The 72,089-nt window shown below is 37.5% G+C and overlaps 3 protein-coding genes, 1 long non-coding RNA gene and 2 other non-coding genes across 15 annotated transcripts; 3 read left to right on the top strand and 3 right to left on the bottom strand.

The window, feature by feature from the left end:
- Positions 1-3,561: 3,561 nt before the first annotated feature.
- On the bottom strand, positions 3,562-5,529 carry LOC104120040 (uncharacterized). Its single transcript, XR_691577.4, has 3 exons — positions 5,329-5,529; positions 4,762-4,822; positions 3,562-3,953 (listed from the first exon to the last, which is right to left on the bottom strand). It is a non-coding gene; the product is annotated as an uncharacterized lncRNA (long non-coding RNA).
- A 972-nt stretch (positions 5,530-6,501) lies between these two features.
- LOC104120038 (uncharacterized) lies at positions 6,502-26,096 on the top strand. 10 transcript variants are annotated; one of them, XM_009631696.4, is made up of 23 exons: positions 6,505-6,810; positions 7,206-7,249; positions 7,334-7,397; positions 7,668-7,782; positions 7,863-7,939; positions 8,063-8,160; positions 14,499-14,670; positions 15,338-15,560; positions 16,082-16,208; positions 17,626-17,735; positions 17,854-17,946; positions 18,656-18,787; positions 18,908-19,041; positions 19,435-19,524; positions 19,644-19,717; positions 20,611-20,797; positions 20,873-20,944; positions 22,110-22,149; positions 22,938-23,215; positions 23,908-24,085; positions 24,177-24,388; positions 24,638-24,955; positions 25,868-26,096. In XM_009631696.4, the coding sequence occupies exons 1-22, from the start codon at positions 6,754-6,756 to the stop codon at positions 24,932-24,934; spliced, it is 2,874 nt and encodes a 957-aa protein (XP_009629991.1). In that variant the 5' UTR covers positions 6,505-6,753; the 3' UTR covers positions 24,935-24,955; positions 25,868-26,096. The 10 variants fall into 10 exon arrangements, with proteins under 10 accessions (XP_033508420.1, XP_018634498.1, XP_009629991.1 ...); XM_018778982.3 differs by lacking the exon at positions 25,868-26,096 and having other exon boundaries at positions 6,504-6,810; positions 20,873-20,933; positions 23,008-23,215; positions 24,638-25,073; XM_018778979.3 differs by lacking the exon at positions 25,868-26,096 and having other exon boundaries at positions 24,638-25,073.
- Positions 26,097-34,557: 8,461 nt separating this feature from the next.
- Positions 34,558-36,366, top strand: LOC104120037 (protein LIGHT-DEPENDENT SHORT HYPOCOTYLS 5-like). Its single transcript, XM_009631695.4, has 3 exons — positions 34,558-35,323; positions 35,430-35,524; positions 35,625-36,366. The coding sequence occupies exons 1-3, from the start codon at positions 35,289-35,291 to the stop codon at positions 36,215-36,217; spliced, it is 723 nt and encodes a 240-aa protein (XP_009629990.1). The 5' UTR covers positions 34,558-35,288; the 3' UTR covers positions 36,218-36,366.
- An 11,182-nt stretch (positions 36,367-47,548) lies between these two features.
- LOC104111532 (uncharacterized) lies at positions 47,549-48,757 on the bottom strand. The gene is made up of 2 exons (XM_009621244.2): positions 48,443-48,757; positions 47,549-48,352 (listed from the first exon to the last, which is right to left on the bottom strand). The coding sequence occupies exons 1-2, from the start codon at positions 48,755-48,757 to the stop codon at positions 47,549-47,551; spliced, it is 1,119 nt and encodes a 372-aa protein (XP_009619539.2).
- A 1,180-nt stretch (positions 48,758-49,937) lies between these two features.
- LOC138895020 (small nucleolar RNA R71) lies at positions 49,938-50,044 on the top strand. Its single transcript, XR_011409220.1, has one exon. It is a non-coding gene; the product is annotated as a small nucleolar RNA R71 (small nucleolar RNA).
- An 18,857-nt stretch (positions 50,045-68,901) lies between these two features.
- On the bottom strand, positions 68,902-68,983 carry TRNAS-CGA (transfer RNA serine (anticodon CGA)). The gene has a single exon. It is a non-coding gene; the product is annotated as a tRNA-Ser (tRNA).
- Positions 68,984-72,089: the final 3,106 nt, after the last annotated feature.

The raw sequence follows: 72,089 nt of genomic DNA on the forward strand, positions 1-72,089 counted from the left end.
AATTTAATTATTTCTGCTGGTTAAATAAAATTATTGTTAACTTTGTGAATCATGTGATTTAGATATTCTAGTTTTATTTCAATTATTACTATTGACCCTTAGTGAGTGTCAAAGTCAGTTATCTCGTCTCTACCTTTTCGAGATTAGGTTTGATACTTACTGGGTACACGTTGTTTACGTACTCATGCTACATTTGCTGCACTTTTTTGTGCAGGACCTGAGACAGGTGCTATCGTTGGACTTATCGGCGCACACCCACGATATCCAGAGGCTTAGTGGTGAGCTGCCCTTTTGAGCCATTCTGTAGCAACCAGTGTTTTTTCCTGAAATTTTCATTATGTCTATTTTATTTCAAATAGTATTTGGAATCTTTGTATAATCTACTAGATGCTTATTATGTACCTCCACAAAAATGTGCAGTAAGTGTAGCATGAGTACGTAAACAACGCGTACCCAGTAAGTATCAAGCCTAATCTTGAAGAGGTAGAGACGAGATGGTCGACTTTGACACTCACTAAGGGTCAATAATAATAAATAACATAAAATAGAAATATTTAAATCAACATGATTCACAGAGTTAACAATAATTTTATTTAACCAACAGAAATAATTAAATTCCTTCAAATGCAATAATTTCCAATCAATTAATTAAATTCACAAGCTGCAATTAAAATAGCAAAGTATCGTGTAATTATTATTATTATTATGCATGATTTCTGCCAAGGTAGTACGGCCTGATCCAGAGTGTCGTGTACACTGTCGAGGAACGTGCGGCGCGATCCATAGATGCATCTATACTGCCGAGGCATTCGGCCCGCTGCACAAGAAAGGAGGACATTTTCTTATGTACCTCCGGAATGAGAGTTTATTTATTGATAGATTAATACGAGAGCATGCATAATTTCTTTTAACAATTAAATAATTTATACGGAAAAATTAAGTATATTAGATTTCCATCTTTTACTATATTTCCCTAACAATTCACAATATATTTCAAATAATTTAATTAAATAAAGAATACAATTTACACAAGTAATTCATGATTTGAGTCCTAAACTACCCGAACTTTAGCATAAATAGTAGCTACGCACGAACTCTCGTCACCTTGTGCGTACGTAGCCCCCCACAATTAGCAATAATTATTAATTTAATCACCTATGGGGTAAATTCCCCCTCACAAGAGACTTACTTTGTCTCAAATTTCACTTCCCGATCACCACGTCGCATTAAATTCTCAATTCGATGCCCAAAAATCCGAAACTATCCAAATGTTATACAAAATAATTCATACATTCTCAATAATTCGAAATTAAACTATTAAATTAATTACCCAACCCAAAATGAAAAAATTCCTAAAATTCACACCGGGCCCACGTGCCCGGATTTCAGAAATTTTCGGAGAAAATCTTTACCCATAATCTCAAGAACTCAAATATACAATTTTCATCCAATTCCATAATCATTTTCGTGGTTAAAATCTCTTCTTCTTTTTTTTAATCAAAACCTAGGTTTTTCACCTAAACCCTTGATTTCCACAATTTATACGTTATAATCTACCCATAATCTATGTATTTAACTCAAAGTGTGTAGAATTAACTTACATTCAAGTTGCTAGTTGAAATCCCTTCTCAAAAAGCTCCAAAAATCGTCCAAGAATGAAGAAATGAGCAAAAATGCTCAAACTCCTATTTTAATACTCATTGCCAAGCGATCTTCGCACCCGCGATGATTTCTTCGCACCCGCGGCAAAACTCTCGCGCCTGCAATGGATTTCTTCGCACCTACGGTCGTCGTACCCGCGGTAAAATTCTTCGCACCCGTGGTAAAATTCTTCGCACCCGCGGTCTTCGCAACCGCGGTAAAATTCTTCGCACCCGCGGTACCTAGCCAGCCCATGCATTTCCGCTTCTGCGACTCATGCCTCGCTTCAGCGAGCTCGCACCTGCGGCCCTTTTTCGCGCAGGTGCTATCGTACCAGATGCACAGCAGCTTCAGCTCCTCCTCCAAATCCAAATTCGATTTGTTAAGCATCTGAAACTCACCCGAGGCCCCCGGGACCCTATCCAACACATACTGACGAGTCTTAAAACATCATATAAACTTACTCGAGCCTTTAAATCACATCAAACAACGCTAAAAATACGAATCACCCTCCGATTCAAACTTAATGAACTTTGAAATTTCAAATTTCTACAATCAATGCCGAAACCTATCAAATCACGTTTGATTGACCTCAGATATTGCACACAGGTCATAATTGACATTACGGACCTACTCCAACTTTCGAAATCGGATTCTGAACCCGATATCAAAAAAGTCCACTCCCGGTCAAACTTCTTAAAAACCTTCAAATTTTTAACTACTCTAAAATGACCTACGGACCTCCAAATTAATATCCGGACGTGCTCCTAAGACCAGAATCACAATACGGAGCTATTCCTAGGCTCAAAATTTCAAACGGACCTCGATTACTCCAAAACCTACTCCAAATCAAATTTAAAGAACATTAAACCTTTAAATAGTTAATTTTTACTATTAATCGCCAAATCGCTCCCGGGTTGTCAAAAACTCGATTAGAACATACGCCCAAGTCCAAAATCATCATACGAATCTATTGGAACCATCAAATTCCGATTTTGGGGTCGTTTTCTAAAAATATTGACCGAAGTCAAACTTGCCCTTTTAAAGCCAAACTAAGGAACCAATTGTTCCGATTTCAACCCGATCACTTCCAAATTCCGAACCAACCATCCCCGCAAGTCATAAATTAATAAAAGCACATACGGAGAGTCTTATTTAGGGGAACGTGGTTCTAACAGTCAAAACAACCGGTTGGGTCGTTACACATAACATTTAGGAATAATTTAATCCTAGTAAGATTTTACTTATATTAGTTAAATAAGTAAATTTTTACGAGAATTTATTTTAGTAACTATTATTTTATCAAAAACAATAATCAAGATATTGTCGGATTGCTAAAATTTTGAAGATCTAAGACTTGGGTTAGCTTTAAAATTGTAAGTTTGATATCATGTTAATTTGTCAATATTTTTTATTGGATTGGGAGCATTTGGTTAATCTTTTTGTAGAAGATTTAAAAAGAGATAAAAATATAAAAAAAATATAGCATGCTAAGTAATTGAAACAGATAGATCAAAGAAATTGATCTAAAATGACCTGACATTTTAACAATTTGAATACATTCTCTCTGCCTAAAAGTGTCTTATTATACGTATGAGTTAGTCAATATGATCATATTCAAGTGAAGTACATGTTATTTTTAAAAACGAAGTTGAAATATTCAGACACTATACAATAGAAATTATTATATATTTAAAAATATTTACAAAGTACATTAAATTAGTTTGATCAAAATAATAGATTTTTTATTTCAAGATCACAAAAAGGAGGCAACTAATGTGTAAATTAAAAAATTTAGTTGTCACGTCCCAAACTACCCCCTAGACGTGACTGATACCCAGCTAACACCACTTACCAGGCGAACCCATTTCTCATTCGTTTAACCATTTACACAAACACTGAGAGAACAATAAGTGCAGTTCTAAGAGCATTATTAATAATTTAAAAAAATAAAATAGTTACCAACCAATACCTTAGTCAATTGATAGAATGACCAACAGTTACTCAAATAATAATACTCTAACTCAAAACCCACACTAAGACCATGGATTATCTAACAGAGTGAATGAGTTAAACTGGCGGGTATGCAAACCCCAAAGAAAAGGAAATAACTAACATAAACTGGATAAAGGTGCAGTGACAGCCTCCACAAACAATGCGGTGGCTCACCTCAGCAACAGAATCGGTCCGAACGAACTCTTCAGCCACTAGCTCTATTGTCCGCAATAGTATCCGCATAGAGATGCAGGTAAGGAGTGAGTTATACATAAATATAACCCAGTAAAATCCTCGACCCGCCACTTTGAATACCTCTGGAACAAGTGTTGGAAAATATAAATACACCACAACAAGAACGATATAATAAATACGATAATTATACAATAACTCAATACATATTTATCGACAGAGTTAATAAGAATTAACTAACAAGAGTACACATATACACTAAGGACTTGTCATGACTGCAGTGAAAGAAATTAAACAATACCTTTACGAGTCCACAACGGCACCACAATGCCTCAAATGTGTAACAGTGCATACACAGTGCCCCAAATATAAATATCAAGAAGCATAAACAATGCTAGAGTGATGTAGAAAGGCATACACAATGCCCCAACATCATGGCGCACAACTGTATCAAACTCAACACCATGGCTCACAGTCGTATCAAACTATCAAACTCAACATCATGGCGCACAGCCGTCTCAAACTCAACAACATGGCTCACACCCGTATCAGACTATCAAACTCAATATCATGGCGCACAACCGTATCAAACTCAATATCATGGCGCACAGCTGTATCAAACTCAATATCATGGCGCACAGCCGTATCAAACTCAATAACACGGCGCACAGCCGTATCAAACTCAACACCATGGCTCACAGCCGTATCAAACTATCAACCTCAACATCATGGCTCACAGCCGTATCATGCCATCAAGCAACTTATAAAATAATTTTTTTTTGTATTTTTCATAAAATAATATATTTGCGACTAGTCCAAGACCACCGATTCTATCAAGTGCACGCTTGTCCCAACACATGGACCGGGCAGAGAAAACACATTTTTAAAACTAATTTTAGAAAAGCAAGTATCAAAGTTTAAAGTCTCACTTACCTTACTAACGGGAAGTTCTCCAACCTTGCAACGTCAAGAACACCAACCAAACGGCCTCAATCTATCCAAAATATTAATTAACAAAATTAATTATGCTAGTCGAGATCAAATTTAAATCTCCCTAACTTTCAAGCTTTAAGCTAAATCTTAATATCTTATACCTAAATAAAAAGATATATCCCAATATCTCAATCTCAACACAAATTCTTATAAAGCAATACCTTCAATCTAAACTCTATATTTACTCTCAATTCTATGAATTAGTACTCGGATTTCACTTGTAAAAGCCATAGAGTGCTTCCAGTCAAAATCTTTCTTTAATTAAGAATAAAAATTCACAACAATTGGTGTAATCAACGTTAATAAGGGTTCTCAGCAGTAGCTATCACATTAGAATTGCAATTTTACAAGTCTAATACTAAAAGCCAATCATATGATAATCATTGCTCCTCATCTTAATTACTATATTTACTAAATCATGGCAAAGTAATTAATTCTTATAGCACATACTGCTAACTTCAGTAGTTGACATACCACAATCATAAGGCATATGAAGATTTAATATACCTGAAGCTTTTCCCTTAGCCTCGTCCGTTAACGAGTTAGCACACCAACTCTTTTGCTCTAAAATTAATCTGTTACCAGTGATTATCAAAGAAGACTTCGATGCCCCTCTATCCCTTATTCACGCCGCCAGCATATTCCCTATCCCGAAGCCCTCTTTAATTCGTTTTTTTTTTAAAACTAAAACCTCAATTACTTCTTTTCCTACTAAACTATATAATCTTTAAACCTAGGTCATCTCGTGTGACCAGCTAGTAAGTGGTGGGCTTGACCCACTCATTAACTTTTTAAATACTCACTAAAGTCACACTTTTCATACTTTAAATTATAATATGTAATTTGTGCACTAGTCACTTATCTAATATACTATTGTCTATTTCACTATCTTAGTAATTGCTCCAATAATTATAAATAAAATTAATTCTTCAATCTCACAATTAATAAGCATACAAAAAAAAAAAAAATCGGGTTATTACATTAGTAGTTGCCTTATTTACTCCTTTTGGACTAATCATGGGAAAATATACTCTTTTATCTAGCATTAACTAAGAATCATGTGTCTCAATTATAAGCTATGGTGTTAATCACTGTGCCGGAACATATTTGTTATTTAGGTTGCTAGCTAATGTAAAAAATATTAATAGCTTCCTTTTTAAGAAAATATTTTATCAAAAATATTATCGTAAAGTTTTGTAGTTCTGGTATCGATAAATTTATATGGGTGATAGCTATAGCATGTAATTGAAAATAAATATCAAGCTAGAAAAATGCGTGACTAATATTATCCATCATAATTGAGCTAAAGGAAGTAAAAGCGTTACTCAACATAATCTCTTTATTTTGATAATAATCATATCTGCTTATAAAAGATGGTGCGAGAACCTAAAGCTATTCCTAATAAAATTTCAAATAAAAAAGTATATGAGGACTTTTATAAAGCAGATATCTTCCTTACCTTATTCAAGAATTAACTTTTAAAAAAACTATTTGATAAATCATACAATGAAAACATCTACTATATAATTTTAAAAAATTATATTCATTGGTGCGACATACTGTGTGACTAGTATATATATATATATTCTTTTCGTTAAAAATAAATCTCTTTGTTGCTTTTACCATTGGCTCAGATTAAAATTTTTAAGAGCAGTTATTTTTAAGTCATTTGCAAGCAAAGCAAAGAATATCGTTATTACTGGAACATTGAATTATTCTGCTTTTTGGTCTTATATCAGTGAGATCGCATTAACATTTTGGTCAAATACGCTTCACCGTACAGTCTGAGCCTTCATTAGCGAGGATAGAGATAGAATTAGTCAGTAAGAAAATGTTGTAGTAGTAGTTATCAACATAATTGGAGACATTATCTTTGAAATTGTCCTGTATTTAAACAAATTGCTAACTGCAATTTGATTTCGGCGAAAATTAATGGCATCAATTAGCAAAATACCAAGCTCTGCAAAGGATGAGGATCTAGAAGAGGAGGTATATTCTTACGTCTGTTTAAATTTGTTTTTATGATTATTTTTCGGTGATAAATTTAATGTAATTATTAATCTTACTCCAAGTTGGAATAGTTCTGGCAAAACTATACAATGCTCTTACAAATCATCTATAGAAGTCGGAATTTCTTCGTGATTGGCGGTTGTATAAGAGGTGGATCCTTAATTTGAAACAGATTACAGTTATACTCTCTAGTTCGGATTGTATCATAGGAAAGTAAACTGGTGCGTTGCAACAAAAAGGAGGGAACTTGTAAATCCCTAGTGGAAAAACTTTAGAATATCTTAGACATTGGGGTTTCAGTGTTGTAATTTTTGAAGGCAAGCAAACTTAGCTAGTTGACCTGGTTCTCAAATTGTTTGTATTATTTGTTGCAGATTGAACATTTTGATGATTTTACCCTGGCCTCTTCATGGGAAAGGTACTTAATTAACCATAACAATTTACTGCATTTGGTTATTGTGTCCTCAAAGGAGCATTGAATCTGAAGTTACTAAATTTGTAGGTTCATATCTGAGATAGAGGCAGTTTGCAGGCAGTGGTTGGCTGATGGCACCAAGAATTTGTTGGTATGATTTATCATCTCTTTGAAATGTTTATGATATTGTCCAGATGCTGGCATATATCAATTTCCTGTTCAATCCAAATGACATGGGACTTAGTCTTGTCGTGATGCTTTGACTTGTATAATACTTGATAGAGGTTTTATTCAGTTTTTCAGCAAGTAGTTTCTTGAGAAAATACTAAATTGAATTATACTTTGAAGAATGACCAACAGGTATTTTGATGTTGTTCATGGATTTCTTTTTTGTGTATTTTGCATATTATTTTAATGACAGAAAAATGGTGCTATCAGTGTGAATATCTATGAGGACCTATATAAGGTCAAAACTGACCTGAAGTATGCGATGAAAAGCTATTGCATGGAGTATTATTTTGGAACACATAATGATGGTATGAAAATTTTCTGCTGTAAAAATCCAGCTGAGAGCTAGTGTTCTCATTTTTTTGACTTATGTGTCTCCTTGATTTAGTTGGTCGAGGAAAAGGAAATGACTGGAGTTGTGCATTGCATGATCTGCAACTGTCTTTTGGGGTGAATGAGTTCCTGGTATCTCTATCTCTCTCCCCTCACTCGTGTCCACACAGAAGGATGACCTGTTTCTTGTATATTTAGTACCTTGATCTAGGTTATATTGCTTTACTATCTCTCAATTCTGAGTGCTCATCTTAGGTGATTGCTCCTCAAAGTGCCAGTGGAGTGGTTCTTGATGGACCAGAGGCCAGCAAGCTTCTAAGTGCAGTTGCTATTGCCTTGTCAAATTGTTCCTGGTATGTTGTCACATGGAGATATCATTCTGTGTACTTTATTCCTGTAGTGGTTTTAGTAATTCAAGCACTCATCCTTCTTTTCCTAAATCGCTCACTAAAAAAAGGGCAGCCCGGTGTACAAAGCATCCCGCATTCATGCAGAGTCCGGCGAAGGGTCGCACCCCAAGGGGTGTGATGTAGACAGCCTACCCTAACGCAAGCGTTAGTGGCTGCTTCCATGGCTCGAACCCACGACCTATAGATCACATGGAGACAACTTTATCATTGTTGCTCAAGGCTCCCCTTCAAAATCACTCGCTGAAGCACTAAAATCAAATCTAGAGATCTAATAAATTTTGATGGAGAGCTGTTGTGCCGTCAGCAATCATTTTTATCATAATAAGGTGCTATATTTTGGAGGGTCAATTCTTAAGCAAAATCCTGTCAGAGGTTGATGAAGCTAAAACAAAGGAGATATTGCTAAATGGAAACAGAATAGTATTTTTCTGCTTCTGAGTAACATTTTTTTTTTTTAATTAACCTTCTTTTGTATTAATCACCAAAGAAGAACTGTACAAATCCATAGTCAAGCTAACTCAACTGACTATCTCAAAATTTAAAAGCAAAACTAGCATATGTATTTACACATATCATTAATGAATCACTTTGTTCCTAGATAAAATTGATGTATATAACTCTTAGCTCGAGTAGCTGCTCTAACATTGCAAATGTATGCTATCTCCCTTGCAAGAACATCACTACCTCGATACCTTTGGTCAAATATACGAGTGTTTCTTTCTATCCAAATTGCATATGAGGTCTCAGCATATATCATTCTGAAGATGCTAGCCTTATTGGACTTCCCTTTTCCTTGCTTGATGATCCACTTAAGGTGTTGGTCCCAACAGGAGGTGATCATTTGTACATTTTGAATCCATTTCATGACTTTCTTCCACAGTTCTATAGTATACGGACATTGCACAAAGAGGTGCTCCCTTGATTCATCCTGACCTTGACACATAACACATTGCGGGCTGACATTTAAACCTCAGTTGGCTAGCCTATCTTTAGTAGGTAGTCTTCCATGGAGCAACAGCCACATGGTGAAGACTGCCTTTGGTCTGGCAGAGTTGTGAAAGACTAGGCATTTCCAGCTAACTCTTGGTAAGTTTCCTAACAGCTGTAGGTATATTTGTCTGATAATGCTCTTGCTGTGATCATTTAAGTTCTGTGTCTGTAGCATGGTTACTCTTGATCCAATTATTCTTCTCACCATCCAACTTGCTTGTTGCGGCAATGGCATATGTTGTAGATGATGTTGTTTGATATAGTATGCATTGATCCACCTTATCCATAGCTTGTCCTGTTTGTGTGCTAAGTCCCAGCACGTTTTGGCAATTGCTGCTTTGTTCCACAGAGGAAGGTTTATGAGATTAAGTCCACCAGCTGACTTAGGAGAACACATCTTTTCCCATGCTACTAATGCCTTCCTGGTTATTGTGTTAGTTCCAGACTAAATGTAGCTTCTACAGAGTGCCTCTATCATTTTCAATACCTTAGCATGCAAGATGAACAATTGAGCCCAGTAAGCTTGAATACCAAAAATAACAGATTGAAACAACTGCACACGACCAACATAGGATAGCTGTTTAGCAGTCCAGGAAGAGATCTTGGCTGTGATCTTTTCAATCAAAGTCTGCCATTGTATGAAAGTTATTTTCTTTGTAGATAAAGGGATGCCTAGGTATTTGAAGGGCAAGGATCCTTTTTCAAACCCCAGGTGAGCCAATATCTGCTCCTTCACATCTTGTTTCACCCCACCAAAATACACTGAACTTTTACCCAGATTAACCTGCAAACCTGATGTTGCAGAGAACTAAGAGAAGTATTTGTATAATGTGACCACTGAGGATAGATTACCTTTAGCAAATAACAAGAGATCATCAAAACTCATATGAGTTATGTCCAGTTTCCTACATCCGGGGTGATACTGGAATGTAGGTTCCTTCTTAAGCTCATGTAGGGATCTGCTCAAGTACTTCATCACCATTGCAAATAGGAAAGGAGAAATAGGATCTCCTTGTCTAAGACCCTTAGCAGCATTGAAAGGTTCTGTGGTTTCTCCATTCACAAGGATAGTATAGTTGACTGTCTTGATGCATTCTATTATTCACTTGATAAACCTATCAGAAAAACCAAGCTCCTCCATCACCTGTTGTAGGAAGATCCATTCTACTGAGTCATAAGCTTTTTGGAGATCAATCTTTATCATACACCTAGGAGATATCTGAGCTCTAGTGTAGGATTTGACTAGCTCATAAGTTAGGATGACATTGTCAGCAATCTTTCTACCAGGAATGAAACCTGCTTGAGCTTCACAAATGATGAATTGCATGACTTTCTGCAATCTAGAAGCCAAGATCTTAGAGATTATCTTGTATAAGATTGAACAGCAGGCTATTGGTCTATATTCTTTGACTGTGGTAGGCTTAGTCACTTTAGGAACTAATGTAACAGTGGTGCAGTTGATGGCCTTATAGATCTTTCCAGTTGAGAAGAACTCCTTTATAGCATCTGTGATTTGAGTGTTGATAATGTCCCATGCTTTTTTGAAGACAACTGCATTAAAGCCATCAATACCTGGAGCTTTATCATCACTAATTGCTTTAAGACTCTCAACAATCTCTTGATTAGTTACCTCTGCACATAGATCAACTCTTTGCTGATGAGACAGTGTAGGACCATTCTTCATGTATAATCTGTTGATAGCAGGCAAAGAGGTGGCAAGTGACCCCATTAGGCTTTTATAGAAATCAACAATCTCCCTTTTGATTGCATCAGGGTCAGTCAACTTGTCTCCTAGTCGAGTAGTGATTTCTGTAATTTGCTTCTTTTGAGTTCTATCCTTCATTACTGCTGTGAAGTACTTAGAGTTTGAATCTCCTAGTTGTATCCATCTTGCTCTAGCTTTCTGCTGCAGGTCACTCTCTTCAATTAATGACCACTTCTCAAGGTTGAGTAGTATTTCCTTCTCCATATCTAATAAAGCATCATTGTAATTCAGTGAAATCTTCTCTTGGATAACCCTCAGATCTATTCTAGCCTTCTCAATTTTCTGAGTGATGCCCCTGAATTCCTTAGAGTTTAAAGCTTTCAATGCAGGTTTCAGGTCTTTCAATCTTGTCCAAACTGATTTCAAAGTACCCTGTGTATCATGAGAATTTCACATGCTAGCAACTATTTGGGAAAAATCTTCATGTGCTACCCATATGTTAAAAAATCTGAAAGGCACTCTACCAGTCCATGTTGAAGATGACAGTGTTAATAGCATATGAGCATGGTCTGAAATTTGAGGCAGTCCATAAGTTGTTTCCACATGACCCCAGGACATCATCCATTCATAATTGCCAAAAACTCTGTCCAATCTACTGCTGTCTCTATCCATTCCAGGCTGCTTATTAGATCATGTATAATAATCACCCTTCCAAGGTAGTTCTGTCAATGTAGTATGTTGAAGGCAGGCAACAAAGTCTTGAATTTCTGAGTAGCTTACTAGATTACAAGACAATCTATCATTGTGGTATAGTACTGCATTGAAATCTCCAGCTATCAACCATGGTATTGCTATACTCAGTGATAGTAGTTGTAAGTTATCCCATAAGGATCTTCTTTGTTCCAGCCCATTGTATCCATAGACTATAGTGAGAAACAATCTATATCTCCTCTTCTACTTTTTACCTGACAGTGTATCATTTGAGCATCATCTTTAATACCAGTAATAATCAAGTGACTGGTATCCCATAGTATCCAAATCCTTCCATTCCTAGCATCTTTATAGTTTGTCAGTATACTCCATCCAGGAACAATAGCTTTTGAGATTCTTTGAGCATTCCCTTCCTTCACTTTAGTTTCTACAAGTCCTACTAGCTTGATTCTATTTCCCCTAATATACTCTCTAACCTCCTTCTGTTTATACCTTTTATTTACACCCCTTATGTTCCAGAACAACCAATTCATCATTGTTGAATGATAGTTCCACCTCTATCCCCAGGTGGAATGTGCTCCCCATGTCTACTTGTTGATACAGCTTCAAACCTATTCTTCACTGGGATGGGAGTCAAAGGTGGGAAGTTGATGAAATTAAGTTCAGGACTTTGCACTGCTTTCCCTCTATCATCCTGTTTCTCAGCTACAGGTATGATGTTATTAGTCTTCACAGGATCAGGTGCCTTTGTTGTTCCTCTTTGATCTACAACTTCCACTTTGTTGCCAACTTGCTGTTGTTACTCAGATGAAGTATTCTGAGGACGTGCTGCATTCTGTATAGGTCCTTTGGTTCTCCATTCCTGTGTGACAACCTTGTTACTCCTTGTTCTCCTTGTCTAGTTGGGCTGCTGCATCACAGGTCGTGGCTGGTTGGTACACTTGTGTCCTACAACCAAACATTTATCACAATAAGCAGGTTTCCAGTCATAGGTGACAGCTTGCGGAAATTGCTTTCTAGAAGGATCCATAACCGCAATTTCAGTTAGTAATTCTGTTGTAACATTAACTTCAATAAGCATTCGAGCAAAGGATACTCGAGTCTCCTTAGTAGTACACTCATCAGCAAAAACAGGGGTCCCAATTACACTAGCAATTCTGCTAAGAGAGCCAACTCCCCAGCACGACATAGGCAACTTAGGAAATTTTACCCACAGTAGGGAATTCTTCCGTGAAATCAAAATCAGGAGTCCATGGTTTTAGGATGATAGGCTTATTAGCAATTGAGTAAGGCCCAACACATAATATTTCTCGAGCATCTGCAACAGTTTGGAATCTAATGATATAGTAGCCTTCATCATGATAGAACAAATCCGGCTCAGGAACATGCGACCAGTGCAAATTGATGTATCGTTTCATCGCATTATAGCCTGGTCCATCACCTATGATATATGCAATCAACGCACACCTCCATTTGTTCTCTTCCTCTTCTACCTCTAATTTATCTAATTGAACCATAGGCTTGCCATCAACAATTTGTGGTGGAATATAGGATAGAGACATACCATTGGTAGCAAACCTATTCTTCTGGAACAAAGTTGTCCATGGCGCTTTAGGTGCAGCTTCATTTACTATCACCACCTCTTCTACTGCTGATTTCTCCGATGAGCCTACAATATTTACTTGATTTTGAGCTGGATTTGCCAATTTTACTGTTCCATTGACTCGTACTGTTGAAGAAGTTGCTAAATGATCAATTGTCACTGGGGAAGTTAGATCTAGTCTCTTAGAGATGCTAGGATTTGTCGATGTAGATCCAAAATCACATGCAGCACCTCCATTTGTTGCTGGATCTGCAATTGTAACTGACGGAGGTGGAGTTGGTTCTGGTGTTGATTTCTCCATCGGTGGTTGATTACCAGTTACCGCCGAGCTTACAACGGTAATTAACGGTTGCTTCCTAGGTCGTCCACGCCCTCTGCCTCTCCCTTTCGCCATGGCTGACACAGGCGGCGTACGTTAACTAACATGCGCCGAGAGCATGAGGAAGGAGAGTATTAGCATGTTATTAGGAAGGAGAGTTCTGAGTAACATTTTTGAATTGAATGTATGTAAATTTGCAGTTAATATGAAGTATGTGATGTTGGTTTATTAGGAATCACGAATAGAAAAAGGCTATGTTTCATATATTTTCCCTTTTGGCAAGCAGCACCAGGCTGATGTTTCAAATGTTCCCTTTTTGAAAAAAGAATAAAACTAAAAGTCCTTGAAATTCTTTAAACTACCCCGACTTTATGAATTTCCTCAGCTCTCCAAACGATTAAAGAGAGGCTAATCGTACGCCGTATTGTAAACTTCTAGAACTTTCGTGGTGCTTTTTTCTGAGTAATGTGTTAAAACTGAGCATTAAAGGGGGAATCAGATTTATCTAACTTGAAACTTTTACTTGGAAAGCTGTATCTATTAATTTGCATGAATAGAACATTACATCAATAAGAAAAGCCATTATGCCAGTACTAATAAAAGTGGCAACCTATTAAAAGATGTAGACTTTTCAATGCACCTTTAATTCTCTTTGTTAAAAAGGGGCTTTGAAAAACGTCACGTTGTTATTAAAAAGGGGACTGAAAAAATGCAGAGACGAATAAGACACTAGAATAGACCACAACATATTGAAACTGAGGTTTAAACTTCTCACATTTCCAAACTAAATTTGCTGGAATTTCTTATCTGCTTCACTAAAGTTGAAGTCATATCTGTACTTCGGTCTTCTTCATGAACTGACGATGCTCAACTCTTGGCTTTATATTTGTTATACTTCTTCCCGTTCTGTAGTGAACAATTTAGGAAATAGTTGATATGCTTACACCATGCAGTTTGTGGCCGGCATTTGTTCCAGTGCATGTTCCTTCTCGTAAAGCATACATTGGCATCCAGAACATGGGAACCCTTTACACTAGACGATTTGAAGCTGACCGTATAGGTAGCCAGGTGCCGTTGAAGCTTATGCATTTGGAGGGATTATATGAGCTATTTGTTTCTAAATTTGTAAGTTCTTCTTGTGTAGACTTTTGATATTCCAAGTGATTTGTAGATTCTGATGGTTAGTAGATCTTGCGAGTCTTGATGATATGCTGCATCCCCTAAAGTGTAAACAGAACTTCATGTTTGATGTTCCATGACCTACTTTTACAGAGTTTGCATTTGGTAGATCTAAGTTTTTGTGCTTTACTCTTTTTGTTAGATGATATTTACATTCTGGCATAGCAGCATATTGAATTCATGTCCAGAATGATTCTTTATCTTGCCCCCATTTAAAATCATATTTCGGATATCCTCCTTATGCGTTAATTTAATCGGCCTTTAATGACATGACAAGGGAGGGATAACCTGGTGGTAATGACTCTCCACCTCCAACTGTAAGGTTGGGGGTTTGAGTCACCAAAGGAGCAAAGTGGAAAAAGGGTCAATATTGGGCTCCTGTAAAGGAAGTTTGGGGGTAGGTTTACCGATATAAAAAAAAAAAAACTTTTTATAACATACTCACACGCCTCTAAAATGTTTCTATGCCCAGCTATTAGCCAAAATGAATTATATGTTCTCGAAAATTGCATCTATTCTTGCTTTCAAGGAATTAGATTACTTGTTCTATGAGCTTTTGATTATCTTCAGCTAATGTGCTTCCAACATGTCTATCTTGAATTCCTTGCTCAAGGCCTTCTCCAATATGGACCTGTCCATGCATCTTTTTCAAGTCAATCTCAAGATGAAGCTGACCTATCTTACAGTTCCCTACGACGAGGATTTTGATGTACAAGAACCTGAGGGAGGCATTACAGAAGCAGGGGGAAGTCCCAAAAGCAAACATCATAATAGAAAACCGTGGGATGACGATTGTCCTTGGAGTGAGTGGTACTCTGCGGAGGACCCAGTAAAAGGTAATTATGTTTCTGAGAGAGTAATAACTGTATCAACTATATTTCCTGTTATCGGATCTTGTCGGAGCTCATTAGAGGGAGTGACATGAGACCATCTTAGCCTGATTTTGCAGACTTGCTGCTTTAAGTTCTCATAATTGGATGTTTGGATCTTTACTCATAACCGGGAGCTCTTCTTAGAATGACTTTTATGAATAAAGAAGCCACAATTTTTCTTTTTATTAAGTACACGGTTTTTGGCCTTACCATTATTCGGGAGTGCTTTGAGGAAAATTATCGTTCTATTACCAACTCTGAACATTGAGATGGAAAGGATTTTTAAGAACCTTTAACTGGAGAGAACGTCTTTCTTTTGGCGGTTGTAATACTCTAGTTCATTTTTTTTCTATCCCCACTATTACTTTTTTGTATATTATTTGCTTAGAAATTTTAAGGTGTTGGTACAAAAGATTGATCTTTGTCTAATTCTTTCTTCTCTGTCCACTAGTGTTATTTACTACATGTGTTCGTTAATGATGCAGGTTTTGAGCTGCTTACTATATGGTCTGAGAAGGCAATTGAGAGTTCACTAGAAATGGCTGAGCTGGAAAATGCTTCACCTCTTGAGGCTGAGAAGTGGTCGATATCTCCATGCGTATCTGAGATTCTGTAAGAGATAATCTAAATACAAGACTTGTTCTTCTTTTGCTCATGCATGCTCATGACAAAAATAAAAGACTTGGGCCTTCTAACTACTTTCTTAATGAATTATATTGGTATATTTTGTGATTTAGAAGTGTTCATTTGCCTTCTAGATGTGTTCCCTTGAGATTCTTGTTTGCTATGCGCATGTAAGCTCTACCGATGTGCACATACTTTCCAGTGAAATGTGTTCCTATTGAGGTCCCTGCAGCTATTTACATCACACAATTAAATAAAACCTCCAAATATCCAGATGAAAGTTTTTAATTGCTTTAGAAGTCAATGATTCAATGTAGCGAAAGAAAGTGATTATTTTTAAAGTATTTGCTCTACACTATAGTGGCTAGCCACTTTGTGTGACAAAAAGTCTTGATTATCATGGAAGTATATAACAATATTGGCAACAAGAAGCTTCAATGCTATGACTTGATATTCCTCTGAACTTAAATTTTGACCGCTGGCCTAGTAACTTGATGAATGGGATGCTAACCACCCACAAGTGCAAGTTTTCCCTTTCTGTGGGTCTGGCTAATGCTTGTCCAAAAATCTCCCACTGGCAAAGAATAAAGGGTAATACATGTTGTGACTCCTGTCTTGCCAATTCACTATCTATGCAGTGGTTTAAGAGATCTCAAGTTGTGTATCTTCCCAAACCATGCAGCTTTTCTTCAGTGAGGTAGATGAACTTTCTAAACTAAATTATCGACTAGGTATCGAAATGAATCGTCATCTTCTTGTAGCATTTTGGTGAGTCTCTAATTCTACATTAAGAGGAGGGAATTGACACTGTAATGCTTTAAACGCTCTGCCAAATATACTTTAGAAATAGTGAAGTTTAATTTGTTTTCATTCTTTTCTTGCCTCATTTATTTATTTTGCTTTTGGGGTGTTACTGAGTGGAAGGAGGGTTATCTATAGTTGAAACATTGAGTTCTGCAAAATTGACCAGTTGCATCAAAATCCACTGAAGGATGCTTTTATCCAAGATTAAGCTTCTCCATAATATCCTAGCTATCACATTAGAGGTGGCAGGGTCTTTAGAAATTATGTTTCTAATAGTTTCTTGTGATTTTCTGACTCTTAGCTCGCTGGTACTATCTTTCTGGTTATGTTATTGTTACTATTCTACATCCTCTTGTGCCGAGGATCTATCGGAAACAGCCTCTCTACCCCAAGGGTAGGGGTAAGGTCTGCGTACACACTACCCTCCCCAGACCCCACTTGTAAGGTCTGCGTACACACTACCCTCCCCAGGCCCCACTTGTGGGATTATACTGGGTTGTTGTTGTTGTTGTAATAGTTTCTTCTGATTCAGTCTTTATTGTTTTGACTGAACTTTGTCACCAGTTTGGAGTCTCATTTCATAAGCATTTGGTGTATTCAGAAGTGCTGATTCTGATGGAAAGAGAATTGGATTTGCATCGCAGTTGCAGCTTTTAATTGATGCTTTGCATATGTCACTGGAAACACAATTTGTGGAAGATTTTGTTTCAGGTTCTATAAATGTGCACACACCATCTGCAATTTTCTGATTAATCGGGCTGCAATGTCAGATTTGGATACATGTAAAGTTAGATTCTAACACTTGTTTCCTAATCTGCTTTTTTTGCAGTAGAGCACTCAAGACCTGAGAATTTAAAGTCTACTGCCATCATACCTCCCCCAACTGTCCTTGATCGTGTGCTTAAAGACCTATTTTATGAGGGTATAGCACGAGTTCTGATTCTCTCTAATTGTAGCATTTCTATGTCTCCCGCTTGGGGCTGCATAAATGCACATGCAATTCTGAAATGGTATATGCTACTTCCAGAGGTCCTTTGATAGACAATACCCCTCTCTGGTTCTATACTTTCTTTTACTTACTATACGGTTTGATATTATGATCAATGACTTTTATACATGAAAACACTGCATGTCTGAGGGAGAATGGAGGCAGGGAAGGAGTTATAACGGCTTAGTGCTATCTCATTTTAACTTAAATGTTTGCTGTATATGCTCAGATTCTTTAAGTGCACTCAGCTACCAAAATCAATTAATGCTTCTATAAGTGAAAACCATGAAGTTCAACAGCTCGATAGGGCAATTTAACCCCTCTTTTTGTTCTGTACTTAGATGCGTGTTTCATTAATCAGAAAAAAGATGATAACTTATCATAGATAAATGGCGTGGAGATATGTGAAGTCAGCTGGATTCTTGACTGACCAAGCCATATTGAGGACAAGTATTTTAATATGTTTTACTCCACAAATGATAGATCATTTTAACAAGAAGAAAATTTCAAAAAGATGTAATAGAAGTATTTTCTGCAGAATTTAATTGATCATATGGTCTTGGAGTTCCGAATTTCATGGTCTAAATGGAAGGAGAAACATTCAGTTGACTCATCTTGCTTTTATTCAAATTTGTTCATACAGTTGAAGCAGCCCAACCTGATTTTGCTGAAGGAGATCACAAAAATTCTCGGACCATTAAAGGCGCTCCTCTTGAATCACTTTTTGGGCAGTTCTGTCTGCACGCTCTCTGGGTTGGTGATTGCAATATAAGGGGTACCTTCTAACTTATAATGTTCTGAATCAATTCAAGAAATCACTTCCTTTACATTCCTGCAACTTAAGTTAATTCAGGATTCTTTTTCTAAGATCTATTTTCTCTATGATGTCTATTAGCTATTGCAGCATTCTGGATAGAGTTCGTACGGGAAGTTCGCTGGTGTTGGGAAGAGTCACAGCCATTACCTAGAATGCCAGCCAATGGTGTAATTGACCTAACTACCTGTTTAATTAACCAGAAATTACACATGGTAAGTCGCAGGCAGTAATGCTTGAACAGTGTGACTTTTTTTATGTCCACCTACTCAGTCTTTTGACGTAGATGTAATGTGCAATATGACATGTAATCTCAAGCTTTATGATGTTATATCTTACAAAACGTGGATCAGAGTCTCAACTTTTCTTAAAGCTGTTAGTATGTAATTCTCCTTATTGTGATGAGCTTCCTTAAGAATCTGTTGCCAAGTTCAGTCATAAATAGTGAATCTTTCTTAAGAAAAAGGTGGATCTTCTAAATTGATAAATATGGAGGTTTCATGAGTACTTGTGAATGACATGTTCCTTTGCCTTTTCTCTTAAATAATTTTCTTAAAGATATGATTTATCTATCTGGTCTGATTATATTTTATCTCCCAAATATGTAGCTTGCAATTTGTATGGATAGAAAGCATCAGTTTAATCAAAAGGGTCCGAAGGCAGATGAAAACGGAGTTTTTCTTTCTGCTCGTATTAAGGTACTTTTATGACAATTTTTACGTTGTTATTTGTATTTAATGTTTTAAGTGTTTAAGAATGTCAAAGCATTGTTATAACTTAATGATCTGACAGGATATTAATTAACTGATTAATATAGGCAGACACTGAAGTCCAAAGTGTTATATCTTCTCAAGATGGAGATGCTCAGGCTTCTTGTTGGGAATGTGACAGGTGAAAAGCAAGTGAGAACCTTTTGTGTAAATTGTTAAATGCTAGCTAATTGTCTGCGAATCTAGTCTTTCTAAACTATGTGAGTTTTTCTGCTTTTTGAGCACTTCTATTCTTGTCTATTTTACAATGCTAGGTTTTGTGAAGGGAAAGTTTTGTGATTTCGTTACGGCTACTCAATATTTTTCGCTTAGCTTATTTATTTTCTCATGATGGAGGAATTGAAGCTCCTATGGTCCTAAAGCCTGGTGATTTACGCTGCAGCAGTCTACATTCCATAAGCTGTATCTTGACTGCTTCATTGATTCATTAGTTTTTGCTAGTTGTTCTCAAAACTCATAAAAGTGATAATGGATTACATGGTTTGTTTTGACTCTAAAATAGGAATATTCCCACTTTTTCCACTGAGGGGAGTTTAATTTTTTTTTTTGGTATTGATGGAAAATTAGATACTTGTTTTGGACCCTCTTTTGCTAAATGTTGCTCCTTCAAGACAATGTCTAATCCAAATACTTAAATGTGCTGTTGGGTCAGGATGGGTGTCTCACCTTCTCTTTTTACTTTTTCCGCTACCTAGAGGATGACACGTTAATCCAAAATGATCTGCCCATTTCTCCTTTTTGTTCATCTTTTTGGGTTTTGATTTATTATTTGGGGTTGAGGCAAGGTTACCTATTTTAGGGGTAGTCCTCTTTGTCTTTGCCATTTGCTTACATCTGGATGGAGGTTCATAGGTTTTAAATTTGCAGCATCGGCAATAAATTGAGTCAGGGAGAAAGGCGTGCTTTTACGGTGCAATATCTGGATTTATTATATTTCAAAAACTTACGAACCTGTATTAGTTTGAATATCTTCCCTTTGAACCGAACTGAGTTGTTTTCCTGTTCTTTCTGCAGTCTATCAACACCAGATCAAGATCCTGCAAGTCATATTTCAAGTTTTGAACATTCTGGTGCTGTGAAGTTAGGTGATCCAGAGCATTCGGCATGTATTAGGAGGGGATCGGCTGGTGTTGTTGGGTCTATGATGCTTTTGAAATCTTACCAGAACATGCATGCTCCATTTACACGGGTTGATTTACCTGTACTGCTAAGTATTTATTGTTTTCATTTGCCTTCTATTTCCTTCACAGTTTTAAATATGGGAAAATTATTATAGGATTCACCACTGATGACTGAAGACATGCATGAAGAACGTCTACAAGCCATTGAGGCCCTTGGTGATTCTTCTGTGAGCTCAAAACTCTTACAGATAACTCATTTTTCTAATTGATAATTATGAAATTTGCTGCTGTCACTATTCCTGTGGAGAGTCACCACATATTCTGAATCGAATGAAGAATGATGTCTAATGTAGGAAGTTTATAGTTGGTGCATGAATGAACATTTAATGGTTTACTGGTGAATCAGATACATGTGTCCTGGCTTCAGGTTATGTAGCACAAACAACACTGTTTTCTTCCACTTTTCTGCTTGTTGGTACTGAACCTGTTCAATAAGAGAAATGTTATTGTCACTCTCACCAATTGTTACATCTACTTCTGCTTACGAAATTGTGAACAAGAACTGCACCAATTGTTAGATCGTCTCCTTAAGAAATTGTGAGCAAGCACTGCGCTACAATTAGGAATTGCAAGTAGATCTCCTAGAGATGATTGGTAGCGTGATGGCACTTGGAAAAGGAGTTTAAAGGGCTCTGTAGGTACTTAAATCCATATGCACGTCTCAGTTAGCGAATTGTCCTTATTGATGTTCCTGAATATGTAGATTAAAAAATATTCAGTTGCATTCTGCTAATGATTGATATGGCTTAGAATAGCATAATCATGGTGAAGTGGTCTCCTTTCCACTCTAATTTATTACAGAGAATTTGTAATTCATCTATATACTATTAGAGCTGCAAAACTCTAAACTAATTACCATGATCTCTCCTAAAAGTCTAAAACTGATTCATTCCCTGTTCCCACTACTGAATATTGATTTCAACTCTTATAGGTTTTAGTCTCTCCACTCAACTCCACTCTCTCACGTTTGAAGCCGCCATAAAATTTCTCGTTCTTATTTTTATTTTTTTTAAAATTCTTTAAAACACTGCACCGCTTTGTATTCATTAGCACTCATGTCTAGAATGAACAATTAAAGATTATTTAAAATATTTGCACACAAAGTGCGCGAAATTGTATAGTTTTTGGATTATCCTGGTATTGGTTTTTGTGTTTTTTGAATATTCTAGTCTTGCTTGAAGGAAATATGCAGAGGTTTCTTATATTGTAATATTTCCTTGGAAAAACAGTTGTTTTCAGTTAAGCAATCCTTCAGTTGTTTCATGAAGTCTTACCTTTTCTACTATTAGTATTATTTCATCTGACAATGGAATGCCTAATTCTCATTTACAGAGATTTTCCGCCCAACTAGAGAAAGACATTTTGTCATCAGGTAGTAACTTCTGTGCTCTTATTTTCTTCAAAATCCTTCCTTCTTGCTGTCGCACGTGTGCATGTGTTGTTGCTTTCTTATCAGTAATTGCAAGTAGAATTTAGCTAAAGCATCAAGTGAGCATCTTGAGACTCAACTCGTTGGCTGTTGTGTACTGAGAATATGGGATGCTTTGACGGTTTGGAAATGCAAATAGATGGTTGTGCATCTTGCGGTGGCTAGAGCAAATCTGTTAATAATCAACACTTCTTCTGTTTTACCTCAAGGTTTTCGTGTGAAGCTGTTTCTCGAGCTGAAATATACCCTTATTAGTTTTTACTGCTGCAGAAAAATATATTAGTCATTAGCTGAAGAACTTAGAGCAGGTCCATTTTCGCTCAGTGTTTCTTGAACAGAAATTAACATCTCATTGAAAATTATGCAAATTTTGTTCTTGTGAAAAAATTTCTAAAAAAATTAAGGATCTTTGGTCAAAAGTGTGGCGATGGTTTGTTAATCATCATAAGTACAATTTCTTCGTTCCAATTTGTGTTGTTATAGGGTTCTATTATGTCTGTTGTGTCGTCTAACCATGGAAGGAAAGTCAGCATGTTACGGTTCTTTTAGTACTGAGTATGAAACTGTAATCTATTGTTAGGTGTTACTACTCCAATATGTGATCCATATCAGTAACTGTGTATAAAGATGCATCATGCTCGACTTACATATTTCCAATTATTATGTGCTTGCTGATATTTGGAGATTTGATCTTCTTCCTTGCTCTTTATTATCCTTGCGTTGTGCAATAGATATGTCTGCATTTAAAGCAGCAAATCCGGATGCTGTGTTTGAAGATTTCATCCGCTGGCATTCACCCAGGGACTGGGAAAATGATGATAATATGGAGAAGGGAGTATCTCAAATTAATGCAGTGGTAGAGTCAACATATGATTGGCCACCTCGTGGAAAACTTTCGGAAAGAATGTCTGAGCATGGGAATTTATGGAGAAAGATATGGAACGAGGCACCTCCATTGCCAGCTTCTGAGCAGAAGCCCCTTCTGGATCCAAATCAAGAAGGAGAAAAGGTATACTGGGATTCATTGCGTACTTAACTTCCAGGCTCATTTATATATTTTTAGTATAAGTGATCCATCGTAAAGCTTCAAGGGAATTTCAATATTTAAGCAGACAAAGTGCAGGTTTTGATCTTTGAGGGGGTTTATTTCCCTCAGACTAGTTGAAGGGGGAATATTTGATCGTCCTCCAGAGGCTAAAATTTGGAGACTCCTGAGCAACAACAACAATAACAACAAACCCAGCGTAATCCTACAAAGTGGGATCTGGGGGAGGGTAATGTGTACGAAGACCCTACTCCTACCTTTGAAGGTAGAGAGGCTGTTTCCGATAGTCCTTACTCCTGAGCATTTCTCCCAAATTTAAACAACCCCACAGGCTTCTGCCATGGGTTTGCAGTTTTCCATATTCATCTATTGCCCCCTCTTTAATCCAGACAGATGATTCCTTACATCTTCTAATCTTTCTCCAAATGAGCCTCGTCTATGAATTCTTGAATCACTTGCAGTGCTAATGACCTGAGAGTTTGGGTCAGGGTAGCTAAGCTGTTGAGGTTTTTAGGGCATAGATAAGGATCAATAAGGAAAGGGTACAGAGGGCAGTGAAATTGCAAAATGTTTTTATAGTTTTGTCAATTCCATTGAAATACTCGTATTTTTTACTAACTTGTTGATTTGAGATTTGTATCATTCAACTTGTGTAGGTTCTTCATTATTTGGAAACACTGCGGCCATATCAGTTGTTGGAACAAATGGTTTCTACTGCTTTTAGAGCAACAGCTGACACACTAAATAAAACGTCATTTGGAGGTCTAAAGCAGATGACCACCAGAATTGAACAACTTTACCTCACCATGTCAACGACTCTCAGATGCTTGCAAAGTACATTTGTTGGTCCAGTATGTTATTGCGTTATAAGTAAATTTTTAAGAGCTCTTTATAGGTTGGCCTTTTTTTTTTTTTTTGTATGCAGCAAATAGCCTTTTTGTTGATGCAGAAGATATTAAAGACCTGAAGCGGCTCTGTACAACTTTTGCACATGTCGAGAATTTGATAACACTTGCTGCATCTCTTCATCGCAAGTTCATGCAAGCACCACGTCTATCAGAATCAATCTTCAATGACTACGATAACTTCCATGTACCAAAACTTGGAACAGTCTCAATTGGTCGTGATGTGAAAAAGGTACGATTCTTTGCTCTTGTTCCGTCTCTTTTGCTATTTCAAGAATATTTTTTTTCCCGAATGCTATTCCAAGAATGGCAGTAATATCTTGATCAAGAATTATTAACTGTTCTCCCAACATTAACTTAACTCTTTGCCACTCACTTTAGCCTTTGTGGCTGAATATGTCAATTTTTGTGCATACTAAATGACCTGTGCCTCTATCTCTTGCTTTCTCATTTTATACGCGTGCAACTTTTGTTATGTCAGGTTTTCAATAATGAACAAGAAGTTAGGCAAGGAGAGAGAGAAGTAATTGCAAGCATGTTCACCCCACCTACTGCAAATCAATCATGGAGGAAAGTATTAAGCATGGGAAATCTTCTCAATGGCCATGAACCAGTGTCGAGAGAGATCATATTTACCAAACGCGATCACCTTTGCGAAAATTACTATGTTGGTCATGCTCCGAGGGGTTATCAACAAGAATTTGAAACATACAGAATGTACGTATGCGGAACCTCAAATGATCTGGGTGTGGCATTAGCAGTTACCTCTTGTGACTAGTTTTGTCATCACAGGGATCAGGTAAATTTATTGTCATTTCTCTTGGTAGTACATATCTAGCCATTCTTTTATTTATGTTCCATTGACATGCCATGCTTTTAAATTTTCTAATTTGTTTGAAATAGGCTCTTGATTGTCACATCTTTTCACCCTTTCCATAACCAAAGGAGTTTTTTCTTTTTTATTTTTGCCGTGTCGAAAATTTCTTATGAGAATTTTGTTGATCATTTTGACGTTTTCCGTGTTTTTTTCCCCATGGTTCGTATGGGTAGTTTTGTTCTTAACTACTGCCAACAGACCTCAATATGATGATCGTGAAATGGGCAACACCTAGTGTCGTTTTTCTTCAATTTTCTAGCAAATGGCATGTCGTTTTTCTTCAATTTTTCAGTTCACACGACCAATGGCGGAGGCAGGATTTTCGCTTATGGGTTCAAAAAAGTTAAAAAATTAAAAGAGATTGCAGCTAGTGGGAATTGAACAATGACCTCACACAGGTTTTGAACCCCTTGACCACTAAGTTATGCTTTTGGACTATGTTAAGGGGATTCAAAACATAATATATAGATTAAAAACAAATTTTGTCTTATATACATAGTGTAATTTTTCGATAAAGGGGGTTGTGAACCCCCCTCCGCCCCCTAATCCATCCATGCACACGACTACTATGCAAAGGGTTCTTTATACAAATAGCCGATCGGATTCACTGTTTATTTTTTTAGCCGGTGATTATATACTAATATACACATATTATACATATAGATATAGATATAGAAGTGGATGTTGCCTATTCAGATTACTTTTTTAATTATCAATCATTGTTCATTCATTTTTCTATCTAATCATCAAACACCCTTCAACGAAGACATAAAAAATAAAGTTTCCCTTATGTTTCAACTAATCAGACGGTTTTCCATGATTGGCATTTGGCAGGCAAGATCGAGGACCAGATCGATGTGGCTTCTTGTCCTTTTAGCTTATTGACCTTTATTTTCACCAAAAATGTTCTAATTTCTCTTTACCAAATAAAAACGATAACTTAACTCGCGAATAAGAAATTTGCAAAGCTACAAGAAGGAAATTGCAGTATATTAGTTGTAATTTCATAAAGGTGCGCAATGGGCGTCTCCATTTAAGATTTTCCTTTTGAGTTTTCCACAAATACTCTTCTTTACTCTCTAGTAGTTTCATATGATGCAGTCTAATACTACTACACAGGAAAGGGTAAAGGGTAGCCAGTGCACAAAGCATCTCGCATTCACGCAGGGTCAGGGGAAGGGCCGCACCTCAAGGGGTGTGATGTGGACAACTTGCCTTGATGCAAGCATTAGTGATTATTTCAATGGCTCGAACTCGTGACCTATGGATCATACGGAGATAACACTATCTTTGCTCCAAAATTCCACTTCTAATACTACTATAGATGAATAAGTATTAAAAGGAAAAGATAGCAAATAAAGGAAAAATTGCTAAGTATATGCTTCTCAAAAGAGAAAAGCTAAAAGAACACTGGAGTACCCTACCCACTAAAACATCTGCCTTTCAGTGGCTAAATGCAATTACTTTGAAGAAATGGGAGGCAAAAGTAATGAGGATATCATATGAAGGGCCCTCTCCTAAAGAATCCAAATCTCCTGAAGGGTCCTTTCAAAAGGGAATTTTATTCTCCATATGCTTCTTCCTATTATATATGCTAATCGTCTTTACCTTTTTTAATTCATCAATTAAAAGGTCGTTTGGTACTAAGACTAGTTATTATAATATATGGATTATAATGCAATGAATTAGTTATGTAGGAATTAGTAATATATGAATTAACAATACATGGATTATTTCTTGTTGGTTGTTTGGTTCGTTGCACTAAAATTGGATATACAAGCTATCATTTAAAATACTTATTTATTTTTCAAATGAAACCCAGTGAGTTTATAACTATACTCTTGATTGATATCTGGAAGTTGGACGTTTAGATTCCACTACCTATATTTTCTTTTGACCTTTATAATAATAATATAAAGAAAACTGAACCTTTTTGGTGTCCTCAAATATTTGATCATGACCTTAGTCACAGCTAATACTAGGTGTAGGCTCTAATTGATATTTAATGTAAATGAGAAGTTAATTAAATGGTCCAAAAGAAGAATGATATTAAAATCAAGGCCCCAAATAAACTAAGTGCTGTAGCAGTTTCTTTTATCATTTGCTTGTGGCTGTGGAAATGATAGCATGAGTTTAATTAAGTTTATACCATAAATATTAATTCGTAACTTGCTAAAATATTAAATGATAGTATGTCATTTCTTACAGAATATATAACTCACATAGTTATCTCGTGAAAATAGCACGGGGTAGCCAGTTTTCGGACTCATAATTGAAAAATAGCTCGTATTTGCAAAGTCATTGAAAAATACCCTTTATTTTACTTAAACACGAAAATTTCCTAAATAATATGCTGAATTGTGGAACTCCTGCGTATAAACTTCCAACATATTATATTGGAACTCCAGCACACGGAAAGTTCCAACATAATATGATGGACATTGGAGCTCCTGCGTATAAATTTTCAGCATACAGTCAGACCTCTCTATAACAGCATCCCTATATAACAACACTTCTCTATAAAAGCCAAGCTTTTTTGGAACTAATTTTTATGTTATGTTATAATATATGTTCTCTATAACAGCACTTCTCTATAACATCCAAAAATATTCGGAACAAACGAGGCTGTTATAGAGAAATTTGACTATATTATGTTGGAACTCCAGCACATTATGAAATTTCAGCATATTATGCTGGAATTTTTCCAGATTTTTAAGGGTGTTTTTGTTCTGATTTTATCTTTACATGAAAAAGTGTCTAAATTTCGATTACTTTTAAAATTGTGACTATTTTTTCATTATCAGTTATAAATCTGGCTATTTCTGATTTTTACCAGTGCCGGCCCAAGGGTAAGGCTGCTAAAGCAGCTGCTTTGGACCTCATAATTTTTGGGGCCCCAAAATTTTCTAATAGGTTATATATTAATTTATTTTTAGAAGAATATTTAGTGTTTTAAATGAGAAAGTACAAATTTTCATAGTAAAAAAGTAGGATTAAATTGTTGATCATAAATTGAGAAAAAATGTCTTTTTGGGAATCACTCTCTAGACCATAAATTGAGAAAAGATTCGATTATTAATTCATAACTCAAAAAAGGTTAAAACTTTAATATAGTCCCACAACGTGTATATCTCAAGAGAAATTAAATAGATTAGATAAAATTATTAATAACTTTGCATATGAAAAACTAGAAATACAGAATTTAAATGAAATTATATATAAAATTTTTCTTTTATATAAAAAAATAGCCTCTCATTGAATTTTTATTTTAGGCCTCCGTATTTATTGAGCCGCCCCATTTTTTACGAGCGATCTAGCATTGCTAACTTTCACGAGGTTTGGGTCACAATCAGTTGGAAATAGACCCAACATCCCAATGGGAACATAGGCATGAATAGTGGATGGGGAGTAATAAATAGACCAATTACATACGTTCACTTTTTGTCCTATTCGTTGTATTCATATCAATACTTTAATTAGCAAAGAAAGATGAGAATTTCAATATAAAAAAAATCTGGTGTGAGTTCCTGTGGAATAATTCAGCGGTTAAAAGGTTATAATTCATACATTAATATATATCATGAGTTCCCATTTACTTAGAAAAAAGAGTATTAAATGAAAATTGATCCCTACTCCTCTAAATAAATAATTAAGCATTCAATCAAATGCATCATTTAGCTTCTTTAGAACATGAGTGTCACCAGATAATATTAAATCAATTTTAGCAAATATGTACATAAAATACTTAATTTGACGGAAGATCATGAGTTCACGTGCCCATAAAATAGGCTATAAATCCATCCTTCAAATTACAATCACTTACATATTTTTACATATGCTAAGTCTCTTATATACATTAACAGAAAGGTATTAAATTTCAGAAAACATAACCTGAAAACTGCTACTAAACAATCTTGGTTGAATTGTAAAAGAGTTTTCTCTTTTCATAATTAAAGGAAGTAGCAGAAATTTAATATTAACAGTAGGCCCCTTGTCATGATGTAATATACTGAAAACTTCTATCGTTCTCTATCATTAACATATAGTTTAATTAATCCGAAGAGATTTCTTGATGTAAGCTTTAATTATTATGATCATCATCGTCACTATTAATATTGCTAATGTCATTCATTAAACTATTTTTTTCTTTCCCTTGTAAATGAGTACCTATTTTTAAAAAAAAATAATTATAATAATAACAACTTTAAAATAATTGTACTCTATCATCCTTATAAAAAAAATTAATTATAACAATAACAACTTTATAATAATTGTACTCTATCATCTATCTTAATTCTAATGCTATAATACATATATCAGGCTATTTAGGATATACCCTATGAGAACTTTCATTTTCAAAGCTAGTTCTAATTGCGTAAGGAGATGAATGATTAGAAGGAATCCCTTTAACGTCAAGGCATAAATAGCGTTGAAAGTCGATTAAATCTTTTCCTAGATTATAATTTAAGAAATTGTGGGGTTGGGAATTAAATTGACTTTTTTGTACACAATGTAAATTTAATAAGAATTCATGTTAATGGGATGAAGCATTGGATACCTTTTTTTTAAGGCAAAATAATATATGCCAAGACAATTATGAAAGGGAGATTTTACAAATGTTGTACGATGAAGCCACTATTATATTTACCACATATATTCAAGTAGCTTATGTTAATTCTTGTGTATCTCCCACGTCGTATTAATTAAGAATTTAAGTGTTATTAACTGATAGTGTAAGTTTTTTTAAAAATAACTAGCTTACTTATTATTGTAATATACATAAATTTTTTATGATAAGTATTAATTAATAGCTTAATAAAAATAACAACTGACATGTTATCAATAAAATGTCAAAAAAATGAATGATGATTAAGCAATTAGATACTACTGGAGTATGTTTAATTTGATTATTATCATAATTGTCATGTTATTACCAGAAAATTTTAAGCTAAAGTGAGCTCAATGTAACTTTCGTATAATATGTTTGCATTGAAACTGTAGGAATTTAACTAGCTTCGCAAAATTAAAGGAGAATAAAAATTTCTTGAAACAACTTCTATACGAATAATTTTTCACAAAAAAAGGTTAACCAAAATAAAAAAATTCACAAAAGAAATTCCAAGTTGTCGATGAATAGTATTTCTATTTTTGTCATTTGAAATGTTACACTCATGCCATGTCAATTTTTTTTTTATAAATATAATGAGTACAAATTTCGTGTGGATTTCAAAGCTAGATAGGAAATGGACAAAATGGGAAAAACAAGATGTGCAATTAATTAGAGTCACACGAGATGCCTCATTTTCCAGAAGACAATTTTGGCATTAACTCACCGTCAAGTCCTCACCACCCACCCCAACACATCTCTTTGTTTTTAGAGTATAGTAACATATGCTTTTGGTACAATTTTTTTAAGAAGGAATTTGTACGAAATAATAATCGTTACAATTTGAACTGAAGAAAATGATATTATAAATATTTTATTGCATTTAATATTATTGATCTTTCTGTCTTGGAGCAATATTTAAGTTGTCTCCGTATGACTTATAGGTCACAGGTTCGAGCCGTGGAATTGGCCTCTGATGCATGTACTAGGATAGATTGCTTACAACACCTCCTTGGATACGACTCTTTCCCCGACTTTGTGTGAATGCGGAATACTTTATACACCAGACTGTCTTTTGTTATCGATCTTTCTGCATTTTACCATAAAGATCTTTTATAAAGTGGGTTATATAACTAAAAAACATTTGTAATTAGTCATATAACTATCGAACTTTTGCACACCACTTAAAGAAGACGTTAATAGCATAAAATCATATACCAGTATCTATATAAATTATTTTTTATTTCTCTTTAAACATTCCACTTAATAAACACTCAACTAATTGAAACAATGAGTGTAGATCTCAACAAAAATACTACTCTAGATGACTTTTTTCTTTCTAAAACATCAATCATTTTAAACACTAATTGAATTTACTAACACGATCACATATTTGGGGACTAATGCATTATTACCGATAATAATATTTATATATTTTTATTTTATTTTTGATAAGAGGGAAAACTCATAACCGCTACAATCTCTGTCACAGCCTCTGCACTTCGGTTGAGCGCTCTGTGATGAGCATTTTGTGCGCACTGGGTAAACCTCTCATGTGTAATAGCCTGCAAACCACACAGGCGATGTAAACCGCATTAAGCAAGCCTTGTGCGACATGCTCAACCCATAATGTATTGAGGGGGGAATCGATCTCAGGTCATCCGTATGGATGACCGCCATCTAAACCAACTCGGCAATTCGAAAGGTTTAATATTTATATTTTTTACAATGCCAACTTTTCAAGTTATTTAAAACAAAGTATACCGTAGTAAATTACTTGCTACATAGAGCTAAAATATGCCACTTCCATATTGCCGTCGACAATTTTGACAATTGGAATCCCACTGCAAAAGTAAGTTCGTACGGATGGCCCCACTCCTTTGACCAATTCAAGAAGCCAATTAGCCGTTGAGCAATTCTATGTTCACCACATCGTACCACATTCAAAGAACCCATGGTTATGTGAAAATTTATTTAAAAGAAAATTAAAGAAAAAATCTTCACTATTGTTTCGAATATTTATATTGGTAGAGTGGTCAATGTATATTTAAAAAATAACTAAACCGATCGAATTGTACCGTATCGAATTAAATTTTAGGTTTCTTTTAATAAAATTATAGATTTTTATATAAATCTATATAATCATATCGATAATTAGGATAGATATTTAATTTTATGAAAATAAATCGAAAAAATATCGAACCGTACCAAATAAATTTACATGTAAAAAATAAATTTATATATTAAGTTTAAAAATAATAAAGTATTAAATTTTTCCTTGCGCCTTGGAATTATGAAAATGGTTATAAGCCAACAAGTAATTAAAACTCAAAATCCTAATTCTCAAACCTATTATGTTATTCCTATTGAAACTAAATTATTTTCAGCATATCACTAGCAAGACACAAGGTATTCTAGCGATTATGAGTAGCAAACTATGATGTATTGATTATGTTTCTTTTCGTATGATTTAGACTATTTTTTTGAATATTTAATCTTACATAGACTTTATTCTTGAGTCGTCCCAGTTTGGTTAATATCTTTTCACTCGTGTGATTTATATTTTTTTTGTTTTTATTTAGTTTTTTTTTTCGCTGTTGTGGAATAATTGATGGATCTAACTCTAGCCATCATTTCATGTTTTTTGAATTCATCGCTCTTTGAATAATAAAAATATTTAGAGAGTTTTGCTAAGTCGTATAAAAATACGTTTGTTATTGCATTCTACTTCTACTAGTGACTTTTGCATCACTTTTTTAAAAAATACCGAAAATTAACAAAACCATGCCGATACCGAAAAGAAACCGACATGATTGAGACGATTTCGAAAAGTCTAATTTTGGTTATATATAATAAAATAACCAAAAAATTGGTATGGTACAAATTTTATAAAATAACTGACCGAACCGAATCATTAACACCCCTAGCCAGAACATAGAAAATATTTAAAGTGTATAGGTTCAGAATTTTAGTTCTCTTAAATTATTAGGCTCTAAGTGAATATTTTAAGATATTAGAAGATTTGGATCTTAGCTGAACTCATAAGCAAGTTCTAGCTCTGCCCAAGCAATAGAGTTCCTCAAGCATAGCAAAAAAGAAATACCAAATAATATAAAGTAATGATAATTAGTCTGCTACCACAAATTAAATTTTATTGATGGATTTCTACAACACAATTGTCTAATTATACTTTTTCTTATGTTTCCTAAACGGAAGGAATATCTATACCGAGCGATTATTTACTGTGAGATTGGATATTCATCTATACCATCTTACTAGCTCCTATAAATTCTCTGCTCAGTTTAGTTTCACACAAAAGTGAAAAGTGAATATTTCTGCTATCATGGAATTAATCAGAGTATTTCTTTTTCTTAATATCGTCATTTTCTGATCGAGTGATGCTCTTCGCAGCTTTTCAACTATGAAGTGTATATATATATATATATCGTTAAAAGAATTAAGAAAAAACATATTGTTGTATAGTTTATATCAATTGTTTTTCGAAACTATTGAAGTTTATATATATATCCATGTAAATAAATAGTCTGTAGTGTGGTACTTTGCACATTAGTGATCTAAAATTCTGACTACCTTTGGAGTAAACTAATTAATGAATATTTGCACCATCAAATTAGCATGCGATATAACAAATCATAATTAGTCAGGTCTCAAAGCGAGTACCACCGAGCACACAAAAAAAAAAACATAAAACATGATTAATCCTTTCATTATCAAGAGTGTTATTCGGAACTTTTGACTTTAGATTATACCTGTCCACTACGTACCTTGTAGTAACAGCTAATTCAAAAGCAACTCTGATATGACACAGCCTTGCTTAGATTCATAGGATCTATTTATTGATCTACCCCAGGAAAAACAATTTATAAATTTGCAAGGCCTTATATTCTAGTACTAATTCTCACTTTGCAATGCTAGAATGTTGATAAATCTCCTTCTGTGTGATTTCATAATGAACTTTTTATTTTTGGTAAATTAATAAACTTTTTTTTGTAGATATGTTACAAGTTCTTAATTGTTCCCTCAGAAGTGGGGTTAGAATAAAAATATTTCAGCTTCTAGTTTGTTATAGTATAATTTTGAGGCTAACAAATTCGTATATTATATTCCCTCGTGATGTTTAAAGAAAATATTACTAGAAGAGAGCCCAACCTTTTTTTTCTTTACTAATTAAATTATGCATGAATTATAATTTAGGAAGAAATAGAGAAAAATAAATAGCAGAAATTACAAAAACTTGTCATCTAAATGTGAGTTCTCATTAAATCTTAATTTTTCATTGTTGTGTTAAATCAAATATAAAGTTTGTTAAATATTCGGTGGAGAACACACATGCTAAGTTTATATTTAACGGGTTTTTTAAACTCACCCCACAATATAAGTGATCATTATAATAATTTTTAATCGGAGATTTAACGCTTTATTTCTAATATGGGACTTCCGGACAGGAATTCATATTTAATCTGGTCCAATACAAATACTGAATATTGGATGCAAAAAAAAAAAAGACAGCTCGATGTACTAAGCCTCGCTATGCGTGAGATTTGGGGAAGGCCGGACCACATGAGTCTATTGTACGCAACCTTACTCTATATTTATGCAAGAGACTGTTTACATTGCTCGAACCTGTAACCTTCTGATCACATGGCAGCAACTTTACCAGTTACGTCAAGGCTCCCCTTCAAAAAAAGAAAATGGGGGAAATTATCGGACCACAAGGGTCTATTGTACGCAATGTTACTTTGCATTTATGTAAAAGACTATTTTCATATCTCGAACCGATGACCTCATGACAGTAACCTTACCAGAAAGTTAAAGCCTTCAAAAAAAATAAAAAAAAATGGGGGAAACCATTATTATTATTGTCAAGAAGAATGGTACAGATGGGGGGAATACATTGGATTATACCAATAGAAGACAAGATGACGAAACAGTGCAAATGCAAAGAGAGAGTGGCGGGGCCGCCAGTGATGTGAATAGTAAACCCCTGTCTCCTCCGCCCGGGGCCACCACCTCAATTACTCCTTTTCTTCCCCTAATTTCCATGTTTCTTCTTCTATTTCTCTCTCTCTTTCTCTTTCTCTTTCTCTGAACTCAAAGAAACAGTCTCATCACTTCAAACTCTCACACATTCACTTATATTTCTTCTTCTCCGATCCTTTATGTCCCATCATCAGCTATTATTCTCACTTTGAAACCCCTCAACTTGTTCTATTCTTGGAAAACCCATAATCTACACACAAAAAAACTGCTCCAAATAATTCTACACTATCTTTTTCTTAAAACAATATATCTCCCTTAGCTTTCCCAGATAGCTAGCCTTAGTAAGATCAGAGCTAGCTAGCTTAATTTGATTACAATTGTAGAATCAAACGGCAGCAAGAGCTAAATTGCAATAGCGTGAGACCACTTTTTGTCTTGCTGCTCTTGTTTCTCTAGCTATTTCTAGAGTTAAGGCTTTCTTTTAGCTTTGACTTGTCTTCCTTATCTTATTTAGCATATGACAATTTGGAGCAGTTAGACAAGCAGAGAAGGATCTTATGTCATCGGTGACAGACCTATTTAATTATTTAGTATCCAGTACTAGAACTAGTATAGACACTTGATTTATTGTGCAGGGCTTTTCCGATCATGACTTTTCGCTTAGCGAACTGCCAAACAAGGATGTAAAGCTTCCCTCTCTTACAATGGATTCTCGCTATTAAGGATTGGATGCAAATCAACTCCTACTAACATATTATATTGATTGTATTTTATGGATTCTACATCCAGGGTTGGAGCATCCAACCCGAACAATAACGGAGGAGGAGGAGGAGGAGAGGGTCCATCATCAGCAACTGCCAGTGGTCGGATCACTGAGAGTGAAGGTATTGAATTGTATAATTACCTTATTTAAAAATTAAAAGTTTAAACGGTTAATTAGAAAATATATATACTTTTATTTACTTAATAATTACATTTCAACAGGAGGATCTGCGGCTCCTGCAGCACCACCGAGCCGGTACGAGTCACAAAAGCGTCGAGATTGGAACACTTTCTTACAGTACTTAAGGAACCACAAACCACCGTTAACCCTAGCCCGCTGCAGCGGAGCTCACGTGATCGAGTTCCTAAAATACCTCGATCAGTTCGGGAAGACGAAAGTGCACGTGACCGGGTGCCCTTATTTCGGGCACCCGAATCCACCAGCACCATGTGCTTGTCCGTTGAAACAGGCTTGGGGTAGCCTTGACGCACTAATTGGTAGGCTAAGAGCTGCTTATGAAGAAAATGGAGGAAAGCCTGAATCAAATCCTTTTGGTGCTAAAGCTGTTAGAATATATTTAAGGGAAGTTAGAGAAAGTCAAGCTAAAGCTAGAGGAATACCTTATGAAAAGAAGAAACGGAAAAGGCCAAGTTCCAGTTCGGTCACGGCTGGCAGCAGCGCTAGCCGCGGCGGTGTTATTGCAGTAGAAGGCGGTGGTAGTGGTGGCGGAGATGGTGGAGGTAATGCTGGTGATAGCAGTGGTGGCGCTGCTGCTATTGGTCCGCTACCTACTGCTACTAATCCAACAGAATAGTACAGATTATTTTCCGGATTCCTTTTCATTAATTTTAATTTTTACCTACTATAGTAACTTATTTTTCTCTTCTAGTTCAGTATAGTACGTAATTGTGAATTATGACAGTTGAGTTGCATCTATGACGGTAAGAATTTCTCTGTGCATAATATTAATCAATTGAAAGAATGCAAACTACGTTAGGGGTCATAAAAAGGCAGGTCAGTGTACAAAATATTTCGCATTAGCGGCTGTTTTCGTATTTCGAATCCGTGACATATAAAAACAAAAAGGGAGCGCAAAATTCTTCCTCTTTCGGTAAATACTCTTTAGGGCACTACTTAATCTATTTAATTATGTTTTCTGAGATGCTACAATAATGATGTTCCTTTCCTGGGATTTTAGTTAATCTTGCATAAGACAACATTAATCATGTATTTTCTCCTATTGTACACAGATATATATGTTACGATTGCATAGTACAAAGTTGATAGTCATTGGACTCAGAATTTTGAAATGGAAAACTGTGGAGTAGCAGTTTATCTGGTCCCCCTTTATTTTCGTATCAAGTCTATATAATCTCACGTGTGTCTTTAAACTGCAGAATACAAATATACGTCAGACCTTTGCAGTTTCAGGTGCCTTCTTTAATTTACCCCCCTCATCTCCAAAGATTTTGTTCCCCTCTCTTTCTCCACTAGATTTAAGTTTAATTATCATAGAAATTTATTAGTAATTACTGCATTTGCCATTATAACATAAGTTGTTGGGTAAGGCCAACATCCGACTGACGAGGGGGTTGGGGTGGTCCATATCGGAGTCATGGTCAAACATAACGCTTGCTTAGTAGGTTTGGTTAAGAAATTAAATTACGTCCTTTTTATCGGCTATAACTTTTGGCATGATAATAAGCGTTTGATTATAACATAACTATATACTTTTTACATCATTAGCCCATATATAGAACTAACATCGGCGTATTATAACAGTCATCTTTTGTAGTTTAGTCTGGGTACTTTGGTGGTTTTGAGACGTTACTTCTAGTTCCAAACTAACACTTATTACTTTGTACTAGTTTCACGCAGTGTTGGCTTAGTGGCTACATACTTTGTAATAAAAAAAATTAATTACACATAAAATATTTTTTTTTTCATCTGACGATACTAACTGACACCATTATTAAGGGATGTTTCCGCCACCGTGGAAATGAGTTTAAATTATATGCACGGCTTTGGAATCCAATTTTAGATTTCAAGAATTATTTGAATCCCAAGATTAAGATATATTTGAGGGCACTAATAACCTCGCGGGGCAAAAGATAATCAGAAAAGATATAGTAAATAAAAAACAAATTCTGGAATTAATTTTCTTCTGTTGATCTTGAGGCCTTCTGTGTAGAAGGTTTTATTGGTTGATATTAACAGAAATCATAAAAGATCATCATTGATATAAGGTCCTCCCTGAATAATTAATTAAGCTGCAATATAATACCTTTTTTAAAAATATAAAATAGGAGAAGCCACTACCAATTCTTCAGTGCGAAAATGACCCCAAGCCTACTGATTCTTCCATTCCATTCAATATTTAATTGAAGTATTATTGCTGATATCCATTCAATTGGCTTTAAATTATCATATCTTTGTTAGAATATCATCAGACCATCAATCACAGTCCAAACAAAAACCGTTCTTATTATATTAGCCTACGTACACAATGATTTTCTCATATTATAATTAGAATTATGCCGTATTATTTTATGTGTATAAATCCGGCTGATGTAATCCAATGATCAGAAAAGAGGAAAGTTCAGAAAAAGAGATTGTGAGAAAGAGAATCAGACTTTCTTTTTACCATATAGTGGCATGGGCAGGAGTGGTAGCAATGAATATTGCTCAACTTTTCTCATTATTCGTAATTTACGTATTTGTTAATTTAATTTATTGTCATCTACCTAAATAAGTATCGAAAAATTAAAATTAGGTCAAAATATTTGAGGGAACATTATTTTTTTTTTAAAATTAGATGCATATATATAATATGAAGTTAGATTTTATAAAAACCTTATATAATAAGATGCGTGAATAGTATTAAAAAGGAAAGATATATAATGTGCAAAATAAGTGAAATAACATTACATTAAGATGGAAAAATGGAATAGCTAATTATTTGAGAAGAAACTTAGCAAAATTGAAACTACATTACTTTATTAGAATGTAAGTGACGGATGTAGTATATTAATATTGGGTTCAATTGAACCCATAACTTTTGACGCTGAGTAAAAATTTATTAAAATTGCAAAAATAATAGATATGAACTCATAACTTTAAAAGTTGAACACATAGAATTTAAATCTTGGATCTGCCTATGTCGGGAAGAAGCAATGTTTGTTAAAGCCAAAAGTAGTTGAGCAAGTTATTGTTTTTGGTCCAAATATTTATTGAGCATATATATACATATATATATATATATATATATATATATATATATATATATATATATATATATATATATATATATACGGTCTCCAAATACATGCATATATAAGTACAGAGAGCATGGCCTATGAAGTACTACTAAAAATTGACAACACAACAGAAAACAGATGGAGCACATATATATATGAAAGTTTAAAATTTGAAATATGTACAAAATTGAAAAATAAAAAAGTTAAGTTGAGATTAAGAGAACGTTGCTACTAAAACAAGAAAGCATAGTGCTGGTATGAAACAATGATGAAGATTATCCAAGTTTTGTCAATTTTATCATTTGTTTGTTTACATAATCAACAAAAGAATAGAGTTTAAGATCCAACTGAACATGTGGCATTTCAAATTTTGACATCAACTATTCTTTTTTTTAGTTTCGCACTCACTGTTCGGTATCTCGTTTTGGGGCTTGACTAATAGCATGTTTGGCCTAACTTCTGAAATCAGCTTATTTTGAAAATTAATTTTTTTTAAAAATATTTTTGATGAAAAGCAGTTTGTGTTTGGCTAATCAATTTGAAAAGCTCTTTTAAATAGCAATTAGTGTTTGACCAAACTTTTAAAAACTACTTCTAAGTATATTTTTCTGGGGCTTTTGCATTTATACCCGGTTTTGGGATCACAATTAAACATATACCTATTTTGCGAAAACAATTGCAAGTCTACCCACTTTACGATCAACTTCAGACTTATTGGGTCTGAAGTTAAAAAGAAATTAGTCTGAAGTGAAAAAATTGTACTTCAGATGCATTTTAGGCCAAATAGGTCTGAAGTGCAACCAATGGTTTTATGCACTTAAGGCCAACAAGTATGAAGTGAAAATTCGCACTTCAGATGCACCTAAGGCCAAAAGGTCTGAAGTGCAACAAACATTTTTCTACGCTTAAGGCCAATAAGTCTGAAGTGAAAAATTACACTTCTGATGCACTTAAGGCCAAAAGGTCTGAAGTGCAACCAACGTTTTCATGCACTTAAGACCAAATAGGCATGAAGTGCAAATTGCCCAGAAATAAAAATTTGTTCTTTGAATTTTAACAATCCAATATCGATTTAATACCTAAATCTACTCCAACAACAACAACAACAACGACCCAATAAAATTTCACTAGTGGGGTCTGAAGAGGGTAGTGTGTACGCAGACCTTACCCCTACCCCGAGGGAGTAGAGAGGTTGTTTCCTAAATCTACTCCAAATGAGCTCAAATTTGAAACATAACCTCCAAATATCATCAAGAACAAATCCTAATCATCAATTTGTCAAAACAACAATAAATCTAACGAGCCCATTTTTCAATTAAGAACAAAAAAAGAAGAAACCCTAAATAATAGTAAAAAATAAAGCGTCACAACAGCTCACCACTATAAAACATCATTGATCGTGCCCATATATGCCTTGTAAAAAGGACTAAGCGGTCGCTGCAAATATAACCTGGTTCAAGTCCGGAGTCGAATCCCACTGGGAACTAACATGTTCACTACAACTTTAAATAGTGCTAATGATAAGCTCAGACAACTTCCGGATGCAAGAGTTTTATGAATAATCAGTGGAATATATTTAGCTAAGGAAAAATGACAATAAAATTAGCAATATTTAAGACTAAAATTGAATTCAAGGGTAAAAGGATCTAGGGCTATTGATTTTCCCAATTGCCAGATTAATTCTTAACTCTTTAGCTATAATCTTGCCGTAATACTCTATGAGGATTATGAGTTTCGGGCTACCGTAATTACCTTTTGATCAATTACGATAATTTACTAGAAGCATTCTCTCGAACTACTCTAGTTAACAATTTATGCAACTCAGAATTATCCCACCAAAGCTTCGTTATTTCTAACCACACTTTTAAATTCAAGTAATTAATCTCTTAACTTTCCCAAAAGTGGTGTTGTTCAATAACAATCTAACCAAGTGTTCTTTCTCAAGCAACACAAGTTGAATAGACACGATTAATCGAGGGCCCTTTCAATTAACCACAATACAATACGTAATTGAACAATCATAGAACAAACACGGCTCAATTATAACAAAATAGAGTCAAGACTTCATCCAACAATTGGATCCATCAACCCTAGATAATATGTTTAGCTACTCATACTAATGGAAAATAAATCACTAAAATAATTCATAATCAACAAATAGAAGTATGAAGAAGAACATGAAAACTCTTAGGAATTTATCCGTCTTCTCTCCCTCGTTCTTGCCTCTAAAATCTTCTAAAAATAACTATCCACCACTTCTGGGCGAGTTTACGTTTCATATAGGTTTAGGTTAGTCGCCTAGAAAATTACATAATTAACCCTGTGTGTTTGGCTTTCGTCCGCCCGTCCGCGGCCGCGGATTCGACCGTGGATCCGGCCGCCAATTTGGACTGCCTCACTGCCTTGAGTTCACGGACCAGTTCGCGGCCCACTCTGCGGCCGCGCACCTGGAGAGGTCGTTTCGCTTGCTTTTCTCGCTCCTTTTCGACCGGGCTAACCTTTGATTGCCCTTTCACATTCTATGTTGACTCCAAAACATTCGTTAGCTCCCTCCTAGCTCGGAGTAGCTCCTGCAAAGCATCAAATTCTTAATTAGAGCATTTTGTTATCTTTTAGCATTCAAATATCAATAAAGTGCGGCTAAATTAGAGTGTAAGTAGTGTCTAAATTGCATGAATATAGCCTACTATCAACACCCCATACTTAAACCATTGCTCGTCCCCGAGCAATCAAACCACACTCTAAGAGGCCTAACTTCACTGAGCGACTTCCCTACTCGTCACACTAAGAATATTTTACATAAATTGAGTACATTAGTGCAACATCTACACCTCAAGAGTTGACTCCCTCTAGCCACGCAATGTTCCTAACCGGCTTACTTACTCTATATCAAAGGTCCAGACTTGCTTCTCATTTATGAATCAAGTGCCTGCTTACAACAAAAGAGACTCATTTCACAATCAGTAAAATTCACTCACACCATCAGAAATGACATTCGTGTGCCACAGAAAATGCACTATAGGCTTGTCCGTAGTGTACGACTCTACTAATTGAGCTCACTCAGTCTAGGATCAAGTAGGACATTATTTGGATATAATGTAGGTTGTAGGTTGGATAGGATATATTTGGATATATAATAGTGACTACACCTCCCCAAGCACTTTAATACATTTATTTTACAATCAAGTCCACACCTAAGTTAAACCAATATTTTTATTTTTAACACCACATATACCACCCCCACACTTCTTCTTTGAGCACATTCACCTTAAAAGCCACAAAATATTTATTACCAATCAACATGATCCACTATTAAAAATGTTCTTCTCTTTTTCTTTTTTTTTTCTTTCACAAGTGGCCTTTTCCAACAAAATATACATTTCTCCTTATTTCCTAGTTCCACTCAAAAGCTTCATCAACTACCCCACACTTTATCCTTTGTAAATTCATAGTATTTTCAGTGCTTACGAAAGGTAAAGGATTCAAAAAGATGGTCAATTCAAACAAGGGATAGGGCTTGTAATGTGGTTGCCAAGAAAATAGGATTACAGGCTCAACGGGGTTAACTATGGTTGGAGTATGTATATATATGGTTCAACAAAGAAATGCCTATATCAATTCCCAGACTAAATAAGACTACCATCGCTTTGCAGACACACAGGGCAAGTTCTAGGCGTTAAATGTCGTGCATAGAATATAACAAGCCTCCCACACACCTGGCACATGACTCATTCCAGATTAGATCATCAAACACTCAGATCAGGGTACTTCAGCCAAATTAAGAGCATACATTTTAAGGCCTTCTTACAAGAGTCAACAAATGAGCCTAAGCGTCATACTAAAGTAACCGCTATATTCAAGGCATTACGAACTCAAACAAGGCTTCCTATTTTAATTCTGCCTTAGCCCATAAGTTCCTAACTAAAAAATAAAAAGCTAACTACACCCGATTCAAACAACACCCTTGGAAAAGAATCATGGTTTGAATAAAAATCAAGGGGAAATTGATACACTACTACAAAAGAAAATCTTTTTTTTTCTTTCGACTTTAGTCCCTCAAGAAACCCGTCGAATGATATTCATCGTTGGGCTAAGTCAAAATTGATTTATACAAATAAACTACACAACAAAGTATCCCCACCCCACACTTAAAAAGATGGCATGTCCCCATGTCATACAAAGTAAAGTAATGTGAGATAAAGGAACTTCCCTGGTGGATCAGTCTTGATCGGAGACAGTGCCAGGGTCGATATGACATGTTCTCCCCAGCGCACGCAGCCAGCCCATGATTTTATTTTCTGACTTCGCATTTTGGGTTGCCAAAGCATCAACTCTGGTCCCCAATTCCGTGATGGAAGTGCGCAGTCCTACCATGTCTTGTTCTAGGGCTGTCATTCGCATACTCTGTCTGCCCTGGGATAGTCCTTCAGCCACTGTATCTTGTTCATGTGGGGGTGAGGCAGGGTCAAGCTCTTCCTTCCGTTCGTCGCCCTCTTCCGACGCATTAGAATCGTCACTATGAGTTGCCTCTAGTGCCACCGGGTCTTTTCCGATGGTCACTTTTTCTGCCCGGAACTTTGCTTCTTTCTTTATCATGCCATCCACATTTGGGTTCTTAGGCACCCTTGCTGCCCGGCACAATCTAGTGATCAGAGAGGGGAAAAAGAACCCATACCTCTTCTATGTTGAACGGACGAATATCTCAGACTGAAGAACCTTAGCCACATCGAAGTCATGGCCATTCACGAAGCACCATATCAAGGCATCTCTAAGACCATTTACCTCTGTGGTGTTGTGGGACGGCAGTAAGCGACTGTTAATGATGTACAACCAGCATTTTCATTCAAAAGTGAGTGAGGAAGAGTGTAGCTTCGATCCCGGCACAACCCACACTACCTCTTTGTCTGGTGCACAGATAGTTCTAAAAAACCTGTTCCATGTGATGGGTTCTCTCCTGTAAGTATCATAGAAATCCTCCTCCCCATTGAATTCAGGCAATCGATACACTCCCCCGATGGCTTCTAACGAGGCATCCACCCTCGTGTGCCGCACAGTGCATATTTTATCCTCATGTTCGGGGCAATTGGCATAAAACTCCCGAACAAGCATCAAGTTACCCTCCTTCGGCTCTTCGAAAAAGTTGTACAATCTGCGCCTGATCAACTCCCGATACATATTAGGGCATTCATCCTAGAGGGACGCCCTGTCAATACCCCTTTCCGGTACATATTTTTTAGTAGCCTTCAAACTGAAACGGTCTTAGGCAGCTTTGGAGACAAACCTGGTACGATCAAACTGAGCTGCACTGGTCGGTGCCCGACCCCGAGATGAGCCTCCATGATCACTTGATGAGGCCCCGGTAGCGCGTCTGTTCCTTGAAGGTTGCATGTTACCTACACAATAAATACTACTATAAGTGGAGAGAGGAATATGTGTCCCAATGGCGGTTACTCATACTACACTCGCACAATTGGTCACAATTTATCTTCAACACTCATTAAGGCAAATCAACAAACAGGTAGTGTGCATATGTACCCCCAAGGCACCCAAAGACCCAATCAGACTACCATTCCTCACAAACCCAACAATGGCTTCCTCCAAATCAATCAATTCAAATAGCCTCCATATACCACATATAAACCACCATCCAAATCCCAGACAAAAGTACCTATGATTTTACTACCCTATACAGAAAAGAAAAAAGAAAAATAAAAAATACTAAGAAAGAGGAATAAAATCATGTACTTACTTGGAGATCTTGAGAAAAACGGTGGTTGGAGATCGGTTGAGTGGAGAAGAGAAGAAAAGAGAAGAGTCTTGTGTTAAAAGGAAAATATGGGGGAAGGGAGGGGTTTGTTTTCTTGAAGTTAGGGAGGGAAGAAGAGAAGTGGGGGGATGTGAGGGGTTTGGGTTCTTGAAGTTAGGAAGGGAAGAAGAGAAGTGGGGGAAGTGAGGATTTGGGTTAAGAAAAAGAAGGGGGTTGGGGATTAAAAATAAAAAACTTACCTGGACATGCCCGCGCATCCGCGGTCCAATCCGCGGCCGCGGAGGTGGTGGTGGTGGTGGCGGCCGCGGATGGGGGGCAGAACACAGGCCAAAATCCGCGGCCATATCCGCGGTCCTCTCCGCGGCCGCGGATCTCCATTTCCAGCCAAATTTTGTGTTTACCGCATTTTTTACCTATTCTTGGGTTAATTTCAACCCCCGAATCCTTCCGATGCGCATGATCCTTTGCATGCACACTAGTACGTCGGTCAAAGTCGTTCAAAATCAATTACAACAACCAAAGTAATAAAAATAATGGGTTGCCTCCCAAAAAGTGCCTAAGTTAACGTCGCGGCACGACGGTTTACAACAAATCATAGGTTGCCTCCCAGGAAGCGCCTGATTTAACGTTGCGGCACGACGCAGGCTTTCATTATCACTCCTCATTCGCGTACTGGGGTTCTTCCAAAGTTATCACCACTTTATCCCATTTCTCTTCGACCATTCCAATGTAATGTTTCAACTTTTGCCTATTTACTGTGAACTTGTTTGTCCCATCTTCGGATTCAATCTCCACAGCTCCACTTGAGAACACTTGCACCACTCTGAAGGGTCCTGACCATCGGGACTTCAACTTACCCGGAAACAACCTCAATCTCGAGTTGTATAACAATACTAGATCTCTTGGCTTGAAGTTTCGATCTAAGATGTGCTTATCATAGATCATTTTCATCTTGTCTTTGTATAATCTAGCATTTTCAAATGCATGGAACCTGAATTCCTCAAGCTCATGTAACTCAGTGACTCTGCTAGTGCTTGCGGTCTCTATATCCAGATTCAGCTGCCGCAGTGCCCAAAGTGCTTTATGTTCGAGCTCTACCGGAAGGTGGCATGCCTTTCCAAATACCAACTTGTATGGTGACATACCAATTGGAGTTTTGAATGATGTGCGGTATGCCCATAATGCATCATCCAGCTTCTTCGCCCAATCGGTCCTTGTTGCATTCACTGTCTTTTTCAGGACACTTTTAATTTCCCTATTGGACACTTCAACTTGCTCGCTCATCTGTGGGTGGTACGATGTGGCTACTTTGTGGCGAACTCCGTACTTTTCCAACAGACGTGCGGACGCTCTATTGCAAAAATGGGTTCCACCATCAGTGATTATAGCTCTCGGGGTGCCAAAACGTGTGAAGATATTTTTCTTTAGGAAACTTGTTACCTCTTTTGCATCATTGGTTGGTAGAGCCACCACTTCGACCCACTTGGAGACATAGTCAACCGCTACCAATATATATTTTTTACCATACGAGCTGACGAACGGCCCCATAATGTCGACCCCCCACATGTCAAAAACCTCCACCTCTTGAATTGTGGTCATCGGCATCTCATGACGGCGAGATATGTTGCATGTCCTTTGGCATTCATCGCAACTTTTGACCCAAGCATGGGAATCCTTGAACAGAGTAGGCCAATACAATCCCGATTCCAACACTTTTGCTGCTGTCCGGATTCCTCCAAAGTGTCCACCATATGGTGAAGCATGGCAAGCCTGCAAAATAGAAGGTTGATCTTTCCCGGGGATACACCTCCGGATCATGTTATCTACACATATTTTTAAAAATAGAGGTTCATCCCAATAAAAGGCTCGACAGTCGCGGAAGAACCTTTTCTTTTGAATTGAGGATAGTTCATAAGGTACAATACCGCTTGCTAAATAGTTAGCAATATCAGCATACCATGGCGTCTCCTCCATTGTCACAGCAAGTAACTGTTCATCCGGGAATGTCTCTGTTATGTCTTCAACCTCCATTCTCTTTTCAGCTCCTTCCAATCTTGAGAGGTGGTCTGCCACTTGATTGTCCGTCCCCTTTCTGCCACGAATTTCCAGATCGAATTCTGCTATCAAGTACCTAATTGCTGCATGGTCAGTATAAATAATAACTTTTGAACCAATTAAGTACGACCTGAATTTATAGAAGGCAAACACTACAGCCAGCATTTCCTTTTCCGTTACAGTGTAATTGAGTTGTGCACCGCTAAGCATCCTGCTTGCATAGTAAATCAGGTGCATCATCTTGTCTTTTCGCTATCCCAAGACTGCTCCTATAGCATAATCACTGGCGTCGCACATGAGCTCGAATGGTTGCTCCCAGTCGGGTGCAACAATGATGGGTGCAGTTATCAGTCTCTTCTTCAGCTCCTCAAATGCCAACCTGCAATCATTAGAAAACACAAAGGGCTGATCCTTTTCAAGAAGTTTACATAAAGGGTTAGCAATCTTGGAAAAATCTTTTATGAATCGCCTGTAGAACCCGGCGTGCCCAAGGAAACTTCTCACTGCCTTGACCGAAGTAGGCGGTGGCAATTTCTCAATCACATCAACTTTAGCATGGTAGACCTCAATTACCTTACTGGACACTCGATGCCCCAAAACTATTCCTTCTTGTACCATAAAATGGCACTTTTCCCAATTCAGCACCAAATTTGTCTCCACACGTCTTTTGATCACTCTTCTTAAATTATGAAGACAATCTTCGAATGAATCCCCCACCACGGAGAAATCATCCATAAACACCTCTATAATATCCTTCACCATGTCAGTGAAAATGGCTAACATGCACCGCTGGAATGTAGCCGGTGCATTGCAAAGTCCAAAGGGCATTCTCCGAAAGGCAAAGATGCCATATGGACAAGTGAAGGATGTTTTCTCTCTGTCTTCCGAGGCTATTGATATCCGGTTATATCCCGAGTATCCATCCAAGAAACAGAAGTGGGACCGCTCAGCTAACCTGTCCAACATTTGGTCAATGAAAGGCAATGGAAATGGTCCTTTCGAGTGGCTATGTTCAGTTTCCGATAGTCCATGCAAATCCGCCACCCCGTGACTGTACGAGTCGAGATCAACTCGTTATTTCATTTTGTACGACCGTCATACCTCTATTTTTCGGCACATATTGGACAGGACTGACCCAGTTACTGTCAGAGATGGGGAAGATGATACCCGCATCTAGCCACTTGATCACTTCCTTCTTAACTACTTCCTTCATATTTGGGTTCAGACGTCGTTGATGTTCCCTGGAAGGTTTGTGCTCCTCTTCCAGAAGAATCTTGTGCATATAAAAGGCTGGGCTGATACCCTTTATGTCTGCCATGGTCCAACCAATGGCAGTCTTACATTCTTGCAATACCTTTAATAGTTGCTCTACCTGTACAGCTAGAAAACCAGATGATATAATAACAAGCAAAGTAGAATTAGGCCCCAAGAAAGCGTACCTGAGGTGGGCTAGAAGCGGTTTCAAGTCCAGCTGTGGTGGCTCCTCTATTGATGGTTTTGCAAGTGGTGTTGCTCTCTCTTCTAAGCGTAGGGGCTCGAATTGAGGTCCCCTTTTCCATAACCCTTGACCTTCGAGAGCCATGACCCACTCTGCCAATCCTTCACCGTCCATCTCTTCCAAATTGATCGAGCAGGCTTCTAGTAGATCCTTGACGTTAAGGGTCTCATCCTCTTCTTGCAATATCACATCTACGGCCTCCACTAGTGAGTAGTTTGCAAATTCACTGGGTCTCCTCATGGATTGTTGAACGTTGAATATTATTTCTTCATTGTTCAACCTCATTTTTAACTCTCCAGTCTCATAATCAATTAATGCTCTCCCAGTGGCTAAGAATGGCCTTCCTAGAATGATGGGTATCTCTTTATCCACCTGACAATCAAGAATAACAAAGTCTGCAGGAAATATAAATTTTCCCACTTGCACAAGCACATCATCAAGAATTCATGTCGGTCTTTTAACTGTGCGATCAGCTAGTTGCTGTAACATTGAGGTCGGTCTAGCTTTGCCAATGCCTAGTTTCGTATAGATTGCCAAGGGTATCAAGTTTATGTTAGCTCCCAAATCACACAATGCTTTAGCAAAAGCATAACTCCCAATAGTGCATGGGATAGTGAAGCTACCTGGATCAGACACCTTTTGGGCCATAGGTCTTGTCACTACCGCGCTGCAGGTATGTGTCAGAGTTATAGTGGATAGGTCCTGGAAGTCAAATTTCCGCGACATCAGGTCCTTCATTATTTTTGCATACCCTGGCATTTCCCTCAAAGCATCCATCAGTGGAATATTCAATTGAATCTGTCAAAGCATTTCCATGAATTTTCTTTATTGATCATCTTTCTTTTGTTTTGCCAATCTCTGAGGGAATGGTGCAGGAGTCAATTTCTGTCCATTACTTGATGTCTTTTCTTTGTTGGAAGCTTCTGGCATAAGAGGTGCCACCTGTTCTGAGACTTGTTCATTGTCCTTCTCCTTACCCTTGTCAACCTGTGCTTGTTCAATTACAACCTCGGTGAGCTCTGCTGACTCTTCTGCCTCTAATGTAACTAGAGTAGTTGGCATGGTCTCTCTCCTAAATTGAGCAACTTCTTGCTCTCTGTCTAAATCTCTTCCATTCCTGAGACTCGCTGCCATTAGCTGATTTGGTTTATGTTCCTTTGGGTTAATATTTGTATCTGCAGGCAATGTTCCTTGGGGGCGATTATTCAAGGCCATAGACAGCTGTCCCAGTTGAGTTTCAATGCCTTTGATTGCTGAATCATGTGTTGCTAACTTTTCTTGCATCTTACCATTTGTTCCAATGAGTTGTTACAGCATACCCCTGATTTCTACCATATTGTTGTCCTGTTGTTGATGAGGTGGTTGGTAGGCCAACTGTTGTTGGTGCTGTTGATTATAGCCCTGCTGCCTTTGATAAGGCACAACTTGACCTTGTGGTCGTGCGCCTCCCGAATTGGGGTTGTGTTGTGGCAGGTTGGGTTTGTACTGCTGGTTTGGTGCTGGTCCCCATTGTTGCCCACCTTGCCTCTGACCTCCAAAATTATTGACATAATTCATGTCTTCTTTGAAGCCCTTATTGTCATTCTCTCCACTCCACGAGCACACATATGACTGGTTTATGCAAGGAGTACACTATCCTCCATTCGTTGTATCAACAATGTGCACTTGCTTTGTACCCATCTCATCAATTTTCTTTGTCAGTATGTTCATCTGAGTCATGAGAGTGGCTATGTTCTCTGCATGGGAATTGTTTGGGTCAAGAGCAACAAAATGCACTATTGGTGTAAGTGTCGTACCTCTAGCCATCCAGCCTGAATTTTGAGCCATCTTGTCAAAAAGAATCTTGCACTCTGTGAATGTCTTGCTCAAAAATGCACCCCCAGCTGAAGCATCTACATTGGCCTTCAAACTATCTGCTAAACCCATGTAGAATCTCTGTCCCAGCATCTGATCTGGAATGCCATGGTGTGGACACTTCACTAGCATACCCTTGAACCTCTCCCAGGTTTCTTGCAAGGACTCAGTTGGTTTCTGCCTGAATTGTAATATCTCATCAATTTGCCTTGCAGTCTTGTTGGGAGGATAAAACTAATTTTAAGAACTGTTTGACTAATTCTTCCCAAGTGGCAATGGAGTTTATTGGGAGTGAATTCAGCCAAGTTTGAGCCTCTCCAGCCACAGAGAATGGAAACAGTAATAGCTTGATGGCTTCAGGAGTCACATTCGCCTGTCTTTGGGTCACACATATTGATAGAAAATTTTTCAGATATTGTTGTGGGTCTTCAATGTATGACCCGGAGAACAGTACCTTATTTTGCAACAGATGCAGCATGTTGTTAGTGATCTGGAATGTCTCCACTTGTATCTGAGGTACAGTAATGGCGGTGGCTAAGTTATCAGCAGTTGGTTGTGCCCAATCATATAGAGCAGCTTCTGGCACAAGAGGTACTACCACTCCATTGTTTGGGTCAACCCGATTATTCCGATTGTTTTTGTTGACATCGTCCACGTTGTCCATTTCAATTTCGAGTGTTTTTTTTGTTGTAACTGTTTGTTCTTCTTGTCGGCTCGATTTAATGCCCTGAATGTTTTCTCGGGGTCTAAGAGTCCTTCAAAAGGTTCACTAGTCCTCGAAGAGCTTCTAGGCATACACCTGAGTCACAGGAGAATTCAAACGTGAGAATTTCAATGAAAAAATTTAAACACCGTAAGAAATTGATCTAAACTAAGAATCCTAGCAATTCTTCTAAGTTGTAATAAATAACACAGTTAGTTCCCCGGCAACGGCGCCAAAATTTGATCGCGACCAACTATGCCTTGTAAAAAGGACTAAGCGGTCACTGCAAATATAATCCGGTTCAAGTCCGGAGTCGAATTCCACAGGGAACTAACCTATTCACTATAACTTTAAATAATGCTAATGATAAGCTCAGACAACTTTCGGATGCAAGAGTTTTATGAATAATCAGTGGAATTTATTTAGCTAAGGAAAAATGACAATAAAATTAGCAATAATCAAGACTAAAATTGAATTCAAGGGTAAAAGGATCTAGGGCTATTGATTTTCCCAATTGCCGGATTAATTCTTAACTCTTTAGCTATAATTTTGCCGTAATACTCTATGAGGATTATGAGTTCCGGGCTACCGTAATTACCTTTCGATCAATTACGATAATTTACTAGAAGCTTTCTCTCGAACTACTCTAGTTAAAAATTTATGCAACTCAGAATTATCCCACCAAAGCTTCGTTATTTCTAACCCCACTTTTAAATTCAAGTAATTAATCTCTTAACTTCCCCAAAAGTGATGTTGTTCAACAACAATCTAACCAAGTGTTCTTTCTCAAGCAACACAAGGTGAACAGACACGATTAATCGAGGGCCCTTTCAATTAACCACAATACAATACGTAATTGAACAATCATAGAACAAACACGGCTCAATTATAACAAAATAGAATCAAGACTTCATCCAACAGTTGGTTCCATCAACCCTAGATAATAGGTTTAGCTACTCATACTAATGGAAAATAAATCACTAAAATAATTCATAATCAACAAATAGAAGTATGAAGAAGAACATGAAAACTCTTAGAAATTTATCCGTCTTCTCTCCCTCGTTCTTGCCTCTAAAATCTTATAAAAACAGTTATCCCCCATTTTTGGACGAGTTTAGATTTCATATAGGTTTAGGTTAGTCGCCTAGAAAATTACATAATTAACCCTGTGTGTTTGGCTTTCGTCCGCCCGTCCGCGGCCGCGGATTCGACCGCAGATCCGGCCGCGGATTTGGACTGCCTTGAGTTCGTGGACCAGTTCGCGGCCCACTCTGCGACCGTACACTTGGCGGGATCGTTTCGCTTACTTTTCTCGCTCCTTTTCGACCGGGCTAACCTTCGATTGCCCTTTCACATTCCATGTTGACTCCAAAACACTCGTTAGCTCCCTCCTATGTCGGAGTAGCTCCTGCAAAGTATCAAATTCTTAATTAGAGCATTTTGTTATCTTTTAGCATTCAAATATCAATAAAGTACGGCTAAATTAGAGTGTAAGTAGTGTCTAAATTGCATGAATATAGCCTACTATCCATCATAAACTACCTTAAAATATGTTCACAAATACAATATATAATCACGGTTACCCGAAGAAGAAGAAGAAGAAGAAGAAGAAGAAGAAGAAGAAAGAGGAGAAAAAGGCCTGAAGTTATTTAAAAAGTGGGTACAAGTTAAAAAAAAAGGTCAAATACCTATACGACCACTTAAACTTGGCTCCAGTTTTTATTTTGACACTTTAACTAAGCCCATTACTTATTGAACACTTTAACCCAAATCAAAGTATACCTATTGAACATAAAAAACTTAGTCCCAAAAAATAAAACAAATGTGTGAAGCTCAAACGCGCTTATGTGGAAATATAATCAATGAAAAGATGCCAGATCATTAAAACAAGCCACATCAGTAAAAAAAAAAAAAAGCCATGCTGTTATTTTTTTGGTTGTAAAAAAGCCGCTGGACCTTACTCGTCGTTGTTCATCTTCTCCACTCTCATCGTTGGTCATCCTCTTTCCCCCTCCCCCGTTCTTCTTCTCCTTTCATTCATAGGCCCTTCGCTCGTCGGGATCAAATCTAAAACCGATAGTCGGGCAAATTATTTTTGTTTTTGAATTTTTGCTGTAACAATAAAAAATTTTAGATCTGGGTTGAAAGAAGATGGTGAGCGGAATCTGAAAAAGTTGAAAAATAATGGATAGAATTTGGAGAAAATCAGTCATTGACGTATTTATTTTGCCCAAATTTGTTGTTGGAGAAAAAAATATTCTTCTGTCCTTCTTTTGTCACAGTTGAGAAGCTGCAAAATAGAGCAATAATGGAGATGCATACTTACAGAGGTGACAGTGGTGGAGATAAGGTGGTTATGGGTGGCCTTTAGAAAAAAAGTCAATTTTATTTTAAACAAAATAGAAAAGAAAAACATGATTTCAAAACCATCAAAATTCACGCGCCTAAGAGGGGTTGAAATACAACTCTTTTGCCATGTCAGCTTTTGTGTTCAATAGGCATACTTTGATTTGGGTTAAAGTGTTCAATAGGTAATGAGCTTAGTTAAAATGTCAAAATGAAAATTGGAGCCAAGTTTAAGTGGTCGTATAGGTATTTGGCCTAAAAAAATTAAAAAGTAGATACGGGTTAAATGAAGGCGACCAAATAGGGTGCCCCACAATTTTGACTATTTTTCTCAAAAGTAATTATCAAAAAAATATTTTTGGGAGAAGCTACTTTTTCTTTTTCTCAAAAACTATTTCTTCTTCTACCATAAGCAATTTTTTTTTTTTCTAAAAGTTTGGTCAAACACCTTAATTTTGAAGGAAAAAAAAAATTATTTTTGGCCAAAAAAACGAGTACTTTTAGCCAAAAGAAGCACAGTCAAACATGCTATAGAGCTGGAAATACTCACTTTGATGGGTAAAACTTTCCTACCAAAGACAAATTTATTTTCTAAGCTCGAATTCAAAACTTATAATTAAAGATTGGATGGATAGGTACTATCCTATCACATACATCAACTACTTTGTTATCCTCTCTAAAGATCAGAGAAAATCATTTTTCGATCTCTTAATGTAATGAAATTACAATCACAGCATAAAACAATTGGCCTAAGAAATATACATTCATTATAAACCTTTCGTTTCTCCTAATTAATGTGGAACGCATAAGCAAGTTAACAAAATAAAAGAGTATTGATAAGACTTAAGAGGGAGTGTCGCGTGACCACAATCTTCAAAAGCAAAGCTGATCTAATTGATTACATAATATGGATTATCCTTAATTAATTATTGCATATGACATCTAATTCTAGAAGAAAGCAACGTAACTTAGTATACTACTACACTAAACTGCGGAAAATATCTAGCCGCACCCAATTATTGCACCAAATAAATAAACATCAATTAATTGAAGATTTCTCACGATTTAAGGAATAAAAACAAGATGTACCCAAGAGGCAAAGAGGGCAAATGGATGTAAATAATAGAGTACAGTGAGGGGTCGTTTGCTAGAATGTATTAGGGAAAACAATACATATTAGTTATTATTGTGCATAACAAACTATAGTATTATCAATATTATAATTTTTAATATATATAAGCATGCATAAAGACAGACATATTCTTTCAAAATATTTAATATACAAAACTTGACCAAGCGTATCAAGAGTCGCCGACAAAATATCTGCAGCGTATTTCATTCACAAGGGGATGACTCTCCATCCATAGTAAAACACGGATACAAATAAAATTTGTACCATCTATTGTCGCAAGTCTCAAAGTTAAAGCATCTTTTCCCTTCTTCTCCTTTCCGATAATATGTATGACCAACATATCATTTTTTGATTGATTTCTATCTATGATTATTTTGGGTAAATTTCACAATCACAAATAATATATAATTTTAATTTTTTTTTTATCAAAGTCATATAACTAGATTTTCTAACATAAAATTAATAAAACTTTCACTATCTAAGTCAGGAAGTCATTATTGCCCGAAAAAAATCCAACTTCCATGCAATAATTTTTTACTTCATATTTTTTATTTTGTATTTTTAACTAATAAATATTGAACCAATTAAAAGAGGACCAATTCGCCAAAAAACCATTTGCATAGATCAATCAATAAAACAATACTTGAAATATGAGAAATTAAAAGTTGAAGTTGGTGATGTTTTGTATTCGGTCAATTTTACAAACATAAAAAGAGTGAAAAATTTAATCTTTTGGATAATTTTTGTCTATAGTCAAATAAGATTTAAATATTATATATTTTCATAGGTGTATAATAGCCAATCGATTTAAGAAGGCAAAAATAGATCAGAACAAACGATGCAGTTATAAAGAAATTTGAACGTATAAAACACAAAGACTTGTATAACATAAAAACAAGTGAAGAAAAGATTGTACGTCATATAACTACTTGCATATATTAATATTTTACAAACATAAATTAAAATACAAATTTATTAATAACCTTTAAATTGGACAAAACGCATAGACAGGTAGACAAAAAGATACTGCAAAAGAAAACTTGCATCATATGACACAGTTGCACCGGCGAACCTTCATTGGTATATATATAAAGGGCTTTTTCATTTTTATCGCGACGGCCAAAATAATTACATGGAGTAGCCCAAATATCCTAAACATATACATTGATTATGAATATGATATGTATATTAACGTATATTATATTTATATTATGTATATTATATGTATATTTATTCAAAATATACAAGACATATACATTTGCCGGCTAATATTTTTTTAGGCGGCCCAAAAATGTAATTGTACCATTAGTATTTCTTTCGTCCCAATTTATATTGTGGTGTTCCAATTTTGAGAGTCAAACCAATTTTTTGCTGCGATATTTGTTTGACCAAAAAGTATAGATCTCAGTTCAAATAATTATATTTATATGAATAATGATTAATCTTAGCTAACAATAATATCCCTAGATGGAGCTCTTAAAGAACTAGCAAATATTACATAGATCGGGTCGGACAGTGGCAGTGGCATATAATAAATATTCCAAAAATCGGAAGTAATAATGTAACATTCAATGATAATGAACAACAATAAATGATATTTAAGCAAATATAAGGAATGAGTCACCCAAGAAATGATGAAATAAGTGGATGTTCTTTCTGTCAATTATAAATGATAGACAATCTCTTGAATATTTGAGTTATTCTTGAATCTAGTGGGAAAATACAGACAAGAATCTCAGTGAAAATGTGATATTTGTATCTTAGCAAGTGAGGTCTGATTCTTTAAGTCAAAGTATATTTTTTACAAATGAATATCACATGTCCCCTATCATAGTGTCTTTTTTATTTATAAGGAACATGTTCCTAAGAAACCTTAATAGTACAAATGTAGAGAATATCAACTAGAATAATGTCTTTAATATCCTATCTTGAAACTAGTCGTTATAACTCTGTCAGAGATATTCGACCTCGACCTTGACCCTTATTGACACCTTGACTTCGACCCTTGTTGACTCTTCGTCCACAAACTTCACCGCTTATTGGGCTATTTCGATAAACGACTACTTGAAAACCATTCCCTTAGTACTACTTTGGCTTAAATATTCCAAAGATAGATTTTAACCCATACAGTTAGTCCCTCTGCTTATTGAGGCCGGCTTCAGGCGGGTTCGATGAGCGGGCCTAGTTCTATGTGGTCGACACAATCGAGCGAGCTATACAGGTCGTGGTGGTTGGGGTTAATGGGCAGCGTGGCCCTACGTAGGCCGCATATTTCAAACGCTTCGATTTTTCAGGCGATTTGCTGGAACTATGTTGTCCACGAGTTAGGATGATGTCATGACATCGTGCGTCATATGACGCGTATTCCCAATGCGTTGCTTCGTTTCACATGTGACCTCTGATTGAACCTGGCGCTTCGGTTTCGGTGCCCAGTAATGATGAGTTGTTTTCGGTCTTGGTGCCAAGATCTTTATAAATAGGGGTATTTGGATACTATTTTGAGGTTTAAGTTTTCTGTTGTTTCAAAATCTTATATTACTCTCTTGCTCTTTTCTCGCTTCGATCCTCTCTTCTATGTTCCAGAGATTTGTACCGCTCTTAGTGCTTCCTCATTTGATACCTCTCTTTCTTTTATCAAAATATGTCTAATATGCCTTCTGAGTCTAGTGAGGGAAGTGATGTGATCCCTTTGGCAATGGGGTTTCCCTCTCACGAGGAGAATATCCATGTTGTCGTCGATGATAGAGTTTTTCCGTCGGTGGAGGAGATAATTCCTCTCAACCCTGATTTCAGATCCGATATCAACAAATTACCTGAAGCTAACCCTGGAGACTTTCGGTCAGTGATGACGGTGAAGGAGTTAGAAGAGCTTAAGGCTAAGTTCGGCCTTCCCAATCATGTTGAATTAATCCCGGCTGGGTAGGATACGATGTAGGTCCACCGTCTTGGGTATTGCGCCTTCTACGCCAACCCCTTCCAAGTAGGCTATACTCTCCCTCTCATTCCGTCAGCGAAGGAATTTTGTCGTTATTACAGCATTTTCCCAGCTCAGCTCGCAACGTACATTTATAAATTATAAGGATGCTCACCAAATTTGCCGTGCTAGCCGAGGTCGAACTCACACTTCGGCATTTAATACATTTGTTCACCCCTAGCTTTTATAGGGGGGTCGATATTGAATCTTCGCCACCGAGGAGGCAAGTTCTTGGTGGTGAAGATGGATGACAAAGACAACCGCCAATTTTGGTTCAACTTCTTCTTCATCAGAACCGAGGACATGGTGACCAATGTCGACGGTTTTCCTAAGGCTTGGAAGTATACTTATAAGTACCTAATCTCCTTGTTTGTAGGTATCTGGTTTTTCTCCCGTTCTTGGTCGTGGGTTTTGACCTCTTTTCCTTTACCGTGCAGCTAAAACCTCGCCTCCTCCTTTGGCCGAACACATTTTTGACTTGATTGGTCGGCTCTTCCCTCACATCGTAGGGATTCGTGAGTGATCAGGTTTCTTCAAGAAGTTTGGGCTTGCTCTCCCTTCGACTGGTAAGTTTCTTCTATGATGGTGTATTCGTTATCTCTTCTTTTCTTTGTTTACCTTTGTGGACTTTCCCCTTTCCTTGTGTTTTCGTATCTTCAGCCATGGGACCTTTGAGGAGGTCAAAAGGTCCTACACCCTCATTTCGAAAGAGGAAAGCTAGTACGTCCTTGGCTCCCGCCCCTTCTTTAACTACGGTTGATTCTGTTCGTGCCCCGGTCCCTCCAGTGGATGCGTCTGAATTTGTCCCTTCTTCTACCGTGGAGACTTCGGGTGCAGAAAACTCTGCTTATCCCTTGTACCATCTTTTCGATGAGGACGACTAGCCTTTTCCCGGTGATGGGTATTTGATGCCTCATAAGAGGAAGGTCGTGGACGTCGTGAGGTATAAATGTGTGAGACTGCGGCTTGGTCCTTCGGGAGACGACCACTGCGCATATCAGGGAAAGCCCAGAGGCTAGTCCTGAGACCACTTGTTTGGAGGATACATACATACGACCCGAGGGAGCTGCGATTGAAGGTGTAGTGGACCGTGATGACCATGTTCTTCCATGACGCGAAGAGGCCTTGTCTTCCGGTGTTGTTGCGGAAGTACCTCATTCGACTGATGATAGAAATAAGGTTGTTGCTGAGGAGGATATTGGATCTGATTCTGACATGGATGTAGATGAGATAAGGAAGACCGATAAGGGGCTTACTCAGCTTGAAGTGAGGTTGGAGGGGGGTTCGAGGACTATTATGATATCGATGGATCGTAATCTTCTCGTGAATACCGAGCATATTATCCTTTCCCTTGTCCCTCTTAGTTTTGAAGTTGAGGGTACGACTCTTAAGGATATGAATGACAACGACCTATTGAATAACATTGTCGGGCTCGCCTTTCGCGTAAGTACATTCGTTGTTAGTTGTTTTCCTTTGGATTTGTTCTTTCACTATCTCTAACTTCCTTTGTTCGTTTTATAGACGGTCGTCGTAGAAATTGAGAGTGCTCGTAAGGAGCATAGGCGTAAAGATATCTATGTGAAGTTGAAGGACAAGTACTTTAGAGTCCTTGAGAATTACCGGGAGCTTCGATGTCAACTTTGTGAGGGAGGCGATGTACGCCTACTGAGGGAGGACTTGAAGGCCACGGACGAGGAGCTGGTGCGGATGGTGGGGACGTGCAACGTCCGGGAGGGGATGTTGAGTACCAAAGAGTAAGGGGTTGAAGCCCACTGCAACGATCTCCAAGCTCAGGTGATTTTGATGTGTGCCCATCTTGAGGAGTGTCAATTCGGGCCGGAGGCTCTAAGTGGCGAGGTCGCCAAGAAGGTAGAGGATCTAGAGAAGGCGGAGTCCGCTCGGTCGAAGGCTTTGAGTAAGGCGGAGTCTCTTGAGGTGATGATCCGGACTCTCCGTTCTGAGTGAGAAAATGACTTAGAAATGGCAAAGCTTAAAGAAGAGCGGCTCGATGAGAGGATTGGGGAGTTGGGAGAAAGATACTTCTGGCTTCCACAATCGAGTTACTGCTCTTGAGGCCGAGAAGGCCTCCGTACTTCAAATTTTCCCAATATTCCTTGGGAGTTGTATGAGGAATGGTTTTATGCCGATGCCTAGTTAGATGTCTTTCGAGATTTGCATGTGGCAAGATTTGCTTCTGAGGCTACCCTTGAAGATGCTCGTGTTAAGGCACGTGAAGCTCGAGTCGCTTGTGTGTATGATCACGCTAAACCTGAGGCCGGTGAGGACGAGGTGGATGAGGGTATAGAGAGGCTCGAGGAGAATGCCTGGTATGACGCTGCATATCCTAAGGGAGAATGTGTCGATTGCGAGGGTATTGATGATTAGGGTAGCGATGTTGTTAAGGGCCAGGTCGGCGAGGATGTTGAAGGCCGTGATGGTGGTGGCCAGTAGTTTTTCTTTTTGTTTTTTGTATATTTTTTACCGACGTCTTTACGAGCCTATTGTAAACAGTTTTAAGTATGTGAATTATCAAAGTCGTTCCTTGTATCTTTTTCTCTTCTTGTGGTTTATTTTTTGTACTTGAGTATATTTTTATTTCTTTATTGGGATTTTGCCGATAGACGATAGGTGTTTGTTCGAGCGAGGTCGAACATAACTTTTAGTTAAATCGTGGCCGAGGGCCGGTAGGTGTTTGTTCGAGCGAGGTCGAACATTACCTTTCATTAGATTGCGGTCGAGGGCCGGTAGGTGTTTGTTCGAGCGGGATCAAATATAACCTTTCATTAAATCGCGATAGAGGGCCGATAGGTGTTTGTTCAAGCAGGGTCGAACATAGCCTTTCATTAAATCGCGACCGAGGGCCGATGGGTGTTTATGCGAGCGGGGTCGAACATAACCTTTCATTAGATCGCGGTCGAGGGCCGGTAGGTGTTTGTTCAATCGGGGTCAAACATAGCCTTTCGTTAAATCACGGCCGAGGGCTGGTGGGTGTTTATTCAAGCGGGGTCGAACATAACCTTTTATTAGATCGCGGTCGATGGTCGGTAGGTGTTTGTTCGAGCGGGGTCGAACCTAACCTTTCATTAAATTGCGGCTGAGGGCCGGTGGGTTTTTATTCGAGCGGGGTGGAACATAACCTTTTATTATATCGCGGTCAAAGGCCGGTAGGTCTTTTTTGAGCGGGGTCGAACATAACCTTTTATTAAATCACGGTCGAGGGCCGGTGGGTGTTTGTTTGATCGTAATCGAACATAACCTTAATGCGAAAAAAGGTGTGATGATAAGCGCAAAGTTTCTTATTACTTTGACATTGTTTCTTTGGTTACATACTTGGATAAATTTACAGATTCTTAGGTGTTGGCTGGCGTTCCAGTCCCAATCTCAGTCTATCTAGTCACTTCATTATTGACCTGGAGAGTATTGAGAGGTCGAGCAATGAAATAGTAACCACGAGCCTAGTTTGACGTACATCGACTAAAAACGTTCCCTTTGTCGCCTCATTAAAAACCTCATTGAGAAAACCCAAATGGGACTAAACTCAAGTGAGGAAAAAAAAAAGAGTACGACTTGGGGGATGTTTTATCTCTAAGAAGTTGAAGCCTTTGGGGTGACTCATATTCCACTTGTTTGGTAGTAACTTTCCTTTCATTGTCTCTGGTTGGAATGAACCCTTGTTCGCTTTTACTGTGATTTTGTACGGACCATCCTAGTTTGTTCCCAACTTGCCTTCTCGGGGATCTTTGCTCGGTTGAGTTTTGGCTTTCAGTACCTAGTCCCCGACTTTAAGCAGTTGAAACTTTGCTTTCTTGTAATAACATTCTGCTTGTTGTTTTTGGGCGACCATTCTTATGCAGGCCATGTCTCTCCGTTCATCTATTTCGTCGAGTTCATGCCTTCTGCTCGGGTCGTTACTCGCATCGCTTTCATTGAAGTATCTTAGGCTGGGTTCTCCGACCTCAACCGATATTACTGCCTCAGTCCCATAGAACAAAGAGTAGGGCGTCTCTTATGTGCCCGTCTTCGGAGTTATTCGATAGGCCCATAATACTTCTAGTAATATTTTCGGCCACAGTCCCTTAGCGTCATCAAGCTTTTTCTTCATGATATTTAGTATAGAGTTATTGGAGAATTCTGCTTGGCCGTTAAACGCTAGATGGTATAGGGTTGAGAGTATCCTCTTGATATGCCATTTTTCGAAGAACTCGATGATTTTCTTTCATGTGAATCAGGGTCCATTGTCACAACTGATTTCCTTGGGTATGTTGAATCGACATATGAAGTTTTTCCATATAAAAGTGATTACCTACTGTTACTGTATTTGGGCGAATGTTCTTGCTTCCACCCATTTAGAGAAATAGTCAGTTAAAACCAAAAGGAATCGTACATTACCTCATCCGCTGGGAGGGGGCCCACGATGTCCATTCCCCGTGTGATGAACTGCCAATGGGAGGTGACCGAGTGGAGGTGCTCGCCCGCTTGGTGAATCATTGGGGCATACTTTTGGCATTGTTCGCATTTCCTCATGAAGTCTGCAACATCCTTTTTCATGGTGGGCCTATAGTATCCCGCCTGTATGAGGCATCTGACCAGTGCTCGATTGCCGGAGTGAGATCCGCAATGGCCTTCATGGACTTCTTCGAGGACGCGCTGGGTTTGGTTCGGGCCCAAGCATTTTGCTAGAGGGTCGTCGTAAGTCCTCTTGTACAGGTTGCTATAAAGGAGATTGTATCTGGCCGCTTGCATTCTTAGTTTTTTTTGCCTCTTTTTTGTCGCCTAGGAGTTTGTCGTCCTGCAAATAAGCGATAATACGATTACGCTAGTCCCAAGTTAAGTTTATGATTCTTACCTAAACTTTGTCCAGTGATGAGTTGAGGAGGTGGTCTACACTTTTATCTCCGGTCGTGATAATTTTGGTAGTTGCGGCTAGTTTGGCGAGGCCATCTGCTTCGGCATTTTGTGCTCATAGGATTTGATCGAGTTGTCATTCGTTGAATTGAGGCAACATCTTGCAGATTTCGATCTAGTATTTTTGCAATCTTTGTTCCTTGATTTGGAAAGTTCATGTGGCTTGGTTGGCTACGAGTTGGGAGTCACAACGTAGTTTCAACCGTTTCGCCCCATATTTGAGTGATAGCCTTAATCCAGCAATTACTGCCTCATTGTTAGTCTTATCCGGGCACCTTATGGACTGGCAAATTACTTCGCTTGCTGGGACCTCGAGCTAGAGTCCCAGTCCGAACCTCAATGCGCTGGATGCACCATCGGTGTATAGGATCCATAGGTCTTGGGTTTGGAGGGAAGTTTGAACGGCTTCCCTTTCGATTTCAGGCATTATTTTTGCGCTGAAGTCGGCAACGAAGTTGGCGAGCACTTGTGACTTTATCGTCATTCGCGACTTGTATGTGATATCATGCTCACTTATCTCGATGAGCCATTTGGACAGCCTTACCGATAGATCAGTTTTTATGCAAAATGCTCCTCAGCGGGAAAGTTGTGACGATCGAGATGGGGTGACATTGAAAATAGAGTCTAAGCTTCCGTGAAGCTCTGACTAAGGCTAGAGGAAATTTTTTGAGGTGTGGGTACCTCGTCTCTGCGTTGACGAGTGTTTTGTTAATGTAATTGGGAGATTGCGTACCTTCGTTTTCGCGGATCATGACTGCGCTTACTGCTACCTCGGATACGGCTAGATATACGATGAGTTGCTCCCAGGTTCGGGTTTCGAACGCAAGGGCAATGATAATAGGCATGCCTTTAGTTCTCACGGAGCCTGGACGCACTCAGAAGTCCATTCAAGGCCGTTGTCTTTCTTGAGTACGCCAAAGATTTTATTGCACCTATCCGACGACTGCGAGATGAACCTTGATAGGGCAGTGATACAACCAGTCAACCTTTGGACTTATTTATGGTGGTTAAGAGTTCTGGTATCCCCTCAATGGCTTTGATTTGGTCTGGGTTGACCTCGATCCCTCGCTGCAATACCAGACAACCCAAGAACTTTCCTGAGGCTATATCGAACGTGCATTTCTCCGGGTTCAGCTTTATTCTGTAACGTCTGAGTATGTCGAAATTTTCTTTCAAATGATCGATTTGATCTTCTCCCCTTTTGGACTTTACCAGCTTGTCGTCTATATATACCTCAATTATTTTGCCGAGCTGTCCTTTGCACATCCTTGTTACTAGTCTTTGATAAGTAGCCCCTGCATTTTTTAGTCAAAAAGGAATGACCCTGTAGCAATACGTTCCTTGGTGGGTGATGAACGCGGTCTTTTCCTGGTCTTCTTCTTCCATGAGGATCTGATTATAACCCGAGTAAGCATCCAGGCTCATGCCCGGCTGTTACGTCAATGAGTTGGTCGATATGAGGTAATGGGAATGAATCCTTCAAACATGCTTTGTTCAAATATGTGAAATCCACGCACATCTGCCATTTCCTATTTTACTTTTTCACCATCACTACGTTGGCAAATCACTTGGGGTACTTCAACTCCCTGATGGAATCGTTTTCCAAAGGTTTTTCCACCTTATCGCGGGCTGTGTCATTGATAGAGGGGTTGAATTTACGCCCGACGTATCTCACTGGGGGTGGAATGGATCGATATTTAATTTGTGTGTGGCGATTTCCTTTGGGATATCCAACATATATACATGGCTGAAAGCAAACAAATCTGCGTTAGATGTTAAGAATTGACGGAATTTACCTGGTTCCCAAAATTTGCAGTCGATATAGGCCTTCTTGTTATGATCGTTGAGGTCCAATTGAACGGGTTGAGGTCTTCTATGGTCGATCATGCGGCTTCGACCGTGTCGGGGTCCTTGATGACATCCTCTGTATCATCTTGCTCCGACCTCGACCCTGTTGATTTCTATGTCTCTTTTTCTTTGTCTTTACTCTGTTGAGTGGTTGTGTTTTCTAAGGCAATGCGATAACATTTTCGGGATGTGCGTTGTTCTCCACGTATGCTGAATATCCCCCATGGTGTTGGGAATTTAATCATTTGGTATAGGCTGGAAGGGATGGCTCTCATGGGATGCATCTATGGTCGACCCACTATGGAATTGTACGTGGCGTGGTCCATAATATGGAAAGTTGTCTCTAGAGTTACGCCGCCGACCAAGACGGGGAGTGTAATTTCCCTGGATGTTTGCTTAACTGCATTATTAAAACCGGTTAGTGTGATGCAGGGCGACACTATCTTATCCTCGAGCCTCATTTGGGTAAGGACTCAAGGATGGATAATGCATGCACCGCTTCCATTGTCTACCATGATGCGTTCGACATCGGTATCTAAAATTCATAAAGTAATAACAAGGGGCATCATTATGAGGGAAAGTCAAACCGTCGGCATCTGACTCGTCGAAGATGATACAATCTTCGAGTCAGTCATACCGTTTGCGGGTGATTGACCGCATGCGTTTGTGAGTGGTGGTGAACTTCACGCCGTTGACAGAGGCATAATCGCCGCCGCTGATGATCGTGTTGATGGTACGAGCTGGTGATGGCGGCTTTGGCGGTCCATGATATTCACGTCCTCTAGCGAAGTTAGTCCTCCCCTTGTCGCTTAACAGTTCTTTGAGGTGCCCTTGCCATAACATTTTTACGACTTCCTGTCCGAGGGCGATACAATCTTCTATTTTGTGACGGCGTTCCCGGTGGAACTCACAGAGGGCGTCGATCTTTCTGGTGTTCGGGTCTGATCTCATCTTTGGCGACCACTTCACTTTTGTTACGAGTTTCTCAAGGGCGTAGACTATTTCTATAGGCGATACACAAAAATTCTGAGCAAATAATAAAATAGGCATACCTCTTTTGTTTCGATGAGTCCCTGTCCTTGGTCTGGACGGGCCTTCTTCGTAGCAGAAGGAGGGTGCGTCGGCAGCCCTGACATATGGTTGGTGTCATTCCATGTTAGTACGTGGAATCGGGTAATGTCTTCGGGTACTGTCTCTTCGTTCTTTTATGGATTCGGCTTGTGCCAAGGTTAGCTGGTGAGTTGGTCCATTGAGATCGTCCCCGTTTGCTCGGAATCGGCACAATAAGCGTTATGGATTTCTTCCCAAGTGGTTGGAGGATACTTCATCAATCGACTTCACAGTTTTCTAGTTGCTCTTGAACCCACTTGATTCAACCCGTTCTGAAAAGATGCGACCGCCATCCATTCAGATATTTTTGGCAGAGTCATCCTTACTCCGTTGAACCGGGCGATGAAGTCCCTTAGTCCCTCTCCCATGGACCGCATAATAGCAAATATGTCGTTTGCTCTTGGCTCCGGCATGGGCAGTTACGAACTTATCAGCCATTTCTTCGAAAGTTTTTGCTGGTAACTGTGAATACCATGTTAATGCCCGTCCTGTGAGGGTCTCGCCAAACTTCTTCAGCAAAATGGAGGACATTTGTTTCTTGGCGAGATCGTTGCCTTTCACGACGGTGACGTAGTGGGTAACATGATCTTCAAGATCGGTCGTGTCGTCATACATCCTGAGGTAGGGAAGCATTTTGAAGGTCTTTGGTATGGCATGTAGGGCTGCATCATCATTGTATGGCTGCTCCACGAACTAGTCGGCGTCCGTTTTCGGCAGCAGCTTAAGAGTGCCCGATAGCTTGTCAACCCGTTGTTGGTGTTCTTTCATATGTTCTCGGAGCGCCTTGTTTTCATTCTCCATTTCTTTAGAATGGCAGCGAGGCCATTGTCACCTGCACTATCAATGACATTATTAGTTATACTTGTCGTTGAAGGGAGGGATTGGTTGCACTGCTCGTCTGTTTGTTGTATCATGCAAGCCCTTGCGGTTTCTGCAGTCATGCCTGGGGTTGGTTTGTTGAGGATGCTTGCTAGCGTGTCAGTTAGCATGCCTCAAGGAGTTTATTCACAGCTGGGGGAGTCCCTTCCTCTGTAGACATGGAGTCCCCTTTACTGCTGGGTTTTGTTATGCTACAATATGGGGTCGGTGACCTCTCTCACTTAGGGGATGCGCTGGGCGTCATGTCCTTACCTACTATTTCATAACTTTCGTAGGTGACATTTAAGAGGTTGGTTGGGAAGCTACCTGTTATTCTCGTCCTTTTTCTCTTGGTTACCAGTCATGTAGGGTTTTGTACACACAAAGAAAGGAGATCTCATGATTTTTTGACGTTAGTGACGTGCATTAATTGTAGATCTAGAGGAAACTAAAAATTTAACTAAGAAATTTTTACAGACGATGCCAAATTGTTTGACCAAAAAGTACAGATCTCGGTTCAAATAATTAAATTTATATGAATAAGGATTAATCTTGGCTAACAATAATATTCCTAGACGGAGCTCTTAAAGAAGCAACACATATTACGTAGATCGACTCGGACAGTGGCAGTGGCGTATCATAAATATTCCAGAATCGGAAGTAATAATGTAGCATTCAATGATAATGAAGAGTAATAAATGACATTTAAGTAAATAGAAGTAATGAGTCACCGAGGAAAAGATGGAATAAGTGGATGTTCTTTCTGACAATGGTGAATGATAGACAATCCCGGGAATATTTGAGTTATTCTCGGATCCAGTGGAAAAGTATAGACAAGAATCTCAGTGCAAAGGTGATAGTTGCGTCTTAGCAAGTGAGATCCGATTCTTTAAATTTGCAAGATGCTACTGAAGTACCAAAAACTAGGGCTAATTTATTTAAAAAACATATGAAAAATTGCGATCAAAGAAAACTCGTTGACACTCAAAATTCGAATACCATAACATATATTATTATGACTAAGGGAGTACTACATCGGAAGTAATCTTGTGATAAATTCTTCCTAATTCGTTGATCCTTTTAGTTGTTTTATTGATTGAAATAAGCAGATGGATTTTAGTTGGTACAAGTCGGTCCTCTTTTAACGGGGTTACTATTTATTTAAAACAAAATATGGAGTAAAAAAATGTTGTATCATAAAGTGAGTTTTTGGTAGTTGTGAATTTTTATGTTAGGTGGTAAAAGCTTTGTGATTTATTGTTAGAAAATATAGTTACGTGATTTTGATGTAAAAAAAAATTATAATTATATGATCATTTGTGAAATTTATCTTTATTATTTATTTTTTGTACCACCTGTACAAAAGCAATTAGTGTTTTTTACTTACAACTCAAGTAGATAGCTATTTGTGTAAAGCAACAATACATCAACCCACTTTTTTTTTTTGGCAATTAAATTTAATAGCTTTTTTTTTTTCTGTTTGTATACGTCGATTGCCTATATACAAGATTAGGTGTGTACATATGTCGTGTTGGTTCGAATTTTCTAATTATCAAACCAAACTAATTATATCGGGTTATTAAATCTAAAGACCAAACCAAACCAATAAAAGTCGGGTTTTTAAATCTCAGTTTTTCTCGAGTTTTTTGGGTTTTCATTTTTTTTTCATAAAGTCTTCGTAGCACAAAACATAGAATTTGTGCTCCAAATATTTCTTTAATCCTAGTAAGACAGAACTATATAAGATTTTTTTAATGAAATAACATAAATATGAGATGATTCATGATATTGTACTAAAATATTCAACAATAAAGATGAGAAAATCACATAAAATAAATATTATTAATAAGCCATAATGAAAATAAACATAATTTAAATTTACTAATAAGTTACTAAAATAAGTGCAACTAATAAGTACTATTATTTATATGACTAAACACTAAAAGAAAAATAAGTTATGCATTTTATCTAAATCATGAAAAAATTAAAAAATAGATATGCAACACTATTTTCATTCATTGTTCAATTGAATTGAATACCTTTTATTATCATTAGTATTGATTTAATTTTAGTTTAGGATTTATTTGAGTTACTAACATTTATGGACTATAAAACTTATTGGAGCATCCAAAAATTATAAGTCAACGCTTGAAATAATACATTAAACGATAAAATTATGAAAAAGCTTAAGAAATATTTATAAAGAACACTACAATAAATATTTTCATGTATTAAATATATTTAAAACTTCTATATATATAATGTCGGGTTGGTTTGGTTTCGGTTTGACTTTTTTTAGTTAAAACCAAACCAAACCAAATATCGTCGGTTTTTTTTTCCAACACCAAACCAATCAAACCAAACCATTGTCGGATTTTTCGGTTTGACTCAGATTATCGGGTTGGTACGGTTTGTCGGTTTCATTTGTATACCCCTATACAAGGTCATCATTTCTTTCACCGGAGGTAGCACTAGTCAAAAAGGGAGACACTGTTCAAAGTATTTCAGCTTATAAACACCATGAATATTTATTAAATGAGTAAATAATTACCAAAAAATATGCATTTATTAAATGAGTAAATAAATAAAAAAAAGTGTTTATAAATCAATCTAATTTGATCTACTTGCAAATTTAACCAACGGTCATCTAAACATGCATTTAAGATGAAGGGTTGCTGGTTGTTCCAATTTGTCAGACGAAATACAATACTTAGAATTTGAGTTGGCAGCACATTATCAAATATCTTTGGCAAAGAAGTTAACCGCAAAAATAAACAACACTTAAAAAGTTATGTTCTCCGATGTGTTTTTTGCATTAAATTAGTTGCTTGACATTTTTCCCATTGGAAACTTACCGAAATATGGACAGAATGGCTTCTATTTATGGCAAGTTACACATGGCTGGTCGGCCAAAAATAATTACATCTGCTAGCCAAATATACAAATCATATGCATTTTTATGTTGTATATTATGTATTAACATATAAAATTACATATTTTTTATACTATTTTTTTCGAAGTGGCTATTTGTGTAGCTTTTCTTTCTATTTACTAAAGCCTACAGACCGGTTTTGGGGGCCCAGTTGGCTGTCGGCCCAATAGGTAGCCCATTGAAACAGTGAGGCCAAGGAATCCAGGCACAAGATGATTGATGATTCTCTTAGGTAAAAAAAAAAAAGGCAAAAAAGTATCGTCGACAGCAGGATTCGAACCTGCGCAGGCAAATCCCAACAGATTTCGAGTGTGTCTCCTTAACCACTCGGACATATCGACAGAACAAAGATTAATGCTCACTAATCATACTTAACATTAAATTACCAGGAGGTTCTCAGCCTTCGAAATATAAATAAGACTCATTTTACCTATTTATGACAAACTCACTAATTTCCACAAAAAAAAAAAAAAAAGTAGTCTGCTTAGAAGGGGACAGCTTAATATATGACTGATTAGTTATACTCTATGCTTCTCTGAGTCGAGGGTCTCCCGGAAACAACCTCTCTATCCCTCCTGAATAGGGGTAAGGTCTGCATACACTCTACCCTCCTCAGACCCCATTAGTGAAATTATTACTAGGTTGTTGTTGTTGTAACTATACTCTATGCATCTGGACTTTATTTCTCTTCAATCCCTTAGTAATCTTAGCACTTAATTTGTAAATAAGCTAGAGAACACACGGGGCCAGGTATATAGTTTGCTAAAATACATGGATGTACAAAGGCCATATTTTCTATATCAATTCAACCAATTAATAGTTTAATACAATAAAATAGATCATCTATTTCTCAAACCCAAACGAGTTCTGATCGGTTACATATAATAATCTATTATAATATTTATACAGCTAGTTAGAGAACCTTAATATCATACTTATAGAGTTGATTTGACAATAGGATTCACAATCTTTTACATGGTAGTAATTACAATATTATAAATAGCCGGGTGAAAAGACGTATCTTCTTCATATGATTGATGTAATTGCTGAAGTTATATGATTGATATCTTGGAATTAGTTATCGTCATGAAATCAAAAGGCTTAATTTTCTACCCTTTGAATGATATTGATAGATGCATTGCAAGATTGAGCTGTAGGTGTTCCAAAAGTGGTGATTTCATTGTCTTTCCATGTCCTACTTAGGTCAAGTGAATTCTCTTCAAATAAGATCTTTAAAACTAAAGACATATTGTAATTTAGTGATCAAAATTTATTGGAGTGTTTAAATTTCAATAGAAATAAAAAAGTATTATCGGTGAGGAGTGAGTTTCAATGAAGTAATTGAGATGCGCACAAATTGGTATAAAAACTACTATTCTAAAATAATAAAAAATAAAGGCACATTGTTATACTTATCAACTTGTATACGGTCAAAATAGATTTCGGCTTTCCTACATTCGATCGAGTTCGAGTGTTAAAAAGTCGGAATTACATTTTCGGGAGTGAGCTCCGAAGTCGGTATTAACGAGCCTCGAGCCCGAAGGTCGATCGAGGGGTCAGCTCGATAACCCTATCGAACCCGTGGCCGAATCGATCCGCAAGGCACTACTTCGAGGTCGAAAATGCGCGACGCCCATCTCGAAGGTCGGACTCGAGCCAAGACCGAAAGGCCCAACCCAGTAATGAACTCGAGCCAATATCGAGCTCACGGACAAGAGCCGTTGCGACCGCACCAAGAGAGAGAATCTTGGCAGAAATCAAGGAAGAGACACGTCATTATGGGCCTTCCACTATATGTTTTATTTTATTATTTTTTATAATAACCCTCTTCTATAAAAGAGGAAATCCTTGTAAGCTAAAGGACATAATGCATTGTAACAAAAGATCACTTCTCATATTGAAAGATAGTTACCCATGCTTGTTTTATTTTACCTTATTCATTCTTTTGCTCAATATTTTCATTCTCATAGTCAAGAATATACGTATCTCTATTTCCCTACACGATTTATATCGAATTGTATCGCATATCCTTAGAACCACACACAAAATCTAACGTTATCCGATTTTTCCGGTAAACAGTTTGGCGCCCACCGTGGGGATAAGGGTAACAATGATCGTTTGATACAAATCTAAAGTGCACGTCAGCTTACAACTTCAAATCAGCAATGGCTTTACTTATCGACCACGAAGCCGGCCTTCAAGATGAAACCAACAACTTGGTACCCGGGTCGGAAGGCCAGTTAATGATGGCACCGAGGCTTGAATCGAAGTACCGGAAATTCGAGCCAAAATACCATTGGATGTCAATTCACAAATAGATTTGGAGGCAAATCAGCGTTCCGAACCGGAAAGAAGCTTTCAGGGCGGTACTCGATCCATAGCCCGAGACACCCAAAACGCGGGGGAATCGGGGCCATATTACGTATGATCTTCGAGATGCTACAAGCCCAACAAGTAGCAATAGCTCAGTTACAAAGCCAAACTCGCGCACAAAGTAGGCCGGATTCCAATCCACTTCGAGAAGTCACCCCCAGAACAGAGCCCGCCATAGTGAAATCAAACGAGCAAGAATCGGGGACTACTTCCGGAATTACTAAATTGCTCGAGGAACTCACAAAACGAGTCGAAACCAACGACAAGAGAGTGGAAACATACAATGCCATGGTCGATCAAATCCCGGGGGCTCCACCAATGATAAATGGGCTTGATTCAAAAAAATTCATACAAAAGCCTTTTCCGTCGAGTGCGGCGCCAAAACCAATCCCCAAAAAATTTTGTATGCCCGAAATTTCCAAATATAACGGTACGACCGATCCTAACGAATATGTCACCTCTTACACATGTGCCATCAAAGGCAACTATTTGGAGGACGATGAGATCGAATCCGTGTTGTTGAAAAAGTTCGGGGAGACCCTCTCGAAGGGAGCGATGATCTGGTATCACAATTTACCACCGAATTCCATCGATTCTTTTGCCATGTTAGCATATTCGTTCGTAAAGGCACATGCTGGTGCCATAAAGGTTGCAACAAGGAAATCAGACCTCTTCAAAGTAAAGCAAAGGGAGAATGAAATGCTGAGGGAATTCGTATCCCGATTTCAAATGGAACCCATGGAATTACCACCGGTCACATACGATTGGACCGTACATGCTTTCACCCAAGGGTTGAATGAGCTAAGCTCGACAACATCACATCGGCTGAAACAAAATTTGATCGAGTATCCAGCGATAACTTGGGCAGATGTACACAACCGATACCAATCGAAAATTAGGGTCGAGGATGATCAGTTGGGAGCTCCGACGGACCCGTGCATCAGAACAGGACAGTTACTAAAAACCAAAAGGAGATCGACAGAGAATAAAGGTCAAACAGAGACCAATTTCGACCGTACGTCGCAGATCGGGTGAATAACGGTTCAGCACGCAATGCAGTTCGGAACAATCGAA

The sequence above is a fragment of the Nicotiana tomentosiformis genome, chromosome 6 (genome assembly GCF_000390325.3).
Source record: "Nicotiana tomentosiformis chromosome 6, ASM39032v3, whole genome shotgun sequence".
In the NCBI taxonomy this organism is placed as follows: Eukaryota; Viridiplantae; Streptophyta; class Magnoliopsida; order Solanales; family Solanaceae; genus Nicotiana; species Nicotiana tomentosiformis.

Excerpts from the sequence above, each read along its gene's own strand:
- LOC104120038 (XM_009631696.4), top strand. The coding sequence starts at position 6,754 with ATGGCATCAATTAGCAAAATACCAAGCTCTGCAAAGGATGAGGATCTA. Across the intron at positions 14,671-15,337 it reads AGCTATTTGTTTCTAAATTT|GCCTTCTCCAATATGGACCT; the intron begins GTAAGTTCTTCT and ends TCCTTGCTCAAG. Across the intron at positions 17,947-18,655 it reads TAAAGACCTATTTTATGAGG|TTGAAGCAGCCCAACCTGAT; the intron begins GTATAGCACGAG and ends TTGTTCATACAG.
- LOC104120037 (XM_009631695.4), top strand. The coding sequence starts at position 35,289 with ATGACTTTTCGCTTAGCGAACTGCCAAACAAGGAT. Across the intron at positions 35,324-35,429 it reads GCGAACTGCCAAACAAGGAT|GGTTGGAGCATCCAACCCGA; the intron begins GTAAAGCTTCCC and ends TTCTACATCCAG. Across the intron at positions 35,525-35,624 it reads TCGGATCACTGAGAGTGAAG|GAGGATCTGCGGCTCCTGCA; the intron begins GTATTGAATTGT and ends ACATTTCAACAG.
- LOC104111532 (XM_009621244.2), bottom strand. The coding sequence starts at position 48,757 with ATGGATGCTTTGAGGGAAATGCCAGGGTATGCAAAAATAATGAAGGAC. Across the intron at positions 48,353-48,442 it reads AGCAACTAGCTGATCGCACA|GTGGATAAAGAGATACCCAT; the intron begins GTTAAAAGACCG and ends CTTGATTGTCAG.